Source organism: Trachemys scripta, chromosome 5, assembly GCF_013100865.1.
Source record: "Trachemys scripta elegans isolate TJP31775 chromosome 5, CAS_Tse_1.0, whole genome shotgun sequence".
NCBI lineage: Eukaryota > Metazoa > Chordata > Testudines > Emydidae > Trachemys > Trachemys scripta.
This window is the reverse complement of record NC_048302.1, coordinates 36,288,322-36,360,410: the sequence shown is the minus strand read 5'-3', so window position 1 is coordinate 36,360,410 and position 72,089 is coordinate 36,288,322. Positions and strand designations below refer to the sequence as shown.

Below are 72,089 nucleotides of genomic sequence, written 5' to 3'. Positions count from 1 at the left end.
CTTCCCACCTCACAGGGTCCTAGAACCAGGCTGCCTCCAGCCCAAGTCTGAACATCTACACGGTAATTAAACAGCTTATGAGTCAGCTGGCATGGGCCAGTCATGGATTTTTAATTTCAGTGCAGACATACCCAAATGATCTAAATGACTTACCCATGGCCACACAAGAAGTCTGTGGTAGAACTGGGAAGATGCATAACCTGTAGGTATCCAAGCAGGTAAGAGCACATACTGCAGAAAGCAGGTAAGAGCACATACTGCAGAAAGCAGTTACTTCCTAGCTCAGCACCTTCCTTTCCATCCCTATCATCAAATTCCCCTGGAGGCCTATCTATGTCCACAGATTTCCATAAAGGAGCATGATTTGATGATTCTAGAGAGGCAAGGAGCATACTGTGGAGTCATCACCTTAATATATAGCTCATAGTGCAGAATCATTGTTGGAGGAAGCAAAAATGAGGAAACAAATTAGAGAATACCTTTTTTAGCTCTGGAAAGAATACATTGAAATATGACATTAATTTAATCTAGCAGTAGAGAAGGTAAAATCTTATTTGCAAGCCAAACACTCTGCAGAAATTAAATCTCAGGTTGCATGTTAGCCAAGTATTTGCAATCCAAGCAAATCAGATTGAAATTAAGATTTTCTCCTGATAAAAGAGAACCCACAACCAGAACTTGAAGCAGGACTTGGATTTGGAAATGAAGCAGGAATTATTACTGGGGAATTGTATGGATTGTGTATTATACAGGAGATCAGCCTTGATGATCAAAATGATCCCTTCTGGCCTCTATTGATCTTCCAGCAGTTTGGCCATATGAGTAACTTGGTTTAAAAACAAATCCATAAATCTCCATAAAGTCTCCCCTATCCTGGACACCAGTTGCTTTTGTCAGAAGAGCCACTACCATCTCCCTTACATCAATGGATTGAATGAGCTACCACACTGAGGTAACATGAATCAATCACGTTTTGTGTGTGGATACTAACACGTGCTAAAAGGATGGGTCAACAGAAGAACCCTACCAGCCTGTGACAGAGAGTGATGGAACTACTTCAGTTATTGAGCTGAAGTAGCCTCTAAGGGGAAGCTCTACAGGCTTTCCATTGTCTGAGGGGCAGGATTTCTTTTCCCCCAATATCCCTTGTGAAAATTCCATTCCAATCAGGTTGGATACTGAGTCTCTGGATTTAGCTTTGGCTGAAGTAGTCCATTGGAAGAGCTGGTAGCATGACTTATCCTTGGGTGCTAGAATGCTTAGTTTGGGTCATGATGAGAGGCCATTTAATTAAAAAGGGTTTGGATTGGCAGGCTCCTTTTATTAAGCAAATGTCCTTATTATATAACCATCTTTCTGTCTACTTGCAGATCAATGGGATGGCTAACAATTATGTTCTGCTTTCAAAGAGGGATATGAAAAGGGTTGTTTTTGTCCCTTTACTCTTGCCATGTCCCTTGGCATTAAAACTAGAATGAGAGAAACCATCAGATGTGTCACCTTGAAAGATAAGCTAAACAAGCTTTTTATGTATCTGCTGAGTAGGGCCCTACCAAATTCTCGGTCCGTTTTGATCAATTTCACGGTCATAGGATTTTAAAAATTGTAAATTTCATGATTTCAGCTATTTAAATCTGAAATGTCACAGTATTGTAATTGTAAGGGTCTTGACCCAAAAGGAGTTGGGGGGGGGGGGGGGTCACAAGGTTATTGTAGGGGGGATTGCAATACTGCCACCTTTTCATCTGGGCTGCTGCCGCTGGCGGCAGCGCTGCCTTCGGAACTGGGCAGCTGGAGAGCAGCAGCTGCTGGCCAGGAGCCCAGCTCTGAAGGCAGAGCCACCACCAGCAGAAGCAAGGATGGCATAATATGTTATTGCCACCCTTACTTCTGCACTGCTGCCTGCAGAGCTAGTCCCTGAGTCAGCCACTTTCCAGCCACCCAGCTATGAAGGCAGCAGGGCAGAAGTAAGGATGGCACAGTATGGTATTGCCACTCTTACTTCTGTGCTGATGCTGGCAGGGCACCACCTTCAGAGCTGGATATGTGGCCAACAGTTGCTACTTTCCGGCCGCCCAGCTCAGAAGGTGTAGAAGTAAGGGTGGCAGTACAGTGACACCCCCCCCCAATAACCTTGTGACCCCCCTGCAACTCCCTTTTGGGTCAGGACCTACAATTTGAGAAATGCTGATCTCCCCCATGAAATCTGTATAGTATAGAGTAAAAGCACACAAAACACCAGATTTCACAGGAGGAAACTATATTTAACGGTCCGTGACGGATTTTTCATGGCCGTACATTTGGTAAGGCCCTACTGATGAGTCTGTGTATCACTAAGCTGACTGAAAATATCAACCATCTCTTAACTAATGAAACAACTTAAGTCTTCTTCAGTACATAGCATAAAGAGGAGAAAAATCAAAGAGGCTGCTTTGTTCTTTTTGTGTATTAAATCTGTGTTTCATGGATTCAGTATTGAATGGAAACTGCAAGGGGTTGATTAGGCAACCACTACATATAAACAAATTCTATATACTTCAATGAGAATTGTTACAATATAGTGACTGCATAATAAGGCCCACTGCCCAAAATATTTAGGAGTCCATTATCATTGAGATTTAGAAAGGTACCTAGTTCATGCTAGCAGAGTCTATATGGGGTAAATTTGTGCACAACACTTTGGTGCACGCTGTGAGGCTGTGTAGACAAATCCTAAATCCTTAGTAAAGAGCGCTAAGACCTACTTCTGCCACAATGCCTGTAAAAACAAAATCCAACAACAACTAGACAAACAAGTATAAATATACAATAATTAGCATTGCTACCTGTTAAGACCTAAGCTCTTTGAGGAAGGAATTGTCTCCATCTTTGTTTTGTATGCTGCTGAACACTTTACATTAACAATTATTTATATAAATAATTAATACATGTTTCTTGTCAGCTTGTATTCATTTGGTTCCACTATAAGCTTTGCACCTATAGACACAGTTACCAGTTAATCATATTTAACATTATTTGTACTACCAATAATGAGTATCTCTGAAAGAATGTTGCACAGCATTAGTTATGACTAAACATTCTATGAAGTACAACCGGGGTGTTGCTATGATAACCCCCCCCCCCCATCCTTCCTGGAAGGTTTTCAAACATTATGGATGGCAGTACAAAACCCTTAAGCAGAACTAACATGAATAATTCAGCTAGTGCAAATTGTTCTAGATTCTTGACTTTAGTGTGACTATACCGATTTATATCAGATGATGATCTGACCTAATTTGTATGTGTTTGTTTCTTATAGAACTACTTATTTATTGCAGTACATTTTATGTACTCAAATAAGACAGTAGACTGATAACATAGTAGGAAAAAATTAATGTTGTTCACTAATCTCCTATTGAAAACTCCAATTAAACCTATAATGGGTTTGATCCTAAACATGTTGTCTATCTTAATTCCATTTTTAAGGGACTGCAATTGCATAGTAAGACTTTGAATGAGGAAATGGGTTTGAGATGGTGATAGGCTATGAAGCAAAAGTTTCTAGATTCCCAGTGGGAATGGTATGAAATTCTTCTTTTCCTACTTCTGCAGCTAGAGAGAGAAGAAACTCAATTAAGAAAGAATTGCGTTTCTCACATGAAAGAGTATATATAATCTCCAGAAATTAGTTATGCTTTTTGCTTTTTCTCTCTCTCTCTCAGTGCTTGAAATCCTTCTGCTTGAAGGTCAATATGAGCACGTTATCTGCTACCTGTCCTGAGGAGAGAAATTATGGGACTCAATTTTATGCCAGAATGTTTTATTTATAGGCTTTTCTGTAGCATTTTTCACCACAGATATGAACACTTCAGTTATTAGTGAATTATTTTCACTACTTCTCTGCGAAATAGGGATGAACTACTATTATCCCCATTTTACAGTTGCAGAACTGAGGCAAAGAGAAATTTGGGGGCCTGCTCTGCAGCCCATTGACGTCCAATAGAAAATCTGCCATTGACTTCAATGGGCTTTGGAGCAGGCTCCAATGGGCGTTAGCTAAGGTCACACAGGAAGTCTGTAGTAGACACAGACATCAAACTCAGATCCCCTGAATTACTGCCTAATATCTTAACCTAAAGGTATGTCTACACTACAAGTGCTATAGTGGCACAGTTGCAGCACTTCAACTACACTGCTGTAGCATTGTAGTTAGACACTATAGTAACAGAGAGGGTTTTTTTTTCCATTGCTGTAGTAAATTCTCCCCTTTGAGAGGTGATAAGTAAATCAATACAAGAATTCTTCTATCAACCTAGCTGCATCTACTGTGGAGATTAGGTTGACCTAACTAAGATGCAAAGGTGTGAAATTTTTCACAGCTCAAGGTAATGTAGGATGACCCAAGCTTTAGGAGTATATGAAGATTATGTTCACCAAGGGATATGCTGCAGCTCCTCAGGAGGTGTCTATACAGTGCTTCCAGCCTGCAAAAACTACTCCATGGAGCAGACATTTTATTCTAGCCTGTCTAGTTTCCTAGGACGCTCTGTGTGCCCCTAGCCCACTTCAGGGTATGCCATCCAAAAACTTATCCTATCAAAGATTTGAGTCATGTGACACTATTTTTCGGAATGGTTACTTTGTAGCCTGACTAAAACAGCTCCACTGCTCAAAATTTGTTTTAGCCAAGAGCCAGGTAAAAAATACTGTATACAAACATCTTTTGTCAAACTTCATGCTAGGATCAGAGGCCACTCAAGACAATCTGGCACCTTAGACCAAATTTCAGATTTTAGAGATTCATCCTTCCAAATATGCACTGCTGCTTCCATGGCAGTAACAAAACCACAAGGAGTGTTAGATGTTGAAGACAACTTGGTGGCAGCCTACAGGAGAGCTCTCTCTGGAAAATAATCAAATATCACCTTTGGAGTTTTCGCTTGGGGCTTAACAGACATACAGCAGTTGCACTAGCTTAACTAAAGGAGTGGTGTTGCACTGAGCTACTTCAATTGTTGCAACGTGTGTGTATATGTTTAAATCTGGCTTCCATCAGTTTGGCTTGCCCCTGTTAGCTGTTTGAGAAGCTAAGTTCCTCCATACTAGGTTTAAGGTGATGTATGAGTGTCCACATGCAAAGCTGAACCAGTTTAATTTAATCAATGCAGTCTCACACATTTTAGTCAAGATGATACAACTGTGTTTGTAGACCAGGACTAGGGGTGCGTCTACACTGGCATAGTTACAGCACTGGCAGTTACAGCAGCGCTCAGAGAGCGCAGAAGGAAAACTGCTGTTGTGTGTTCACACTGACACTGCATGAACAATAGCATGTTCACACTTGTGGCACTTGCAGCCCTTTTTGGAGCGGTGCACTCTGAACAGCTATACCACAGAGCACCTCTTTCTCCTTTTGCCCCTAAGACTTGTGGGAATGCAGAGCAGTTCGCTGCGCATCCTGGGTCCAGTCCCAATGCCCCATGATGCATTGCTTTGCATCCCAGCAATCCCTGCACTTCCGTCCGCATTTGGAGCCATCTTTCAATGGTTCGTATACTGCGTGCTTTGCCTCTTTTGGGCTGCAGGAATGGATCCTGAACAACTGATCAGTATGCTGCTGGCTCTGACCAACACGTCATGAGTGGCAGTGGAATTGTTCCTTAAACTGCAAAGGCAAGAGGAGTGTGACATTGATCTTGCCACACGAAGTAGCTATGACATGAGATTGCTTGTGGCATTCATGGAGGTGTTGACCACAGTGGAACGCCACTTCTGGACTCAGGAAACAAGCATTGAGTGGTGGGATCACATCATGAGGCACGTCTGGGATGATGAGCTGTGGCTGCAGAACTTTTGGAAGAGGAAAGCCACATTAATGGGACTGTGTGATGAGCTCGCCCCAGTCCTGCAGTGCAAGGACACGAGAATGAAAGCTGCCCTGTTGCTGGAGAAGCATGTGACGATTTCACTGTGGAAGCTGGCTACTCCAGACTTTCTGCAACCCTCCTGCCTCCAACAACTCGCTTCAGCAATTCACAAAATCAGGTCAACTTACCAGGGCCTCCTTTCCTATTTGCACTTCACCAAGATCCAACTGCTGTGAGTGACTAGGCTCCTCTGGGGTAGAAAAGAGCTCCTCACTGCATGCATCTCTGGCCCCCAAGTCATCCTCTGCCTCTGGGTCCCCCTCCCCCTCTTCGTCCAATATTCCCTCCTCCTGGCTTGGTCCACTCTCGACTGGCACGCGAGCCAATGAAGTATCCACAGGGGCCTTTGCAGCGGAGGTGGGGTCACCACCGAGTATCGCGTCCAGCTCCTTGTAGAACCAGCAGCTCATGGGTGCAGCACCAGAATGGTGGTTTGCCTCCCATGCCTTGTGATAGGCATTCCGCAGCTCCTTCACTTTTACCCTACACTGCAATTTCTCCAGTCATGGCCCCTTTCTATTATGCATCATGAAATCTGTCCGTAGGTATCATAATTCCTGTGGCTGGAGTGCAGCTGGCACTGCACTGCCTCCTCTCCCCAAATGATGATGAGGTCCAACAGATCGGCATTGCTCCAATCAGGGGATCGCCTGGTGCTTGGAGCACGCATGGACACCAAGAAAGATGTGCTGAGACAACTGCACACATCACCGAGCAAACAGGAAGGGGACTTTCCAATTTTCAAAGGAATGTATGGGGGAATGATAGTTGGTCACTTGAGGGCAGGGGAGTAGAGTTCAAACCAGTGACCAGAGAGGTGAGAACAGGCATTGCGGGACACTTCCTGGAAGCCAATCGCAGCGCTGTAATCGCCATGGTGTCTACACTGGCACCACCGCATTGTAGCTCCAGCGCAGAAAGCTCTACACCTCTCGCCGGGGTGGCTTTTTTAGAGCGCTACAATTGCGTAATTTCTGTGCAGTAAGTGGCTTGGCAGTGTGTATACCTTGGGAGTTACAGCACAGCAAGCTACTTTACTGTGCAGAAATCTGCCAGTGTAGACGGGGTCTGAGAGGAAATTAATTGAACAATAAAGGGTGTGTCCTTGTACCGCTACTAATCCCTGTACTTATGTCAAAAACACCTGTAGTCTACAATCAGCAAGGAGTGATGAAGAGCCCACCCATGCTGCCATTCTGTGCTTGTAGAATTTACTGAAGTATCTACCTTTTCCCGGAACAGTGTTATAGAATCAAAGTTTATGAATAAACTGAGTATAAACCAGTGCAGTGATGTCTTTCTTAGAACCTGATACAATATATCTGAGAAGTGTGAACTGTCTTACTTATGTGGTATTGGCTCTGAGACTTAAAGATGCAAATGTCATTGTTGCATTAACTCTTTCAATGTTGTCATTTTAATATCCAATTAAGGTGCTTGTTCCACAAATGCAAACTGCCTCTCATACCTTTGCAAAATGCTCAACTGTCTCATATCCAGATGCCAAAACCTCCTGCTTCCCTCAATAATTTATATTATTTAAGTATTTTCAATACTAATCACTGCAGCACATTGAAAATGACAAATTTAGGAGTAACAAACTATTTAATTCCAATTTGAATAGCACAAAGAATACTATCCTTATATTGTTTATAGTCATCTTTAATTTAATGGAAATGTTTAAAAAAAAATCTGAAACTACTGCAGAAAGTTAAGTCTTGGTGCAAAACTTGGGTCCAGCTTGATGCAGAGCTCATTGGGTCTTGATTCTGATCCAGGGGCAGGAGGAGATCATTGATGAATGAGACCTGAGCATTCTCAATGATATTCCCAGGTTTAAAGTTGCTTTGAAGAAAGATATATATATATATATATATATGAGATATCACAATTGCTTTTCTGCCTTCTTCTCTATCTCATTACTAGTCCAGTGTCACCCCTAATTCTGTATCAGCATTACTGCATTCTATTATCCACCCTCCCATTGTATATCTGTGTTTTGGATTAATCCCTTGCCCCTCCAATAGATAAAGTTGTATCATTCATTAGGTTAATGAATCACACAGTGTTCCCACTAACTTTCTGATATAATACAATGAGAATTTTTCCAGCTTCTAGAGTTTCCTTTCTGATTTAAATTCTGCCTTTTTCTCCTGAGCATCCTGATGCTTGTGGCTAAGGTACTTTTGTTGCTAACTCTCTTTCTATCATTATACTCTCAAGAGCACTCTGCCCCTGAAATAAGCATGCATTCCACTTAAAAAAAATATCTTACTCCTCAAGTCCTGCCACCAGTTCAAAAAACTGACAACTATGTAAGACAGGTCTGTTGAAACATAACTAGTAAATGAAAACCATGCAGGCTAGACTTATTTTCTGCTAAAATCTATCAGGGGCATCTACAGTATCAACAAATAACATCCAGTAAAATAGTAGAACTGCAGCTGATATTGCCAAAGCTTTAATGCTCCATTTGTATTTTTCCTTACAAATATATGTCCCATTTTGTTGCTGTTTTACCTGTAATGTAAAGAAAAATATGTGTAATTTTAGAGTATTTACATATTCATGAGTAGCATAGAAACAAAGAAAAAAGCCTTCATGAATTGGAAAAGTGTTAGATTAATTGCAGGCCCTATTTCACTTAGTTACACATCAATTTTGAATCACTGCTTCACTCTTCCAGATGACTGAAGGCTCTCCATTATTCAGTGGACATCTTTAGCTGTCTCTCTTGGTAGCAGCAAGTGACATTTATAGGTCTCTGCTAAGAAGCTGTCTAAATCTGAAAGCAAATGGTGCAACAGCGCCATGACAGACCCATAAGATCCTTGGGAAGTGCCTAATCAATCACATGGGTGTGAGAAGAATGCATGATCTCTGAATTTGCTTCCAACAAAATATATTCATATGTAACATCCTGTAGTGAGTCGGTGTGGCTCCCCTCCTGTCCAGAAGAGGGAGCCCACGTGCCGGCACCAGAGTGGGTGGGACCACCACCGCCTGTCCCCGCCCCCCGGAAGTCAAGGGGCGGGACAGGAAGTATAAAGGCCGGCCGCCAGAGCTCAGTTGGTGCCCAGCCACCGCAGGGAGCAGACGTGCGGCCAGGAGCTCCTGGCCAGGAGACCGTCGAAGACCGGGGCTTGGACCCTGGCTGGCCTGAGCTACCCCGGGCCCGCTACGAGGAGGAGCCGCCGGAGCCCGTTCCCGCCCGCCACTGGGAGAACCCCTGGGAACCGGACCCCACTAACCCTGAGGGTGAGACTGGACCCGAACCCCTTCGCCCCTGCTGCTATCCAGAGGAGCCGCCTGAGGACCATTGGCCGGACTTCCCGGCAGAGCTACCAGACTTGCCGCCGAGCCCGGGCAGAGAGGAGCCCATGGAGATGGACTGGCCCGATCCCGGCGTAACGAACGAGGTAGGCTTTGAGGGGGATCACGGAAGTAGCCCGGGGATAGCCGACCCCGGTCCGGCTGCAACTGAATGTGAGCCTATGTCAGTGTGTTGCGGCCTGGATACCCCACTGACCAGCAGCGGCAGCAACCACTGTTAGGGCCCCGGGCTGGAACGCAGTGGAGTGGGTGGGCCTGCGTTCCCCCCTGCCACCCTCCGCACGGGTGGCAGGCTTCCCCCTCACCCGACGCTCGGCTACAGAAGCCTAGGCGTACCTTATTTGAACTATTTGCTCGCTCAGCCCCTGCAACAAGGGCCTGAGCCTAACTGTGTTTGCCCCGCCCTGATCCAGGGCCTGGGCTCTGAACTATTTGCTCGCTCAGCCCCTGCAACAAGGGCCTGAGCCTAACTGTGTTTGCCCCGCCCTGATCCAGGGCCTGGGCTTTGAACTATTTGCTCGCTCAGCCCCTGCAACCAAGGGCCTGAGCTAACTGTGTTTGCCCCGCCCTGATCCAGGGCCTGGGCTCTGATCTATTTGCTCACTCAGCCCCTGCAGTCAAGGGCCTGAGCTTTAACTGTGGTTGCTCCGACTCTGCACTAAAGAGCCGGAGTTTCGGGACTAACTAACTGCTTGTTCCCACAGTAGTGAGTCGGTGTGGCTCCCCTCCTGTCCGGAAGGGTCGAGCCCCGGCTAGGACCTACTACACATCCTCATAGGCCAAATTTTGATGTCATTTGCACCACAGATATAACTCAATTTAATTTGATGCAGTTAGTCCAGATTTACACTGGTATAAATGGTATCAGACTATGGCCAGTGTCTGAACATGGTAGTCTACATTCTTTCATTCGCAGGGCTCATATAAACAGCTAACAAGAAACTACCCTTCCAGTCTGATGGATCTATCTGTCTAAAGGCACTGAATAATGTTGTATGTCTGGGTGCATGCACCAACAAGTATACTCTTCACTTTCTTTTAAAAACATTGGTCCCACTTCCTTTTCAGTTGGTGCTTTTCAGCACTTTCAAAAGTTACATGAATTGTCTCTGCCTAAAACACAGACATGCTGACAGAAACAACAGTCTGAAAGGGTTGGGTTGGGGGGCAATGTATCGAGCTGCTGCTGTATCGTTTGAGAGCAGAGAAATAGTTTTTCTCTCTCTCCCCATCAATGTGTCCTGGTGTAATTGTTGGGTCAGGGTGAGATGCATTGCAAATCACGTTCAATAGAAAACTGTGAATCATTCAAGCTGTCTGAGTCTTTTAAATGTGCTCCATGAAGAAAGGATTTATACTAGGAAGGGTGCAGTTACCATAGCTGCTGCATGCAAAAGTCTCTGGTATAAAAATTAGGGACACTGCAGAGGGGAGCGGTTCCTGTCTAGCTGGTGACAAGGAGCCTTGCCTAGAGTGTTCTGCTTTCTGGTGTAGGGTTATTTTCTTCTTCTCTTCATTTCACTCTCTAAGTAGTTTGCCTCAGAGATTCATACTCCGCTCTAGCACTTTTGGGGACTCATGTTACTTTCCTGAAGTGTAAGATTGGCTGTGAATGGGGAGATGGAGTCGGGGACATGGTGCTGCCGTGTAGGACCAATGCTGGGGAGGAGGGCGAGATGCCTGCTGTGTGAACTGAGGGAGGTGAGGGCTGCTACGTTTCATGGTGGCAAGGGTAGCAGGGAAGCAGCAGTAAAATCAGCAGCTTATGGAAACTTTTGAAAAGGAACTAGACTCTTGGGAACAGCAGGAGGCCAAGGACATGAAGGGAGCCAGGACAGAGTTGTAAATTTTCCACAGGTTCTCTCCCCACCATGGCCAGGATGTTTGAGCTCTGCACTTGCTGGAGGAGGAAGAGGCTAAGCAGAGTTAAGGGTGACATTGGAGTAGTGTTTAAATTGCATCTATGTGCTCTCCCTTTTCATGCAGGTCCAATCACTCCCAGGCACAATGCTGGGGGAAGGTTGGAGGCTTGGGTTCAGCTACGCCTTCATCTCGCTCTCTGAACTCCTCAGTGTTGGAAAGTTTGCTGTTGTAGGACGGGTGCCTGTGGCTGTTGGACTGTGCAGAGTGATGACAGGCGCTGTACAATTGATTATATCCAGATGCACCTGGAGGGGGCATGAGCATGGTGTGAAACAGCTGAGGTGAAAATAGGCTAGAGAAGAAAAGTCCTAGCACAGGCCCTGCTTGCTCCAGCCAACGATTGCTTCTTCTGGAGGGGAAGGATGTGTACATATTAACTTTGAGCTGCATTAGATGAATTCAATATCATTATTCATTTACTAAGCAGTCCCAAAGATACACCCTGTATATTTTAGTGGGATTGTATTAACAAATTATTATTAACTACTTTATTATTTCTACTGTGGTAGCCCCTATAATAAATTTTTGAACTGATTAAGTGTAGAGCTGGTCAACATGGTTTGAATTTTTCAAATGTCAACAATTTTTTTCATGGTTTTGGGGTAGGGAGTAGTTAAAATTTCTTCCATTTTTTGACCTGCATACAGAGCTGGCCACTTTTATTTTAAATTCAAATGTTTCATTTTTTCCCCACCATTTTAAAACCTGCTGTAAGTTAGTGTAAATGTGTATGTACCACTCCTTTCTATTGGATGGATTCAAAACTGCTAAACGTGTAGTCATAGATCCCTAATGCCAACAGCTAATGGAGATTTCCCCTGTATCACAAGCCCTATGTTTCTGGAGCAGAGGGACCAGGGTTTTATCACTACTACTGCCATGAAGTTCCAAATGGCCATAGGGCCTGATTAAAGTCAATATAAAGGGTCATATTGACATCAGTAGATTTTGGATCAGGGCTTTAGTGTGCTGAATAGTGACCTCCAAGAATTAGGTAGCTGCAGATTTGCTACAGTATCTTTTGTATACTCCTATTCAGTAATGAAACCTCAAACTGCTTGTAATTTGTTTCGTCTCATTATAGCTAACTATTTTGTACCTTAGCCATTACTCTTGATTTTCAGTATGTGTGCAAACTTTATTGGTTATTTTAATCTATTTGCAATATGAATACAGTTGTTTTTCTTTTCAGATATTGCCATTGGAAATCTGGATTCTTCTAAGTTATCTGTTTAATTTCTACCTGATATAGTAATGGAGAGACTGATCACAACATCATATAGTGAGTTTAGAGATTGTACTATGCCATGCATAGTTAGCATACAGCTAACTGAAAATGGGGACTTATGGATAATATATCAAATTCACTTTAACAAACATCAGTTACTTACTGCAGTGGTTACATGAGCTGTTAAGGATTGGTTTCAAAAGATGTCCTTCCTCCCTCAAAACACAGTTAATTATCAAGACAGGCAGGGTAAAAGTCCTAAACCATAAACTCTGTGGTCAGATTTCCTAGACCGGTGGTTTTCAAAATTTTTCATTTACGGACCCTTAAAATTTTTCGAATGGAGGTGCGGAACCCTTTGGAAATATTAGTCAGTCTGCAGACTGTAGGGGTCCACATACCACAGGTTGGAAATCACTGTCCTAGACATGTTTGAAGAGTGATTGGTCTTTTGATCTTATTTTGTATGGCAAGCATTGTTATTTCTGTTTAGTATTTGTGCAATGGATACATGCAAGAAATAGAAGTTTCTAAGACTTTCCCAAAAATGGAATGTGGAAACATCAAGATTTTTATTTAACTGTCTACCTGAAATGAAAAGAGATCAACCCATTGGTGGATCTAGAACTGATCCTGTGGTCCTGGTGTTGGTGGGCAACCAGTATTCACAGCTGGGACAGGACATTATTGCAATCCTAGAATCCAGTAGATTTCAGTATAACATGGAGACTGCAACTGGCAAAGGCAACATTCCAAGTCTTATCAGTAAAGGAAGGGGGCAATATGCACTATTTGTGGAAAATATTTTAAAATATGTAAATATGGATCTATGGCACTGAGACATTTTGGACAGATAGTGTGTGGATTACAGTGTTGGCATGGCTGGTTTTCATAAAGCCAATGAGGACAGTTTCCTTAGTGCCCAAGTAAAAGGCTTTCCATTGCACCTGTATAACAATTTAAGCCTTAAGGACTGTTGTGTAAACCACCATTCTCCTTTACTTCATATTACCAAAGCTTCATAAATTGTAATGGGTCCACTGGCTGGAAAAGACTGGACAATTTTCCAGATTAACCGTTTCACATTAATCAACTTTATTAGCACAAATAAAATCATTGGGACAAGTCCCACAAGGCATTTCCAGAGTTATTTTAAATGTTACTGTTTGAGATTTGAGACTCAGCGAATTGTATTTGGCAACAACTTGAACTTTTGGCTGCACAAGCTGATCTTTATAGATGCCGTCTCTTTCCTGTCAGGGAAAAAGCTCACATTGTCCTTGGATAAGTACATCCTTGAGAACATAGATGACATCTTTTTTGGGAAGGAGGGTATGAGGATATATGTCAAGGATGTGATGGTAAGAGAGAGAATTTATTAAAGAGTATAACCTTAATTGCCATGGCTTATAGGGTAATTACATTTTACTGCAAAAATTATAGTGCCAAGCAAAAATATAAATTGTGTTAGTGATTGTGAACTATGAACTATACATACAATGATTACCTCTAGCAGTAATGCCAAAGGCACAGCTCCTCAGCTGCATATTTGTCTATTTAGGTCAGCTGAGGATCTGGCCCTTGCTTACCTAACTGTATCTAGAATTTAAGAAGCCATACGTCTTTACTTACTTTCTGTTTATGTACATACAGTTAAGTTTCTGATAAATTGTAATGTTCAATATTCTGCATTCTTACTATAACCAGAATACATTAATCTATGCAATTTAAATCCTGTTGAAATAAATGTATTTTTTCCCTCTGACTTCAATAAAAGCAAGGTTGGAACTGTCCATATTAATGTGACATACATTTAATAAATTACATAAACTAAAAATGTTGAGCATAAATAGATAAACATTGTACTCTGGTTGATATTCATTCAATATAAAGATCGCATAGAGCCTAGAGGTAATATAATTGAAGCATGGCTATTAGGTTTAAAAAAAAAAAATCAGTGAAAATATAAGAACATTTGTTGTGCCGAGTTCTCATAAGCTAATGACAGCTTCACTTATGTAAAAAGATGTGCACATTTTACAGTAGTTTGCTAAAAATAATGATGAGGTAACATTTTCAATTTTATTTAGATTAAGATCATATATATGCAGCTTGAAATTCTCACATTAGTTCATTTTAACAAAATTAACATTACTCAGGAATCAGTCCTTCAGCCTTTACCCATGTAAGTAATCCTTACTCAAACAATAAATAATGGGACTTTTTTCAAGGAGTAATCATGTGACAATGGGATTTCTTACATGGGTAAGAATTACTCATGAAAAATATCAACTTCATCCTTCTTTGTTAATTTGTTTTCTGAAAACCATTTTATTAACACAGCTGGTTATTTGTGCAGTGCTCAACAGTGGGCAGATTCCTTCCTAGGTGATAAGTTTATTCCCCAAAACTTAATATGAATCAAATCATGTGACAAGGGACAGGAAGAAGTGTGAGTTGGAAAAGATCAGAGTGGCACAGTTATTTTTCTACCTTGAGAAGTAGACTAAGTCCTTGTGTTAGCATGTGTCAGGTACATTTTTCAAGCCCTGGCTATTAAGAAAATCTCTTCAGAAAGGCCTTGTCCTATCTGTCTTTCCTCTTTTTGGTCCTTTGGAGATAACTGCCAAAAACATTGATAGTTATTTTTAAGATTATAAAGCAGGTCAAACACTGACTACACTGCTCTACAGCCAAAATGCTTCTGAAATAAATGTAGTCAAACTTTACTAATTCTGGGTAACTGAGAATGAAAATAATGCTTAAAATTGTTGATTGGCTCTAGTTTTCAAGATATGCTATTGGGTCAGTATATACGACCCTTGACTGGGAATGGCGGAGGATAAGTGAGTTATAAAGGGAAGGGATCTCAATTTAAACCAGAAATGACTAAAATACATCTTTGACTGGGTTTGGACAGTACTTGCTTTTTAGGCAAAACAATGAATGATGCAATCTGAAGCTGGTATTGCGTCATACATGATCTGAATTGCATCACGTTATTCCTAGAAGTCATGGATGATGCAATCATAATGAAGCTTACATCACTCTGCTGAACAAATTGCCCTATATCAGCTCTAGAAATCATACAGTGTCGTACTCTCTTATTTGTCAGTGTTTGATTTTGCAAAGCGAAAGTGAGCAGAGATGCCTCGTACTTGTGTGAACAGTGCAGATAACTTCTACTATGTTTGTGGTGAAGTGACTTTTGCATCACAAAAGCGCAGTATAACCACTATGGATAAGAAAGCCTATCACCTTTATTTTGGCTGCAAAATTGGAAATCAGGACAAGAGGTGGGCCCCACGCATATGCTGCAACACTTGTGCAACAAATCTTCGCCAGTGGTTGAACAGGAAAAGGAAATCTATGCATTTTGCAGTGCCAATGATTTGGAGAGAGCCAACACATCATACCAGCAATTGTTACTTCTGCATGGTGCCTCCAGTTGGGAAAGGTGTGTCAAAGAAGAAAAAGTGGACTGTGCATTATCCAAACATTCCATCAGCTATATGCCCAGTACCCCATGGAGAAGGACTGACGGTTCCTGATGCACCAGAATCATTCTCACTTGAGTCAGACGAGGAAGAGGAAGAGGATGAAACTTCTGGTCCTGAACCATCAATGTCACAGGACCCACATTTTCTCCCATCCTCCTCCTCTGAACCACACCTCATAACACAAGGTGAACTGAATGATCTTGTCGGGATTTGGAACTACCCAAGAGTAAGGCAGAGCTGTTGGGCTCCAGACTACAGCAGTGGAATCTCCTGGCAGGTGATGTTAGGGTTTCCATGTTCCGTGACCATCAAAAGGATCTTGTCCCATTCTTCTTCATGGAAGGTGATCTTGTAGCCTGCAACAACATCGATGGTGTGATGGCAGCCCTCAACATGGTTCACAATCCAGATGAGTGGAGACTGTTCATTGATTCATCGAAGACGAGTCTTAAAGCTGTTTTACTGCATAATGGCAATGTTTTGCCATCAATTCCAGTTGCTCATGCAGTCCATCTGAAGGAAACCTTTGACAACATGAAACAACTTTTGAGGTGCATAAACTATGACCAACATCAGTGGCAGCTTTGTGGCGCTTTGAAGGTTGTTGCTCTCTTGCTTGGTCTGCAGACTGGATACATAAAGTACTGCTGTTTTCTCTGCGAATGGGATAGTCGTGCAAGAGATTCCCACTACATCAAGAAAGATTGGCCACTCCGACAGTCATTGGAGCCTGAGAGGAAAAGCGTTCAGCATCCACCATTTGTTGAATCAAGGAAGATTTTGTTACCACCCTTACACATCAAGCTGGGTCTGATGAAGAACTTTGTCAAGGCCATTGACAAAACAGAAGCAGCTTTCAAGTACCTCCATGGAAAATTTCCAAGGTTAAGTGAAGCTAAGATAAAGGAAGGTGTCTTTGTCGGTCCTCAGATTCATGAACTTCTTCGAGATGATGCATTTGACCATGCACTGCGTGGCAAGGAAAAGATGGCATGGAAAGCCTTCCAGTTAGTGGCAATAAATTTTCTCGGAAACAACAAGGCAGACAACTACAGGTTGTTGGTGGAAAACCTCCTCAAGGCATACAAAAGCCTTGGTTGCAACATGTCACTAAAGATACATTTTTTGCACTCTCATCTAGATTTTTTTCCACCAAACTGCAGAGCAGTGAGCGACGAGCACGGCGAGCAATTTCACCAGGACATTGCAACAATGGAGAAACGCTATCCTAGGGCAAATGGAGCCCATCAATGCTTGCAGACTATTGCTGGACAGTGACAAGAGATGCTCCATTTAATGAATACAAGAGACAAGCCAAGAAGCTCCGAGTAGACACTGAATAGGACTAAACTATGTACATAATAGTTTTTTGGCTTTTGTTTCATAATAAATTTTATTTATATAACCCTTTTGCTGATTTTTAAAGTGTTACATAATCAGGACAGGTGAAATATTATCATGTAAAGCAACCATAAACACATGAAAAGACCTAGGTTTACAATTTATGAGTAAAACTGTACTATCTACACAATAAACAGACATAAAATGTAAAAACTTAAATATCTTAGAAACAGTAGCCAATCAGTTGTTTTAATTGTCATATTTGAATCCAGCACATCAAAATACATAATAAATAGCACATTTTATATCTGAAGCAGACGACTTCTCAAAAATTGTAGACCAGTGCTATTTCAACAGAACCAATTCCGGTGAGTAGAAGTGTCAGCTTTTGAAGAATTGTATAAAGTATTTTCAGCAAATCAGTTTTTCCTCTGCCAGAGAAAAATAAGCCTGCTGATACTGAGTACCTCATTGCTGCATGTGGGTTTGGGGACCAAGGACCTTATCCTACACCATTTCAGAGCCTCTGACTCTATTAAGGCTGCATGCAAGGGTAAGGTCCAACTTGCAGTCCTGGGGCCTTAGAATGTGACATGTCCTAGCAGAATCTCTTGTCATGAGCCACGCTTGTTAGGTTTGGACCTCTGGGGTGAAATTTTCCACTGAAGTCAATGGCAAAACTCCAGTAGGAGTCCAGGATGTCAACTTTCATATTCAGTAAAGATATTCTTTGCATTGGATATCTCCTCAAACAGTATTATTTTATAGTAGTGTTGTTTCTATACCACATAGAGATATGTATAGCAAAAATCTAATATTTGAACTATGAAAATGAATTTAATGATGTGAACAAAACTATATTAAAGGCTCTCTGTATCAATACTTTTACTATCTGTTTTGTAAGCACGAGTTCCTCTAATTAGCCTTCCATGTTTGTGTGCATGTTTGGCCTTATCTGCATTGTGCACTAGCACTGGTTACACTATAGCACCGATGGCCAGGTTGTCTAAATGCTGAATTCGCTAGGGCTCCCAGACTGATGATCTAGTCCTAAAAACTCAATTTATACATAAGCTCTGCATTCGTATGAGCTGCAAAAATTACAGATAACAGTCTAAATGTTCAAGACTAGGATCCTAAAATTAGGAGCCTAAGTCTATATTCAAGCATCTAAAGACAGGATTATCAAAAATGCTTAAGTGATTTAGGAGCACACATTGACTTCAATAGGACTTGTGCTACTAAATAATTTACGCACTTTTAAAAATGTCATTTTTAGCTGCTTAAATATGGATTTAGGTGCCTAGCTTAAGGCTCCGGCTTTTGAAAATCGTGGCCCTTTTCTTCAAACCTGTATGACTCATGCCCTAATATCTTGACTGTGCTGTAGTTTCTCATTACTAGTTACTAGATGCATATGTTCATCAGAGAGAGCCACTCAAGAATGGAAAAATCATGAAAGGGTCTCTTTGGGTTTCCATAGATCGCTTGTTAAAAATCTGCCACCATGCTGAAGAGAAGTTTGGGATGTTTTTCTTGCCTGTGATGTGATTGACCCTACTCTGTGGGCTGTTAAATTATCCTGGAGATTATAAATATACACAGGGAGAAAAATATTCTCCCCCTCCCATCCAAAAAAACAGTTTTGTTGCCTTTATAGTGGACCAGATTGTGCCAGATGGTAGAAACTTTAAAAAAACATTGCTGGAGGAGAAAAGCCCCAGATCCTCCTAAAAGGTCTTTTCCTTTTTTTTAAGTTACATATGTTGAATGCTCTGCCATATTGTCAGTTTTTTCAGCATGTTTTTCAGCAAAAGCACTCTCAGTAAAAAGAGCAGCTTCATATGCTTGTTTGCCCAGTAATATTGCCTCCTTTCTTGGTTCTCCTCTCCTCTACAAGTAAATGCATCTGATTACATTGTTTTGTAACAAGCTAAGGAGGAAAACATTTGTTAAAATACTAGCAGCATATCACTGTTGTGATCTTTCCCTACTCCTACTTGTGGAGCTCGAAGTTTAGTTCCAGAGCCTTCTGTGGTGAATATTTTCCAAGATGGTTTGCTAGCTTTCCTGGTGTATTCAGCTGCCAAAATACTATGTGAGTTTTCCAAAATGAAAACAACCAGTAGTTGGTTGAAGAAGTTCCTTCTTTTTGTTCAAGGGCAATCAGATTGCTTGATTGGAGATTTTTTTTTTTTAACCGAGTTGTTGTTGAATCCCATAAGGTTCTCTGCACCTGCTCAGCAGCTAGCTAAACAGCCTCCTGTGGAAGGAGTTTCCATAGGATACCCTTTAAAACCTCACCCTTTGGAGCCTGGTAGTGAGAAATAGATTGTGCTACAATAAAGAAGTTGGTAATATTGGTCTATGTAGAGAAATAGAGAAGTCATAACAGATAGCCTTATAAAGAGGCTAACACATTTTATTAACACGTAGACATTAAAAAAAAAACAGGATGGAATCTGACAAGATATGTGAAATTACTTTTTGTCATTTTAATTAATTTGCACCCATGTCTGGTAGATAATTTCATGCCACAAATAATTGATCAGGGACTGAAGTAGAAATGAACAATTCAGGCTGTGGTTTAAAGGGAATTAATTCTTAATTAAGTTGGCTTACTTTGGATTTTCATCTTTAGGGAAAATCAGCTGCTAAGCATTTGAGATATCGTCACTTAATTTAATATTAGGAAAAGCTTTCATGAGAGATTTAAGGCACTTTGCACATTAAGTAGATCAGGATGAAGTACCTGAATCAAAGGTCAGGAACAGAATTCATGTTGACATTTAGGGGTGTAGTATATTACACTTTTCAATATTACAGAATCACCACTGGATTGGGTCGATCTCAATTTATGCCAAGGAGTGAGGTAGAGCTGGAAAGTCCAGAAGTCTGTGTTTGTAAAGGAAGACATGACGTTGTCCAAAAGAGATTTTTGTGTGTGAAGAACTGCTCTTTGGTGTTTTCCTTAGATATTTCTATTAAGAATTTCCAGAAACTGTAAATAAATTTTCATCTTTCAAATACAATATGCAGCTATCTATTTTAATTTTTTTTACTGGCACTTTAGACATTGCTCAGATAAGTTTTACTTCCTTAAATTCTGTATTCAGACTTATACTTATTCACTGTCACTTTTAACAAATGGATTTTTGTGCTAATTTTCAGACCTGCTTTACAACACAGTGGCATCCCTTTGGCCAGATTGGAGTCTTGCAGGTTGTTTCTGTTAGGGAAGTTAATGATGGAGTTGGGTATCTCTGATGCAATCCTTTAATTTACAAAAAATGTACAAGACGCTGTTTCCCTGAACACAAGAGGAATCAAACAGCAGGCGACAGTTTCTTTGCTCCAAGCTCCAAGCCATTTTTAGACAGCACTCGGCCCTAAAAGTTGTGTTTCTAGGCTTTTCTCTGGGCCCTGCTCCCAGGGCTGGCGCTTCCATTTAGGCGACCTAGGCGGTCGCCTAGGGCACCAGGATTTGGGGGGATGGCATTTTGCCACCCTTGGCGGCAATTCGGCAGCGGGGGGTCCTTCTGCGCTCCGGGTCTTCGGCAGCAATTCTGTGGTGGGTCCTTCACTCGCTCCGGGATCTGCCGCCAAAGTGCCCCGAAGACCGGGAGCGCGGAAGGACCCCCCACTGCAGAATTGCCGACGATGACTGGGAGCGCAGAAGGACCCCTGCCTAGGGCGCCAAAAACCCTGGCACCGCTCCTGCCTGCTCCTGAAAATAGGCGCCGACTCTGAGAAAAATTAGTGGGTGCTTAGCACCCACCAGCAGCCAAGCTCGTCTCCCTTCCCCCACTCCTGCCCACTGGCAGCCCCCGCTGATCAACTTCTCCCCCACCCTCCCAGCACCTCCTGAGCACTGCAGAACAGTAGTTCAGCGATATGCAGGAGGTGCTGGGAGGGTGGAGGAGGAGCAGGGATGGGGCACACTCAGGTCAGGGGGCGGAATGAGGTAGGGCGAGGGTGGAGCAGGGCTAGGAAGAGGCAGGGTGGGGGTGAGTCCTTGGGGGTGGGGGAAGGGGTAGAGTGGGGATGGGGCCTGGGGCTGAGTGGGGGTTGAGCACCCCTGGGGAAAATTAGAAGCTGGTGTCTGTGTTCCAGCACTTATTCAGGCTGTGTCTGGTGCCTCCATGCTGCATTCTTTCTCAGCTTCTCTGGTCTTCCTGACATTTCTCTCACAGACACACAAACCTTTGCAGGACAGTAGACAGCAAAACCCCTTCACCCATCCAGGTTGGATATTAGGAAACACTATTTCACTAGGAGGGTGGTGAAGCACTGGAATGGGTTACCTAGGGAGGTGGTGGAGTCTCCTTCCTTGGAGGTTTTTAAGGCACGGCTTGACAAAGCCCTGGCTGGGATGATTTAGTTGTGAATTGGTCCTGCTTTGAGCAGGGGGTTGGACTAGATGACCTCTTGAGGTCCCTTCCAACCCTGATATTCTATGATTCTATGATTCATAGGCCATTGTTTTGGGAGGTAAGGTGTCCAGGTTCTGGGGTGAAGGTTCCTATTATTTCAGCTATCTAGTTATGTAAAGGAGCTTAATGGCTTCTTACAACTATTTTAAATGAAAGGTGGTGGTTCTATCCCTGTTTCAAAGAGGTTTAACCCAACCAGAAACATGGAAAAAGTCTATCTAAAAATGAATGTGAAGGGAGGTTTAGATATGTATTTCAAGTGATTGCAGCATTTTATAATGATACATTTCAGATTTTTTTTAAAGCCATAAATACATATATCTCTAAAAATCTAGTAGCATCAGCCAAGGTGAAAAAGAGAAGTACATTGACTGATTTACACAGGTTTTAATGTGTAATTATGGGTCATATTTTTAAATGTATATAGGTGCCTAAAAATTTAGATAGACTTGCTAAATCGACTCCCACTGCATCAATCGCAGCAGTGTTGATCCCCGGCAAGTGTAGATATGGCTGAGTGTCCATGGTGTTTACCTTCCACCCTGAGGAATCCCTTTGCAGAAGTCCCCACTATTCAGCTGAAATGGCATAGGTATATTAACATTGTTGCATGCACAGAGGTCAGTATTGTCCCTTGTTGTTTTTCTGGCCTGACAGCCTGATTCTGATATACTCTCCAGCACAAGGAGAGAGTCATGATGTCATTGATTCTGTCTGATGTGTCCTCCCCCTCTAGTACAAGTCTGATTGAATCTTTCTGAGACCTTCCTCTGCTCTTGCACAAACTTCTAAAATGTCTCAACTTGCTACATTCCTTGCAATGCCGTCCTAATGTGGGGCGCTTCTCCTTGACCTGTTCATGCTGTCTCCCGCAGTTAGTGCATCTCACTAAGGGAATGGATTCCCTCCCTTCCCCCATTTCTCCTTTGCTGCTGTCTCAGGAGCAGTATGCTAGAGTGTAGATTTAAAGCACACTAGCTACTATGTACTAACTCCCCGTGTGGACACACTTATTGTGCACTAAGAATGCCATCAGGCTGTTTAGCTTCATACACTACACACTTCTAGTTAATGTTTGGGATCTTGCATTTAGTTCTCATAAAATAGAAAAAAAATAGAATTGCTATTCACATTTAAAATAAAACTGTCTGAAGGGGAATAAAAATATCAAAGGAGCAGTTGGATGCAACATAGTCGTGTAGCAGTCACTGTGCATAAGGCAGTAACATACGAATCCAATTCCGCCCCTTCAGATTGGGATATAGTGAAAAAATGTTGTTGTTCCACAGTTTCATTCTGCTTTGAGAAATGATAGGTCCCCACAGCTCCTAGGAATACGTGTGGCTTCAAGCAGTGCTGAGTGTCAGACTGGTGCAGATCTGTCTGCCTTGTTCCACAAAAACGTAAAATACTTTCCTGCTGTGGTATTCTTCCTGCATGGCCTGTGCATAGCTGGAATTCCTCTTTCCATTGGCTCCACTATGGGACTAGATTTGTGTCTGCAGAGTCCAGGGCTCCAGGTGGCTTAGACAAAGTTCTGTGGCTCACTCAGCCAGCTGCTGCACAGCAGAGGACTCACCCGCTCAGACGCTGTCACCATGTTTAATTTCGGAAGAGTGAATCTGAAAGCAGATTAAGTTGCACAAGTGGATTAAAAGATGGCTAATTGATAGGTCCCAAAATGTAATTGTAAATGGGAATCCTCATCAATTAGAGGTGGTTCTTCTGGGTCCTTCAGGGATCAGTTCTTGGCCCTATGCTATTTAACATAAAATCATCACTGATATTGTTTGTAGATGACACAAACTGTGGAACTGGTAAATAATGAAGAGGACAGGTCATTAATACAGAGCAATCTGGATTACTTCTTTAAACAGGGCTCAGCAAACAATATATGTTTTAATATGGCTAATGTGTAAATATGTACAACTAGAATCAAAGAGTGTAGGCCACACTTACATGGTGGGGGACTTTATTCTAGGAAGCAGTGACTCTGAAAAAGATTTGGGAGTTGGGCTGAATAATCAGTTGACCATGAGCTCCCAGTGGAACACTGTTGACAGGAAAGCTACTGGACTCCTGAGATACATAAATAGGATAATATTGAGTAGGAGTTGAGAGATTATCTTTACCTCTGTTTTTGGCCCAGGTGTGACAATTGCTGGAACACTGTTTCCAGTTCTAGTGTCCACAATTCAAGATGATTCAGAGAAGAGCCATGAGAATGACTGAAGGATTAGAACACATACCTTATAGTTAAGATCAATCTATTTAGTTTAACAAAGAGAAGGTTAAGGGGCGACTTGATTAAAATCTACACATACCCATATGGGAAACAAATATTTAATAATGGGCTCTTCAGTGATCCAATGGCTGGAAGTTGAAGTTAGACAAATTCAGACAGGAAGTAAGGTTATCAAGGGTCATGGTGGATTCTCAATCACTGGCAATTTTTTAAATCAAGATTGGATTTTTTTTTCTAAACGATCTGCTCTAGGAATTGTTTTGGAGCAAGTTTTATGGTCTGTGTTATACAGGAGATAAGATTAGATGATCGTAATGACCCTTCTGGCCTTGGAGTCAATGAAACTATGAAAGTGGAACTTTATTAAACCCTGTGGACTTCTCTGTCCCTGTGGCTGAATTGCTTCCAGCCTAAATCCCTGTTCCACTAGCATTCCCTTAATAACAGTCCCTCCAGGGAACTTGGGCCTTCTGATTCCAGTTCCACTGATCATGATACATCTCATCAATCATACATCTCAGGCAAAAGAAATGGGCCATGGAGAGTGTCCTGAAAGCAAAAGATGTGGGTCATTTTGGAAAAAAGGTAAGTAAAATCTAGGAAACCTTACAAAAGAGCCATCTTCTTTTCTTTTAAAGTCTGTGGGGAGGAGTCTCGCTTGGGTGCTATGCTGATTACAGCTCCTACAGCATAGCAAGAGGGAGAGAGAGAGAGCTGATCTCTCAAAAGGGCAGGTCCCAAATCATGTTAGCAGGGGTTGAAGTAAAGTAAGTGCTACACGGTGTGACAATGTACATTGTGGGGGTGCAACTTCTAAAGTGCAAAGTAGTCTGTGTTAATTGGTCCATTTAGACTCTGCTGGTGTGCACTAAAGGTCCCTTGTGTTTTAATGTAGTGCACAGTACATTAAAGAGCAGTAGGGAATCTGTAGCATGCAACAGCAAGATCTACATGGACCAGTTAGTGCATAACACATTAGTGTGCTAGAAATCACATGCCTGTAGACTGCATTAGTGGGATTACTATGTAGACAAGCCCTAAACAAATAGATTATTTCACCTGTGAAAAGCACATTTGATATTAAATAATATTTATTGTTGGTATGTTTTGTTTTGATTGTTTAAATGCATTATTTATTTTGGCTTCATGGTCAGTTTCTCACTTCCTTTTAGTGACTATCCTATTATGAGACTTAGTTTTAAAGTAAGTCAGCCAAAGTAATCATTTTTCCCCATAGATAACAATGCAAAAACTATTCTTTATCTTTTTCATGTAAAACCTAAGGTAGAAGTCTTGTACTTCTTCTGTATGTGTTGCAAAACAGCTTGCTCTCTCATCTCTCTCTAGACCACAAATTTATAAAATTAAGTGCGTAACATGATTAATTTCTTAAAGAGTTTGCAGAGATCAGGAACTGGGGCAGTCCTGCCAATTTATGATTTTATTGCGTGTGTCTTGAAGTTATGTATTAAAAAAAACCCCTGTGAATCATCTAAAGCAGGGGTAGGCAACCTATGGCATGTGTGCCAAAGGCGGTACACAAGCTGATTTTCAGTGGCACTCACACTTCCCGGGTCCTGGCTACCTGTCCGGGGGGGCTCTGCATTTTAATTTAATTTTAAATTAAGCTTCTTAAACATTTTAAAAACCTTATTTACTTTACATACAAGAATAGTTTTTGTTATATATTATAGACTTATAGAAAGAGACCTTCTAAAAATGTTAAAATGTATTACTGGCACGCAAAACCTTAAATTAGAGTGAATAAATGAAGACTCGGCACACCACTTCTGAAAGGTTGCCGAACCCTGATCTAAAGTATGCTTCTAGCCCTCTTGGTTGTGAAGAAAGGCTGGGAAATGTGAATCCTAAAGTCTCAAAAAACAGAAGGCAAATAAGACCCAAACTCTATTATTTTTAAAAATCTTATGATTTTAAGCTAATCTCATGATTTTTGGGCATCCCCCAATTTCTTAACTCTTGGGGTTGTCAACACTGCTGAAGACAAAGAGAAGTTTAAGGAGTCTGAAGTTGGAGATGTTTCTTTGGCACTTCCTGGATAAAAGGACATTTTCTCATTGCTGCCAAATGTGTTCTTATAAGTGGAAGGCATTGAATGAAATTATTTCAATAGATACAAAAGCAATTTTAAAAACTTCTTGGAAAAAAGCACTCTTCTCATGGCTGTTCCTTTCCAGGCTGCAAGGCAGATGCAAAATAAATAATTTAAGAAGGAAAAACAAAGGAGAATAATAATATACCATCCTTTCTTTCACCATATGAGAGTGGGCCATTTTAGTTTTCATGTTCTCCCCTTGACAGACAAAGAAAGTTCTTGTATTTTCCTTGGAGCTTATCAGCCTATTTAATGACTCCAGCTAGAGGTAGTTTAGCCTTTAATTAAAATACAATTTTCAGTTTTTTTAGTGCATTAATGAGACAGCAAAAATGAATTCATTGAAAGGGGAATGGATATCTAGACCTTACAGCAGTGAAAGTTAGAGGCTCATTAGCAGCTAATTATGCAAAACACAGTAGATAAATAAAGCTGTTATGGTGTAAAAAAGCCTCAGTGCATTACCTAATGACATAAAATGTTTACAGTCTGTATTGGTAAGATATAATGTCTTACTGAAATTATTAATGACATATTTAACAGTAACACAGCTTGAATCACAATTGCTTTACAGGTACAAGCTTGAAGGCAAGGAAACATAAACACAAACTATAGTTACTGGTTCTGTGGTCAGTATGACAATCTCAGAAATCTTAGGATGAACTTGTATATTTTTATGGATAGCTGCAAAAGATGAGATACAGTCAATTTCTGAATAGGGCAGAGTTTAACACTTGGTATTATAGCCAAGATTTTCAGAAGTGACTAGTGATTTTGGAGCTAGATCTACAGAGGGAGTTAGGTGTGTTTTGCCACTTTAGGCATATACGTTCAAAATTTAAATCCTCAAAAGCCCCACTCATGTGTCGCCTAACCTTCCCAAGCCTCCTAAGGGATTTCATCAGTGGAAAATTAGTTACCTAAAAATCTGCAACTGGACATGCACACAGTCCTCACACCCAGGCCTAAGACTAAGCCCAGGCAGGATCCTCAAACTAGGTGTTGCCCTGCCCATTTTGCCTATAGGGTCCAATCCAGTAGCCAATCTACTGAGACCACCTAACTGACTGGGCTCCATACAAAATGCCACCAATGCTGAAGGACGAAGTGTTGGTGGTACCCATTCCACCTTATAACTTTTAGCCCAGTGGTTGGAGCACTCACTGTGTCTTCCTACATCCTGAGTATGTGTTCCCCCCTCTGGCTGATGGGAAGCAGGGATTTGAACTCATCTCCAACAGGACTATAAAATCATTCTCACTCTCTCTGCTTTAATGCACATTTAATTATTTATTTATTCAAAGTGGAATGGCCTCAACAGAACAGATTGAGAGAGCCCCACATTAAAATATCCCATAGTCCATTGGTTAGGGCACTCACCTGGGAGGTGGAAAACCCCAGTTCAAATTTTTTCTCCTCAATAGGCAGAGGGGGAAATTAGACCAGGGTGGTTTGAGCATTGGCCCGCTAAACCCAGGGTTGTGAGTTCAATCCTTGAGGGGGCCATTTTGCGATCCGGGAAAAACAAAAACAAAAAAACTGTCAGGGTCCTGCTAGTAAAGGCAGGGGACTGGACTCGATGACCTTCAAGGTCTCTTCCTGTTCTATGAGATAGGTATATCTCCATAATGTTCTAACCACTGGGCTAAAGGTTATCAGGGAGGAGTTGTCATTGTCATCCTCCTCAGCCATTTTGAGTTAGGCAGGTACCTGCATTGTTCTTTCAAGAAACGGTAAGGTGCCTCTCTACCCGGAGAGGGCACCTAATTCTCCCCATGCATTGTATCATGAGCCTAGCAACCTAACTCAAGGCTGTGGATTCCACGAGGTGGTACAGTGCCTAGAAATTAGGTGTTTCAATGCTGAGTGAATCTAGCCCATGATACTATTTTTGGGTCCAAGCTGATATATCTTAAAAGGTCCTGATTGTCTGAAAGTACTGAGCATCCATCCTCTGAAAACCAAGCCCAGGTGTCTCAAGTTTGGCACCCAAAATCACTAGTTATTTTTGAAAATCTTGCCCACATGTGACTTAGAAAAAAAAAAATGGTTCAGTAGATGGCCATTAAAGTATACACAGCCAAGACTGAAATGTACACAAAACACAAAGTTGTTAAAGGTAATTATTAAATTACAAAGGCACACAGATGCTTGAGAAAGATATAGTTGAAACAATGGTTTCATAGCGGGTTCAACAACATCCTTGGTAAAACAAAAACTAAGGATTTTTTTTTTCACTACCAAGCAGATGAGTGGGAGTCCTAATAATAATAATAATAATTATGAAGAAACAAGATTATGGAAGTCCCACTAAGATTAAGGATATAAACTACAATATTAAAATATGAGGACATAGATATAGTACAATGAAAAACAGTCTCAGTAGTAGTGGAGGTATGGAAACAAATAATATACTGAATGCGGAGCTGGTCTAGCACATCATAGTTAATTTGGATATAAGTAGGGAAAATATTGTGGTTGGGGGGGGAAGAGAGGGTGAGAAGGGAGATGAGAGGTTTATGCAAATAGAAAAGGCCTGTAAAATGACTTGACCATTAGTCATGATGATTCCAATTACCATTATATTGACTAGGAACCACAGAATCAATTAGATGTTTAAAAATACAAAAAAGAGCTATTTCCTTGCTCAATTTGTTCAGAGTCAACAAGCACAGAGCCTGTTCCAGAAAATTGTTTTCGGTGAAGCAAAATGAATGTCTTGTTATGGGTACGTAAACTGAACTGCTTTTTAGCTGTTCTGTATTTTATTTTTCACCTGTAATATTTGGTTGTCTTGTCTATAGGCATTTTTTGTGCCGCAGAGTAAGTCTGCCATTCTTTATTGAGTCCATTTATTTTTCTGAGAAGCACTGCATGCTGGATAAATAAAAAGGAGACCAGGACAGCCTCAGTTGTAGGCTACAGCTAGGAAATAGAAGAAGTTTTGTTACCTTGTTTCTGTACATAAGATAAATGCTTTATTAGGAACTTAAGATCATTCTTGCTGCTCAGTAAGATATCATATTTTTATGCTATATCCTATGGCATTCTCCAGCAGAATTGATATCAAATTCTGTGGGATGGTGTGAAGGGACATGTCCTCACTGTGGTGGAGAAGAAACTAACGTGCCCGTCTGGGCCTGTTAACAAGGTATACCTGCAAACCTTGTTCTGCCTAGAGGTGGAGGAGCTTAAAAAGTGAAAATCTGCCGTGTGCAGGGAAGCGGTAAGCAAGCACAACAACAACAACAAAAGGAGGAGGGCTGCTCCACCTCAGAGACTGCTGACAACAGAGATAAGTCAGCTGAGAAGGAGACAATATGTCCCCAAAGGAGGGGCTGGAAGTAGACCTCACTAAGACCCTGATAGAGCAAGCTCATTCAGCTGATTCCAGAAAGACTGCCTCGGAGACAGGCCATCTTTTCCTTTCTCTGTTTCCTTCTGATTCCCCTGTCTCATAAGGGAAAGAGAGGAGAGAGGATCTTTTTTGTGTCTGTTTATTTGACTCAGGGAACCCCACATGTGCTATGAACTGGGGGGGAAAGGACAGCATAAATGACTGACAGTGGGGTCAGCAGGAGGTGTGAGGGATCCCCAACTCTCCACAAATGGTCCAAAATATTATCTATAGGCTATTTCTAGAAAGGGTTTTCTGTGATATGAACACTGTTAGATATGTGCTCTGCACAGTATTGTAATCTGCCCCCAAAGGGCTAACTATGTCTGAGTGGGTTACAGATGAGTTAGTTCAAACATAATTTGTGCTTTGTATTCATGTCTAAAATGGAAAAAATATGTACATTTTTGCACGTAATATTCTTCTCTGCCTCTGTCAAAAACTGGAGATATTCTTGCTGAACAACAAGCTGGTTAGACTGTTGCTTTTTATCTAATCAAACCTTGGAGCTTCTGTGTTTTTAAATAAAAGTTAAGGATTGGCTACGGAATTCCAGGTAGGTGCTGTGTGATTCTTCAGTACACAACAGGCAATTTACAGCTGGCCTACCCAGGGAAATTAGGTTTCAGAGTGGTAGCTGTGTTAGTCTGTATCAGCAAAAAGACTAGGAGTACTTGTGGCACCTTAGAGACTAACACATTTATTTGAGCATAAGTTTTTGTGGGCTAAAACCCACTTCATTGTCTGCATGCAGTGGAAAATACAGTAGGAAGATATATATACACAGAGAACATGAAAAAATGGATGTTGCCATACTAACTATAATGAGATTAATCAATTAAGGTGGGTTATTATCAGCAGGAGAAAAAAACTTTTGTAGTGATAATCAGGATGGCCCATTTCCAACAGTTGACAAGAAGGCGTGAGTAACAGTAGGGGGGAAAAAGTAGCCTGGGGAAATAGGTTTTACTTTGTGTAATGACCCATCAACTCCCAGTCTTTATTCAAGCCTAATTTAATGGTGTCCAGTTTGCAAATTAACTCCAATTCTGCAGTTTCTCATTGGAGTCTATTTTTGAAGTTTTTTTTTTTTTGGAGTATTGTGACTTTGAGGTCGGTAATTGAGTGACCTGGGAGGTAGAAGTGTTCTCCGACTGGTTTTTGAATGTTATAATTCTTGACGTCTGATTTGTGTCCATTTATTCTTTTGTGTAGAGACTGTCCGGTTTGGCCAATGTACAAGGCAGAGGGGCATTGCTGGCACATGATGGCATATATCACATTGGTAGATGTGCAGGGAAGTTAGTGCGTAGTATGCTAGAGTGTGGATTTAAAGCATGCTAGCTACTTTACCCTAACATCCTGTGTGGATGCTCTGACTGCACTAAGAATGCCATCAGGCTGTTTAGCTTAATACACTTTAAAAGTATATTAATCTAATATGCACAAAGGCTTCACTAAAAATATTCCCTGTCTCATTAACAATATATTGAGCTTAATCCTATACACTTCTAGTGTTGAGAAAGCAACAGAGTCCAATGTGGTACAAATGAGTTTTAATGAACAGTTTTAAAAACAGAAATAATCTCACAGCATTCCTTGATTATGAGTACCTGCATTATTAATTACTGTAATTTATGTTACTATTTTAGTAGCACCTATATATAGTATCACAATCCAGTACAGGGGTCTGGAGGTGGGGATCCTCAGTTAGTGCCTGGGATTCTCACTTTAAGACACCCCTTTCCCGGAGGCAACAATACATTGGCCTGCAGCCCTTTGTCCATAACCTGCAGTGTTGTTCAGGCCCATCCATACAGCTCCCCTATTACGGGCCACCGCTGGCTGTCCACCAGTCGCAGCTACTACTGGCCACCTTTGCCAGCAACCAGCTGCTTCCCAGCCTGGCTCTCAGCCCTTCAGTCCTACCTCCAAGTTGCTTGGGCTTCTCTCCACAGCCAGATTCCATGCTTCTGCCTCCACATCCTACTCAACTGCAGCCTTTGTCTCCCTCCTGACCTTGGCTGGAGGCATTATGGTCTTCAGCCCTCTGCTAGCTGGATGTTGCAGTGGGAGTTAACACAATGCCCACTAAAGAGACAACAGGTTCATTAATATATTAATGCTAACTATGCAAAAGTAAAAGGCAGAAAGTGAGAATCAGGAAGAGATAGAGAACAAAAGGCAGCCAGATAACTAGAAAATGTTCTTAATGGGAAAAATACACAGACTGGTATTATAAGGATTGATGTTAGAATACTATTTTTTTATTGTTTATAGCTGATATGGAAGATGGTGCTAGAAGGCAAGATATTTCAGTTTGAAGACAATAGTAAATGAGGATAGCAAACCAGAAGAAGAAGGCATGCAGAAAGATTTAGATCATTTAAGTATCTGGATTAATAGAGTGAAAATGGCTAACTATCGGATAAACAAAGATAAATGTTGAATAATGAGTCCTCTTAGATCAAGGAATTAAAGATATGCTATCTGCTAAAGAGAAATGTGCTGTAGTATCCTGGCCAGGAAGACGATTTAGCAATTATAAAGTCCCTCAAATCCAAGGAAGTATAAGCATTAAACCAGACTGACATATACCAGAACATACAGTTTATTTTTTTTTAAATTCAGACCAGTGACAGATTAGAATATTTACACTCATTTGTAATATGCAAGCCACAGACACAAAACTGATTGATAAATTTCTGCCAGGCTTTTCAGAGTTATCACTACTAATTGGCTGTCTCGTAAAATAAAGTAGAGGGAGGGGAAAAATCCCAACCTTCTTAGTTTGTGGAGAAAACAGATTACAATATAGACCATTTAAAGTGCTTAAAACATTCAGTATGGAGGGAAAATGTGCACAGTGGAGAATCTTGCAACAAAGCAATAAGAATGCAGTGTCACTAAGTACAAGTCAAATGGAAATGAGGAAACTAAGAAGAGTGGGTACAATGGGCCCAAGGGTGTCTCTCTTATTAGGATATGTACAATCCCTATTGGGATATGTACATACAACTACTTAGATAAAAATCTACAACTTCAAAGTTAACCAACACAAAGTCTTCACATTAGATCTCATCAGAGAGACATGTACAAACAGCTGTTCTTTAGTTAAATTAATCCATTAGCATTCTAATTAGCTCATACTTTTAAAAAAAAGTTTTTAATCTTGTTTCTTTTATGTTGAAAGTTTCCCTGAATTAATCCACTGTTTTTTTCCTTCTATATTTTTGCTTTGCATCCAGGAATTAGATTTTCTTTTAAAGAGCCCAGTCCTGCAGTTCTTGTTTATGGGAGTATCACTATTGGTTTAAATATTCCTGCTTAGGTAAAGGCTTCAAGATCATACATTTAGGGCTAGATTGGCCTTGGCCCACGGGTGGGTGAACAGAGGGAAGAAGCAAGGAATTATTCCCCCACATATTCTTTCCATCCTCTGTACAAGGAACATGAACAATTTCAGTGTCTGTGGGACTGACCCTCATAACTCCTTCATAGCTGGAAAACATTCAGAAGGGATTTGGGAAGAAGGATGCAGCAACATAGAGCGAGCCAATCTCCATACCTTCTCCTGGTGATGATGACACATTGTACACATTCCCCCTGTGTGCTGGGGAGAGATCATGTTCCATTACTGAGGCCTGGTGCCTCTCCGCCCTGCCGCAGTCCAGTCCTTAATCTATGACATGATCTTCTGGTAAGCGTGATGTTTTGATTGTATCCAATTTCTTGGTTCATTAGTTTAAGTCACTGAAATATTGTCTGTGCAATTCACTTCAAAGCAAGCATAAGGGGCTGAATGTAGGTGTTATTCTATATCGTAGTAACTCATATTTTGGACACTTATGTTAACTTCAAATAAAGATTGCATATACAGCTTCTAACAATACTGAACAAATTGCATTGTATGCCCCATCTGTTTTTTTTCTGGATTTAAAGGAGAGTTAGGGTACATGTAGGATGGGGAATCGTTGGAAATATTATGGAATATTTTGTTTTTTTCAAGGACTATTGGTCTATAAAGACTGCTATGCTCTTCTTGATACAGGAGAGAAGGAATCACCCCCTATAGCAGAGGAGGAGAAGCCTTGTACCCCTAAGGCTGGGAGGTCTGCTGCCACTGCAAATAGGAAACATAGGGTATTGGTGGTTGGAGACTCTCTGCTGAGGGGGACGGAGGCACCCATCTGTTGCCCTGACATTTCATCTCAGGAGGTATGCTGCCTGCTGGGGGCCCGTATCCGAGACATTACGGAGGCATTGTCGAGGATTATCCAGCCCTCTGACTACTACCCCATGCTACTCATCCATGTGAACACAAATGATACTGCGAGGTGGGACACTGAGCAGATCAAGAGTGACTACAGGGCTCTGGGAGTACAAGTGAAGGAGTTTGGAGTGCAGGTGGTATTCTCTTCAATCCTTCCTTTCAAAGGTAGGGGACTGGGCAGAGACAGGTGCATTGTGGAGGTGAATGCCTGGCTGCGAAGATGGTCACCAGGAGGGCTTTGGCTTCCTTGCCCACAGGATGCTATTCTAGGCAGAGATGGCATTCATGTTTCGAGGAGGGGAAAGACCATATTTGGAAACAGACTGGCTAACCTAGTGAGGAGGGCTTTAAACTAGGTTTGACGGGGACAGGTGAGCAAAGCCCACAGATAAGTGGAGAACATGGAGACCAGGGAATGGGTCAGAAATAGGAGGGAGTGTGGGATATAATGGAAGAGAGAAAGTAGGGTCAGGGCAAAACTGGGAGGCAAGATCAAATCAATATCTTAGATGCCTATATACAAATGTGAAAAGTATGGGTAATAAGCAGGAAGAACTGGAAGTGCTAATAAATAAATACAACTATGACATTGTTGGCATCATCGAAACTTGGTGGGATAATACACGATTGGAATGTTGGTGTGGATGGGTACAGCTTGCTCACGAAGGATAGACGGGGAAAAGGGAGGAGGTGTTGCCTTATATATTAATAATGTATACACCTGGACTGAGGTGGAGATGGACTTAGGAGACTGAAGTGTTGAGAGTCTCTAGGGCTTGGTCTACACTACCCCCCTAATTCGAACTAAGGTACGCAACTTCAGCTACGTGAATAACGTAGCTGAAGTTCGAAGTACCTTAGTTCGAATTAGTTCGAACTTACCTTGGTCCACACGCGGCAGGCAGGCTCCCCCGTCGACTCCGCGGTACTCCTCTCGGCGAGCTGGAGTACCGCAGTCGACGGCGAGCACTTCCGGGTTCGACTTATCGCGTCCAGACTAGACGCGATAAGTCGAACCCAGAAGTTCGATTTCCAGCCGTCGAACTAGCGGGTAAGTGTAGCCAAGGCCTAGGTTAGGCTAAAAGAGGTAATAAACCAGGGTGATGTCATGCTAGGAGTCTACTTCAGGCCATCTAACCAGGTGGAAGAGGTGGATGAGGCTTTTTTAAAAAACTAACAAAATCATCCAAAGCCCAAGATTTGATGGTGATGGGGGACTTCAACTATCCAGATATATGTTGGGAAAAGAACACAGCGGGGCACAGACTATCCAATAAATTCTTGAACTGCATTGCAGACAACTTTTTATTTCAGAAGTTTGAGATAGCTACTAGGGGGAAGCTGTTCTAGATTTGATTTGATTTTAACAAATAGGGAGGAACTCGTTGAGAATTTGAAAGTGGAAGGCAGCTTGGGTGAAAGTGATCATGAAATCATGGAGTTCACAATTCTAAGGGAGGGTAGAAGGCAGTACAGCAAAATAGCGACAATGGATTTCAGGAAGGCGGATTTTGGTAAGCTCAGAGAGCTGATAGGTAAGTTCCCATGGGAATCAAGACTGAAGAGAAAAACAACTGAGGAGAGCTGGCAGTATTTCAAAGGGACACTATTAAGGGCCCAAAAGCAAGCTATTCTGCTGGGTAGGAAAGATAGAAAATGTGGCAAAAGACCACCTTGGCTTAACCACAAGATCTTGCATGATCTAAAAAATAAAAAGGAGTCATATAAAAATGGAAGCTAGGACAAATTACAAAGGATGAATATAGGCAAACAACACAGGAATGCAGGGCAAGATTAGAAAGGCAAAGGCACAAAATGAGCTCAAACTAGCTACAGGAATAAAGGGAAACAATAAGACTCTTTATCAATACATTAGAAGCAAGAGGAAGACCAGGGACAGGGTAGGCCCACTGCTCAGTGAGGAGGGAGAAACTGTAACAGGAAACTTGGAAATGGCAGAGATGCTTAATGACTTCTTTGTTTCGGTTTTCATCGAGAAGTCTGAAGGAATGCCTAACATAGTGAATGCTAATGGGAAGGGGGTAGGTTTAGAAGATAAAATAAAAAAAGAACAAGTTAAAAATCACTTAGAAAAGTTAGATGCCTGCAAGTCACCAGGGCCTGATGAAATGCATCCTTGAATACTCAAGGAGCTAATAGAGGAGGTATCTGAGCCTCTAGGTATTATCTTCGGAAAATCATAGGAGACGGGAGAGATTCCAGAAGACTGGAAAAGGGCAAATATAGTATCCATCTATAAAAAGGGAAATAAAAACAACCCAGGAAACTAAAGACCAGTTAGTTTAACTTCTGCACCAGGGAAGATAATGGAGCAAGTAATTAAGGAAATCATCTGCAAACACTCGGAAGGTGCTAAGGTGATAGGGAATAACCAGCCTGGATTTGTAAAGAACAAATCACGTCAAACCAATCTGATAACTTTCTTTGATAGGATAATGAGTCTTGTGGGTAAGGGAGAAACGGTGGATGAGGTATACCTAGACTTTAGTAAGGCATTTGATACAGTCTCGCATGATATTCTTATCAATAAACTAGGCAAATACAACTTAAATGTGGCTACTATAAGGTGGGTGCATAACTGGCTGGATAACCGTACTCAGAGAGTAGTTATTAATGGTTCCCAATCCTGCTGGAAAGTTATAACAAGTGGGGTTCCGCAGGAGTCTGTTTTGGGACCGGCTCTGTTCAATATCTTCATCAATGACTTAGATATTGGCATAGAAAATATGCTTATTAAGTTTGCAGATGATACCAAACTGGGAGGGATTGCAACTGCTTTGGAGAATAGGGTCATAATTCAAAATGATCTGGACAAATTGGAGAAATGGTCTGAGGTAAACAGGATGAAGTTTAATAAAGACAAATGCAAAGTGCTCCACTTAGGAAGGAACAATCAGTTTCACACATACAGGATGGGAAGAAACTGTCTAGGAAGGAGTACGGCAGAATTTTGGATTTGTTTATGCTTGGAAATTTGTTAAAGTATGCTTACTAATCTGGGCTTTGTGTAGCTTAACTGAAGTTAATAGAACTATTTACACGAGAAGAGACTCAGATGAATAAAATGTACACCATATAGCCTCCCTTTTGTAATAAATAAAGGTATGAATGTAGGTACCTTAAGAATTTAAATTAAAATATTATTACAGGGAGATTTTTACATGGACAGTATAACATTTTCACTTGGATTCTGTTGTAAACTTTATTTCTTATGTCATAGGCATTGCTTGAAACTCAACTTCATTTTCAATCTGGATTTTAAGATAAATTCTATCACACTGGTAAAATATCATGAAATCGTGTATACCCTTATTTACCTTTTAGCCAAGATTTCACATCTACCATATTTGCTTTCTATATTTAGCATATGAATACTATGACAAAAAGCAAGAGTGATCACACAGTTTTATATGATCTTCAAGTGGTGCTTTCTTTTTCTGAGGAGTTCATACTTTTTCATTGATTGCTTCATCTGAGAATTTTCTCTTAAAATTATGTTACAATAATCAGTTCTTAAACTGAAATCCAGCATATTAACAGATAAACAAAAGCAACAGAAGCCCCCCACCCCCAAACCAACGAAAACCAAACAAATAAAAACCACACACACCAACCAACAACAACTCCTGAACACTGTGTGACATTTTGGGAGGATGTTCTCAATTGTTCACATCACCAATGCCAAGGGAATCCACAAGGAGATGGTTAAAATGACTTTACATCTGCTTTGTATTTCAAGAGTGTCACAAAGCAGCCAGGGTCTAGCCCATATATATGGTAGTTGGCTAATAATGATAAAGCATCATGTAACAAATATTATACAAGAAAAATACATTGAAACACACTCACCAAAGCAACAGGTAACAGGTTTCACTCTGTAAATTATGGAAACTATTTTAATGGAACTACAGGTTGTTGTTTTTTGGTTTTGTTTTTTTGCCATGTACTAAATATTTGACTCTTAGCTCAAGTAAAATACCTCCTGATGCCCTTACTTCTATGTTCATCTACTCTGACATTAAGACCAAATTGTGACTGGCAATTGCGTGAATGTACCAGTCAAGGAGTGGGGAAGGATTCCCCAAGTTAAAAATGCCAATCATAACTACAGTCACTTTATTCAGAAGAGTGGTATTATTCCTAGTAAATAGATATTGTAAGCCCCATTTTACAGATGGGGAAAACTAAAGATCATGGAGAGTAAGTACTTTTCAGTGCTGCATTCTTCTAGTTGGTTAGGCATAGGTCTGGGAGTTAGGAGATCCAGGTTCTGATCCTAGATCTTTTACTGACTTGCTCTAGAATTTTAACCATGACACTTATCCCTTCTCATACTTGGTTGCCTTATCTGTAAAACGGGGCAAATATCATAATAGTAAATCTAATAGACTTTGCAAGATCAGGCAAATGGGTTCTAGAGAGGACCTGAGGTTGGTGTATTGTTTTGGTCCAACTATAGTTGGAGAAGACACCATCAAATTATAGCACCTTGATAGAGCTGGATTAATTTTTGTGTGTCATTTTTTCAGCCAGCTCTGTTTGCAAACTCCTTTCACCCAGCTTTCCTCACTCAGTCCAGGAGACATTGTACTATTCTATTGATCTCATTTCTTCCAAATCTATAACAAAATATTCAAATCATCTTCACTTGTGGGCCATATAGAATGTCAAGCTGCAAAATTAAAAAATAAATTCACTGGAGTCTCAGTCTCTACCCTCCTGAACTGGAGAAAAGATTTCAAAATACAAAAGGTGAATGGGAGTTTTAGGTCTGAAAATTGTCATGTGTAACTGATACTTTGAGAGGAGACATGTCACTTATCTTTAGATAAATAACTTTCTGATTTGCCCAGTGAAGCAACAATTGTTAGGTTCTTATAAATGTCCCATCCTTTTAAGAGTGGTGTTCAAGTATTTGCCTAAATAATTTCCCAAGTAAATGAATTCCACAGGTTAATTGGATACTGTGTAAAATACATATTGCATTATAGTCATATTATTTTCCCCATTCATTCTTGCTTTGGGATAGGGTGCGTATGGAAGCTCAGTTGCCTTTCCCTATGCCATTTATTGTTTTGTATATCCTTTTCATGTTCCTGCTTTCTCTTTGCAGCAGGGTAACTCATAGGAGCATTTTTTCATCTCTCCTTATATATGTCTCCCCTACCCCATGCTGCTAATCATTTTATTTTTCCATCTCTGGAACTTTTCTATTTCAGCTACTGTTTGCTCATATCCCATTATAGACATAGGTGAAATAGAAAAAGCTAAGAGATGGAAAAATAAAATGATCTTTCAGGTGTGATGACCAAAATTGAATGCTGTTTCAAAGGTGAGCAGGCACCATTGATTTATACTATCTCACCCTTTATTAACCCACAGAAACACACTATTTAGCCTGCTTCCCTACAATGGAGCAGTGACCCCACTGAGTTTTCAGCAGTGACTCCTAGATCCGTAACCTAGAAGTTTCACCTAATGTGTGTGAAAAGTTCAAATTGTTTTTTTCAATATGAATTATTTTGCTCTTATTGTCACTGGACAAAATTAAGCAGATTTAATACAGAGAGCCCTTTTTATGAAATCCTTTTAAGATTCCTCATAATCCTGAAATGTGCACTAACCCGAATAAAGTATTGTCACCAGCACATTTCATCTCCTCACCACCAAGTTTATCCTTCAGGTTATTAATAAATACATTGAATAACATTGACCTCACTGCTAATCTCTGAAGTAAGCCACATGTGATGTCGTTATTAAAGATGGAAAGACATTTATTTCTACTCTTGGATTCCTGTGTCCCCAATGATTTAGCTGTGACTGTAACATTAGAAAAATGTTAATGAAATATATGAAATTATTTCAAGGGAGAAATCTGACTAGCTAGGTTTATCTAATGGAGACGTGGTTGGAGATCTTTTTTGGGTGGTGAAACGGAGTTTATGCAGAAGAGGTAAAGAGCAGTTTCATGAACTGATCTCTTTTCTTTACCTGGATGTAATAATATGATGGCAATGTCCACATTTTATTGTGAACTCTAATATATTCATGTTAGCATTAAATACATCAAAGGAATAAAGAATCCATAGTCTATATGTTCAACTTCACAATGACCATTCCTGTTGTCAGAAGCTCCCGAACTGAACAAGACTGGATTGATTCTGTTCTCACACCAGTTAAAATCAGGAATAAGTCCACTGACTGTAATGGTTTTACACCATTTTACACCAGTGTAAAAATGGTATAAATAAGAGCAGAATCAGGATGAAGATGTTGCAGTAAATTACTCAGAAACTTAGAGCATCTGTAATATTACTAACAAATTTATTTGGGCATAAGCTTTCATGGGCTAAAACTACTTCATCAGATACATGGAGTGGAAAATACAGAAGTAGACAGATATATATCCACACAGTACATGAAAAGATGGGAGTTGCCTTACCAAGTTAGGGGTCAGTTCTAATGAGACAATTCAATTAAAGTGGAAGTGGGCTATCATCAACAGGAGGAAAAATCACTTTTGTAATGTTAATCAGACCTTCTATTACTAATGGCCGTATTATTCTAGAAAAAAATTCTAGGTTTTGAATATGAATCAGACGAAAAATCAGTTAGAACTGTGTACCTGTTCTTCCACAAAAGTGACAAACTAGGTTGTTTTCTAGGTGGCTTCAGTAACTTGGGTTTTGGTGGTATTATTCAATAGTTCACAAGTAATCATTCATAAGTTCTGATTAAAAAGGAACTTGAAGAAAATTGAGTTTTACTTGTATTATCCTCTCTAACACAGACGTGCCATACACACCGAAGCTGCTATATACATAATAATGATACAGCAATTGTAAGTATTCCTTCATAGAACTGCCTTGGAGGTACACGAATGTCCTTAAACCAATTATTGTGTGTGTGTGTCCACCAACTGCAGATTGGAGTCCCACTACACCCAGTCCCTCTCTTTCAATCTGTGCAGTGGGGACATGGAACTATTCTCGCCACTGTTTCTCAAAGTTTTCAGTCTTTGCTTAAAGATTCTCAGCTGTTTTAAGTCAATGTAGCTCCATTAAAGCCATTTAACCCCTTTATATATCATGTGAGGGTCTGGCCCATATTAGTAAATTAACTGAAGTTCATTTGAAATGTACAGTGTCTTCTCTCTTTTTAGGATTCCAACATGGTGGATCCTGAGAAATAGTCAGGTTTCATATAGTACCTTTTGATATCAAGATGTGCATTGTTATTATAATTAATTCTACTTATTACAGTAGAGTACAAAGACCAGACAAGATTGGAGCTTTGTTGTGCTAGGAACTGTACAAACACAGAAGTAGACCCTGAAGAGTTTCCAAAAAAGACAGGCAAAGGGTGGGGGAAAGAAACATAACAAACAAGCAGAGTGAACAGTGTGATGGATGCCAAACAGCCACACTAGGCACATGTGAATACCTGCTTACATTACTAGATCCTTAGTTTAAAGAAGATTCAGGTGCTCAGGCTCTGATTGCAGCTGTTGGTTCAGATTACTATGACTCAGTTCTGTTATCCTTTTCTTTTAAAGAAGGAGAAACACACAGCCCTCAGAGCATTGAATACAAAGCATTCAGAAAGCATTTGTTGCTTTCAAACCAGTCATACAAAATGTATATCTTTTTCATATAAGGATTCAGGTATACTCTGGTGTGAACAGGTCCTGTAGACTAGGGATGCTTAGTGCATCAAGTTTACTTAGTTCTGAGGATCCCCGTAATGAGTGAATGAAATGGGAAATGAGGCAGAGGCTGAAAAGAACAGGAGAGGGAAAGTGTTATTAATTATTGGCAGCAAGTATTTTTCCAGTGCTTCAGGAATCTTTTTATTTATATTTTTCATTTTTTTTAGAAATAGCTAGCATTTTTGGTCTTTGCATTATAGTATTACACATTGTTGTGTCGGCTATCCCCAGATCCATAACAGTAAATCAGTTATTTGTCTTATTTTACAAGTGAATGACATACTGAAGTGTAATCATGCCAAAAGTCAAAGAATTCTCTGAGTAACTAGTTTTTCAGAATTGATTTTAGGGAACTTTTTTTCTAACCACATTTTTGAGGGAAGTGTGTGTGTGCTTAGAATGCTTTACTTCTTTTATAGCTCCTACTGAAGAGATGCATTTGTAATATCCAGGTTTTTGAAGAGGTGTGTTTTTCAGTTTACACCTCAGAATCAGCTCCATTATGTATTTTTATTATTATTATCAAATTAACTTCTTCACTGTTATTCTCTGCTGAAGCCTTTTGTGGTGACAGCACTTTCGCAGTTCTTATGGGTATAAAGTATTAGCTACATTGGACAGCACCAGATGTGTCTGCCATACTATACATATGATCCACCCGGATATAGGGGAGTCTCCAATGAGTGTAGAGCAGGCTTTATATTTTCCTCCTCACAGCTGCCTAAACAAGGGGTATGTCAGGGCTGGGGGGTCGGGGGGATGTGGTGCTGATGGTCCCTTGGGATAATAGCAAGCTGCCACACTTCGGAGCAATCCCGAGGCTTTCCTAACTTAGGGTATGTCTATAGTATGGGATTACTCCGAATTTACAGAATTTGATTTTTGGCAACCGATTGTATAAAGTCAAGTGCATGCGGCCACACTAAGCACATTAATTTGGCAGTGTGCGTCCATGTACCAAGGCTAGCGTCGATTTCTGGAGCATTGCACTGTGGGTAGCTATCCCATAGCTATCCCATAGTTCCTGCAGTCTCCCCCGCCCATTGGAATTCTGGGTTGAGATCCCAATACCTGATGGGGCAAAAAACATTGTCGCTGGTGGTTCTGGGTACAGCTTCACCCCTCCCTCCATGAAAGCAATGGCAGACAACCGTTTTGCGCCTTTTTTCCTGGGTGAACCCTGCAGACACCATACCATGGCAAGCATGGAGCCTGCTCAGTTCAAGACAGCAGTCACAAACATTGTAAACACCTCACGCATTATCGTGCAGTTTATGCTGAACCAGGACCTGAAAAACCAGGCCAGGAGGAGGGGGCGACGGCAGCGCGGCGATGAGAGTGATGAAGACATGGACACAGAATTCTCTCAAACCGCGGGCCCCGGCACTTTGGAGATCATGTTGTTAATGGGGCAGGTTCTAGCCGTGGAACGCCGATTCTGAGCCTGGGAAACAAGCACAGACTGGTGGGACGTATAGTGTTACAGGTGTGGGACGATTCCCAGTGGCTGCGAAACTTTTGCATGCGTAAGGGCACTTTCATGGAACTTTGTGACTTGCTTTCCCCAGCCCTGAAGTGCCAGAATACCAAGATGAGAGCAGCCCTCACAGTTGAGAAGCGAGTGGCAATAGCCCTGTGGAAGCTTGCAACACCAGACAGCTACCGGTCAGTCGGGTATCAATTTGGAGTGGGCAAATCTACTGTGGGAGCTGCTGTGATGCAAGTAGCCAAAGCAATCACTGAGCTGCTGCTACCAAAGGTAGTGACTCTGGGAAATGTGCAGGTCATAGTGGATGGCTTTGCTGCAATGGGATCCCTAACTGTGGTGGGGCAATAGATGGAACCCATATCCCTATCTTGGCACCGGAGCACCAGGGCAGCCAGTACATAAACCGCAAGGGGTACTTTTCAATGTGCTGCAAGCACTGGTGGATGACAATGGACGTTTCACCAACATCAACGTGGGATGACCGGGAAGGGTTCATGATGCTCGCATCTTCAGGAACACTAATCTGTTTAAACGGCTGCAGCAAGGGATTTACTTCCCAGACCAGAAAATAACCGTTGGGGATGTTGAAATGCCTTTAGTTATCCTTGGGGACCCAGCCTACCCCTTAATGCCATGGCTCATGAAGCCATACACAGGCAGCCTGGACAGTAGTCAGGAGCTGTTCAACTACAGGCTGAGCAAGTGCAGAATGGTGGGAGGCTGAGGCAAATCACCTGGCTGCTTATTACATGCAGCCAGACACCAGGGCGATTAGAAGAGCACACCAGGAAGCGCTGCGCATAAGAGAAGCTTTGAAAACCAGTTTCATGACTGGCCAGGCTATGGTGTGAAAGTTCTGTTTGTTTCTCCTTGATGAAGCCCTCCTCCCCTTAATTGACTCATTCTCTATAAGCAACCCACCCTCACCCTTCGATCACATCACAGCTTGCTTTCAAAGGAAATAAAGTCACTATCATTTAAAAATCATGTATTCTTTATTAATTGATTATAAAAAGAGGGAGAGAACTGACAAGGTAGCCTGGGTGGGGTTTGGGAGGAGAAAGGAAAAAGCCATTAAAAAAGTTCAAAATAATGGCAGCCTTTTGCTTGGGCTGTCCACTGGGGTGGAGTGGGAGGGTGCACGGAGCCCCCCCCCTTCCCTCCCCTCCCGCGTTCTTACACATCTTGGTGAGGAGGCTATGGAACTTGGGCATGGGGGAGGGCGGTTATACAGGAGCTGTAGCGGCACTCTGTGATCCTGCTGCCATTCCTGAAGTTCCACCAGATGCCGGACCATGTCCGTTTGCTCACACAGCAGCCCCACTGTTGCATCCTGCCACCTCTCATCTCGAGCGTCTCTCCTCTCCTCACGTTGGTCCCTCATGTCACGTTCACTGGCATCTTTCCTGTACTTTGATACTGTGTCCTTCCACTCATTCAGATGAGCTCTTTCATTGTGGGTCAATTCCATGATTTCAGAAAACATTTCATCTCACATCCGTTTTTTTCACCGCCTTATCTGACATAGCCTTTGGGATGGAGGAGGGAGGCTTGAAAAATTTGCAGCTGCGGGAGGGAGGGGGAAAAAAGGGAGAGAAGTATTTAAAAAGATACATTTTACAGAACAATGCTTATACTCTTTCACGGTGAACACTATTCACATTACATAGCACATGTGATTTCAGTACAAGGTCACATTTTGCATCTTAATATTGAGTGCCTGTGGCTTTGGTGTTAGAGATCATAGACGCAGGTCCGAGCAACAAAATTCGGCTTGCATGCGGCCATGGTAAGCCATTCTTTCAGCTTCTGCAGCCTTCCTAAAAGCAATGCCCTCCTTTCCCACATACCAAGCAAAGCCCGTTGAGTGCTGTGGTTTTCCTGTTAATGTGCAGCAGCAGAAACCAAACTAACCCCCCTCCCATCTAATTCTCTGGAATGATCGCTTTATCCCTCCCCCCACCATGTGGCTGGTATCAGGGAAGATCCCTCCAGCCAAGTGCGAAAAGCTCAGCGCCAATGATCTCCCCCCCCACTCCCGCTTGGCTAACTGCATGCAGCTCAGCGTAGAATTGGCATGTCTGCGGCTCTGACCCAGACCTTCCATTTGCTTCTTTGGTTTTCTGGTAGGCTTGTCTGAGCTCCTTAACTTTCACGCGGCACTGTAGATCATAGAATATCAGGGTTGGAAGGGACCTCAGGAGGTCATCTAGTCCAACCCCCTGCTCAAAGCAGGACCAAAACTAAACTAAATCATCCCAGCCAGGGCTTTGTCACTCCTGACCTTAAAAACCTCTAGGTAAGGAGATTCCACCACCTCCCTAAGTAACCCATTCCAGTGCTTCACCACCCTCCTAGTGAAAAAGTTTTTCCTAATATCCAACCTAAACCTCCCCAACTGCAACTTGAGACCATTACTCCCTGTTCTGTCATCTGCTACCAGTGAGAACAGTCTAGATCCATCCTCTTTGGAACCCTCTTTCAGGTAGTTGAAAGCAGCTATCAAATCCCCCCTCATTCTTCTCTTCTGGAGACTAAACAATCCCAGTTCCCTCAGCCTCTCCTCATAAGTCATGTGCTCCATGTTGCCCTGGACTCTTTCCAGTTTTACCATATCCTACTTGTAGTGTGGGGCTCAAAACTGGACACAGTACTCCAGATGAGGCCTCACCAATGTCGAATAGAGGGGAATGATCACGTACCTCGACCTGCTGGCAATACCCCTACTTATACAGCCCAAAATGCTGTTAGCCTTCTTTGCAACAAGGGCACACTGTTGACTCATATCTAGCTTCTCATCTACTGTAACCCCTAGGTCCTTTTCTGCAGAACTGCTGCCTAGCCATTCAGTCCCTAGTCTGTAGCAGTGCATGGGATTCTTCTGTCTCTGCACTTGTCCTTGTTGAACCTCGTCAGATTTCTTTTGGCTCAACCCTCTAATTTGTCTAGGTCCCTCTGTATCCTATCCCTACCCTCCAGCGTATCTACCACTCCTCCCAGTTTAGTGTCATCTGCAAACTTGCTGAGAGTGCAGTCCACGCCATCCTCCAGATCATTAATGAAGATATTGAACAAAACTGGCCCCAGGACCAACCCTTGCCTGGACTCCGAGTGTCCACACAGCTTCTTGCGCCAGTTTAACTCCCTGGGTTTGACATCACACCGTGCAGGCCCCGGGAGCGTCCGCGGGACCCCGGGCTGCCTGGCAGCGCGAACTCGGGCACCTGGGGTCAGTTACACGCACATCCCACAGCCTGGGCGGGGGGGGGGGGGGGCGGGGCCAAAGGGGAGTTTGGGAGCCGGGGGTTCGAGCGCTGGGGGAGGGGGTGTTTAGACAGTCGGACGGTCCCAACATGGATCCCCGGGAGGAGGAGGTTGGACCATGTGCAGCGGCAGGGAGCGTCTCTGCGCAGGGGACACGCTACCTGAGAGGCGATGCTCCTCCGAAAGGGACAAGCCGCCATGGCTCACATCGAACGAGCCGCGCGTGCAACCCCGTCCCCACCACGCGTGGACCAGTCCAGAGGGGAGGAGCCGTTCCTTTCTGTCGCTGATGAAGGGGCGGCGGACTGTACAACCCTCGGGGGGATAAGCAGCTCCTTCTCCCCCCCGCGCCGGTGCTTGAGCCGGGCCGCTCGCGGGGAGGAGCCGCAGGGGATGGACCATCCTATTGTGTATGGGGGGGGGAGTAGTTTCCAAGTTCACTCTGCAAGTGGAGGAAGTGAACGCGCCCTGTTGTCGGAGATTTGCGCATGCGCCAGTAACTTCTCGAGCGCTCCCTCGAGTGGGCTGAGGTGCTGGACACGGGAGCGCTTGGGGGCAGAATGAGCACGAGCTCCGTCTCCAAGGTGGGTAGAAGAGGGGGTCACTGAGCCCTTCGTGGCAGCCCTGCTGATCCGCGCGCTGGGGGCCTGTGGCAGTTCAGCTCCCGGATCGGGCGGCTCCCGCGGCGCGCTCTGTCCCGCTCCCCGCCTGTCCGCCCAGGGAGTTCCTATTGTGGTCTCTCTCCATCATGCCCTTGGAGATTTTTTTCAAATGTTTTGGCATTTCGTCTTTTGGAATGTAGTTCTGCTAGCACAGAATCCTCTCCCCATATAGTGATCAGATCCAGTTCCTCCCGTACGGTCCATGCTGGTGCTCTTTTTCGATTCTCAGACTGCATGGTTATCTGTGTTGATGAGCTCTGCATGGTCACCTGAGCTATCCACGCTGGGCAAATAGGAAATGAAATTCAAAAGTTTGTGGGGTTTATCCTGTCTACCTGGCCAGTGCATCCGACTTCAGATTGCTGTCCAGAGTGGTCACACTGGTGCACTGCACTGTGGGATAGCTCCCGGAGGCCAATAACGTTGAATTGCAGCTACACTAACCCTAATTCAAAATGGCAATGTCGATTTCGGCGCTACTCCCCTCGTCGGGGAAGAGTACAGAAATCGATTTTAAGAGCCCTTTATATTGGAGTAAATGGCTTCGTTGTGTGGTGGGTGCAGGGTTAGTTCGATTTAACACTGCTAAATTTGACCTAAACTCATAGTGTAGACCAGGCCTTACATCCAAAGCTGGAGCCAACAGAGAATTGGGGAATCATCACCTGTCTTAAAGCTCATTTACGCTGCACTACCCAGGAGAGTCTGGAAGCAGCTGAGAATCTGGCCCTGCTGTGGGGTTGCTGGGAGTTTGGTTTTATATATCAAACTCTATATTCTCTTGTTCTGGTTTGTCATCTAGAAAATCCTATAGCTCACAAATTCCAATGACAATACAGCTAATGTTCTGATTAGTTCTAATCATTATCTGAACTTTGCAAAACAGCACGTGGGAACATTGCAGTCAGAGTGTGGCACAAATAAAAAAAATATATACAAACTCAGAGGAGAGGAAATGGACATTTTGAGGCTGACTTAGAAAGAGTGAAGAAGACTGGGGTTGTATAGAGGGCTGACATGTGGATCTTACAGCTCTCAGGGATTCCTGGAGCCCTTGGTTCTGTCAAGAACTGTAACTGTTGAGCAATGATTTTCCCAGAGCCAGCTGATAATGGAAGCAAACAAGGGAGCTTGAAAGAGTTCAGCTAACTGAATGTTAGTTTGCTGTATATTTCAGGAACATGGTATTCCAACTGACATTTGCTGTACAGTTGCTCCACATGACTTTGTCTACCCTTACATGTTCAGCTTTACGAGACTTGGAAGAAAGTTTGGGGTATCAAAGTCACCAGTACAGAGGAGTATCCGGAACAGCACAGACAAGGTTTTATCCATAATGGCATCATGGTTAATTAACTCTACATATGTATATAGTTTTTTCACACCATTTTTTCTTAATTAGAACTTTTTCATTACCTCTTCAGCATTTTCCTGAATCATTAATATTATGGGATGGCTGTGCAGTTCTTCTCCCTTTGCTCTATCTTTGCCGCTAATTCTGTTCACATACAGTATGGGAAATAGCCATTTTTAAAATAACATTGTTATATGCAAATGGACATGATTCATTCCACTGAAGGAAACTAAGTCTGCCTTCCATTGACAGTTAGTGCAAGCTGCCTGGCATAGTATGGAGATGGGTATGCACAAGTGATAATGATTTAGTACATACTCTAGGTAGCCTCATGTGTTGGCTCAGACATAAATTAAAAATGCTGCACGCTGGTTGGACCCCCATGAAGTTGGCAGGACTGCAACCTGTTCTCCACATTTGGGAGTCCCCACTGGTACAGCTGCCCTTGTGGGTTCAGGAGGTTGCAATTTATACTTTTGTACCTCAAAAGGTGAATCCAGTCCAAATGTGCTTAACTATTGAACTACCCGTAATGACTTTTAAATCCCGATTATCCATTTTTTAAAAACTCCAGGGGAGACTCCTGGGGAAATTAGAGGTGTTGTTTGTAGACTGATTCAGTCCTAAATTTACATGCACTTATAGATTTTCATTGGTATTTCTTCAGGTACTTCCCTAACAAACTTGTGATCTGTTCACACATACAATATCCACAAAGAATTGGTGGTCCAAAAGAACTAGACAGAAGCATTCAGGGAAGGGAACTTTTCTTTCCAATTGTTCTTAACCCAGTAAGTATTTCAAATTTATTTATCTCAGTAATAATTATTAATGGCAGTTAAAAATGCCACATATGGTGTAGCGTACCAGTGAATGATATCAAAGTTAAGTCATCTGTGCACCTGGCCCAAGCATCTCTCAGAATGTAAGGATGATACAATCGCAAGCAAATTGCTTTTCAAGGGCAGTGAATCAAGAATATTTAGGGGTGGAAGCTGAGGGAAACCTGATATTTACTCAGGAACTCTCAGGTGAGATGATGAAATCTGCTAGCCACTGCAGAAATACAAGTGGAACTGTGTACATTCAGTAATAGGGGATAAACCAACAATTAGGGTTGCACAGGGGAAAGGAGAGGAGGAATTCAATAAGGTCACATAGTTTCAGCAAAAAGTACAAACATTACAAATACAAAATACAAATATTAGTTTGTATTTATATTCAATTTAGAGGTTCCCAAAGTGCTTTATAAACTTCCATAACACACCCATTTCCTGCCAGAGAAGGGACTGAAAGACAAAATGCAGGATCTTCTGAATGACAATACTGCTAAGCCATTATGACAACCAGGCTTGTGTTAACAAGGAATGAAGGAAACAGAGCTGAAACAGTATTTCATTTTTTCTGAAGGCGATTAAATGCCACCTGAAATATCAAAGATTAAAGCAGTAATTTAAAGGATTTATACAGTGCTCATCAAGTGTAATAATCTAAACCAAATGAGCTAATCCATTATGGCAATATGCTGGCCTTCCTACTAGAAGCCACATACATGGGAAAAGCCTGTCACACAGTGAATTTTGTAGCCATTCTGCCAGTTCAGGGCACAATAGTTTAAGAAGGCCATGGGGGACTAGGAGGAGGAAGGGGGAGTCTCATTCTGGAGCACACTTTATTAATGATCCAAACCAGAGTTTCCATCTATTGTATGATGGGCACTATAACATATGCACAGAAAGGACTTCTCCCCTTAAATGCACTGCACAAATGTTTTATTAGGTATGGTGTCTACCAGAGAGGACCATTATCAAGAGTCTAATTTAGGAGTAATAGGATTAAGCACAAGGCCACATGATAAATCAGAATTCAAAGTAACAGGCAGCAATTAGCTGTGCTGCCCCAGGAGCAGGCTAGAAAACAAATTGTGACTCAGTCAGTTCCTCCCTGCTTTCTTATTGTCTTGCTAGAACAGTAAATTCCATCAGTCCTTTTAGTAGCTTAGTTTATTCCTCGGCTTCCTCTCTGCAGCTGTCCACTTCTCTGTGCACCCAGCCAGGACAGTTCCCATTCTACACCCTGCTCCCCCCTCTCCCTGCCCACTTACTCATATTTGGGGAATGTCAGATGAATTGCGCCTGTTCTCCTCCCCAAAGCCAGTCACAATTTGGACAGGACTGAGCAGAGGAGTTAAAGGGGAACTTTTGCCTTCTTACTTCCCTGTGCAACTGAGTGAGGGCTGTGAACAGGAGCGCCGCCAGCTTTTCTGCCGCCTTAGGCAGTGGAAGGTCCCGCCCCGAAATACCACCCCCCACAGAGGCAGCGGAAGGTCCCACCATCGAAATACTGCCACGGTCGCCGCCCCCCAAATTGTAGCACCCTAGGCGACTGCCTTGGTTGCCTAATGGGTTGCGCCAACCCTGGCTGTGAACACACCTTCAGATTTGTACATTCAGTAATGTATTGTTTAAAGGTTAGATAAATCATGTTTTAATCCACTGGCAGTCTGAAAGGGTTAAACTATGAATTACATCTTCAAAAGTTTATTAAATTGGTCAGTACATTCTAATTCAGTTGGTTCTAACATTTACAAATAACTCGTACTGCCTTGTTTTCTGATGAACTAATTTAGTTTGCATATGTGACACTGAAAAGAGGATAATTTCAGACATTTTAGGTCAGATTCCCAACTTTTCATAAGCAGATACAGTAACAACAAAACCCCAAATAAAAACAGCACGTGAAAGGTACAAAGCTTGGGGGCAGAAAGCAAGAACCTGCCTACATTGTTATACATGTATCAAACCATAGCACCTAGGACCTCCAGTCATGGACCACTGTGCTAGGAGCTGCACAAACACAGAACAAAAAACAAACAAACACCTGGACATTTTTATGTGAGGTGATCTAGTAATACCATACAGGAGAGACTGATTGATAGAAGGGTAAGAGAGACATATTACATATAGCCTGATTTCTGTTTTCATTTACATCAACACAGATCAGGGGAGACTTGACTGAAGTCAAAGGGGAATCAGGCCCAGAGAGTTTAAGAACAAAATCTAGATCCTATAGATTAAAAGGGTCCTTCTCACATAGTAGGACAGGCTTGTAAAGGTCAGTGTACCAATAGAAAAATAATTGCATTTTGCAGGAGGTGGAATACCATTATAATGAATGTTCCCTGTTGGAGTACTAAGCAGCTGTGGAATTTTCTCAGTATATTGCTGGAATGAAATGCATTATGATATAAACTAGTATCCTATTTCCTGCAGTGCAGTTTGTCATGGTGCAACGCCTAATGGTCTTCAGTGTAAATGCATTTTATATCCTTGTTTTAGATTAGGAAACCTCTCATATCCCCAGCCTTCCTTTTTGTTTTCTTGGAAATGGTAAGTTTTCAAGTTAAATTATTAGCTAATGGTGTTACTAACTTCCTTTATTTCTTGGGGTAATGAAAGTCAAAGTTATTGGTTTGCCCAAAATGGCAAGATATACCCAAATTTATTTCAGTTTAATATAAGCAAGCAACTAAATGCAGATATTTAGCCTTTCCATTGTTTAGCTTGTACTCATAAGAGAAAAAAAAAATGTGATAGTAATCTTTATTCATAAGAAAAAATATATGTGGCAGTTTCGGAAAAGAGAAATATTGAAACTCAACAATATTGCCCCAGCTTTTTGGGCTTTTTATCGTGTCAGTCTCATTTCTGAGTGGTTTAAGTTAATTTAAAACTCTGACTGCATAATAGTATCCTCCTGCCAGTGTTTGTGTTTACATTAGATACATTGCTTCTTGCAAGCTTTTACTTACTGTCATATTATATTTTAAGTGTCAATAAAACAGGAGAGTATGAATTATAATGTAATCTTTCTCCTTTTTATATTGTAGCACATTAAATACTTTGACATTATATGTATGAAATATACCAATGCAATACATTGTCATTGATCTGTCCAATTTTGCACAATATTAATACATTTTTATTGGAAGAGTGTGGGTCAAGATGTCCTTAATCTTCATTATGGCATGGCTATTGGTGTATATATATAGGGTAGAGCATGACTAATTTATATGTCACTAAACCATACACATGCAAATCCACATTGACAGAAAATTTTCAAGTCCTCTAGTTCAGTGAAGCAGCAATCAGTGAAGTGCTATAGCAGATATTTGGGCCAGGACCAGGCAGAGCCAGTTCCTTGACTTCAGCTTCTGTGTGGGCAAATGGGAGAGCAGTATATAACTGGTCTTTCCCTGACAGTGACTTAAACTGGTGAGAGGATTATTTGTCATGAACATGCCATCTCCTACTTAATGCTGCTGTCACAGAGGCACTACTATGCTCACTCCTCTGATGGCAGGCCCACTGTGAGAGGGAAGGGGATTCCAGTGGCCTGTTCCAGGAGGGAAAAAAAATGGAGAGGTCTGTAAGAGAGGCCCCCAATAGCTCTCTTATCAATGGTGACTAGGACTCATTCTTGCCTCTCTCTACTAATGGTGGTAATATAACTGCTTCAGGCAAAATCATGCCCTCAGTTACACTATACACACAGCATCATTTTCAAATTCTGCTCCCAGTTTCACTTGTGATGCCCAATAGGTTTCATGAACTTGAAGGCAATGAGATTACATTGTAGTAACTGATACATGCATACAAAAACTTCAGGTAACTCAATTCCTATGCTTAACAATGGACAAGGAAGAAAATAATTTTCTGGCTTGTTACCAAAATGAGAACTGACCCCCGTGTAATGCATATATTTGGCCACTTTAATATTTAAGAGAAAGTTATACTTATGTACGTGAGAGCAGAATTTGTCTTATTGTCTTAATGTATGAAACAAGATGTACTTTTAGGGTACATATTTAAAATGGGAATATTGTATGCATCATGATACCAGGAAAAAGCTCATTCAAAGCAAATTGTTTATGTGCATAGAGAAGTTGTTCTATTGGCGGGTAGTATTGTATGTAAGGAAAAATATAAATGTTGATATTCTCTTCAGAGCAATGTGTTAAATCGGCTAAATTGTTTCCAGCCATAAATCACATGTGCTGCAATATTCAAGAAGTGGTTAAGGAGGGAGGGGAAAAAATAATTCTTTGTCAGTGAAGTACTTCTATTAGAAGAGGTTGCTAAAGCATATAACAATATAACCATGGGGATCCATATTTATCATGTGCAGAATACCCAAGATATTCAATAAGTCATTACAAAAGATTGATTAATTTAATAAAAATGCAAGCTCCTGTGTAATATTTTATTCAGCTCACTGTAGCTTAAAATTGCATTTTATGATTTTTATTAGCTATATTACTTAATTATCCTCAAAATTGCTCATTTTGTTTAAATTAAAATAAATTTTTCCAGAGAAATATTATAATAGGAATATGTGGGTTTTTTTTAAACAACACCCACTTATAAAAGCATTTTGAAGTTTGCTATTTTACCATATACAGGTGCCAAATCAGTGGGCCGGGTTCTGCTCTGTTACACTGGTTTACAGCTTTGCCACCAGCTCTGAGCAAGGCACAGTGGGTAGCTACGTTGCCACAGAAGCAAGTGGAGAACCAGATGCCAACTCAAAGGGGTTCCAGCCCTTGCTCTGGGGTGTGGGGAAGAGGGAAGATGATCTTCCTTACACCTATATCACCTGATACATATTATTTCCCCTGGGTTCCAGCTCATCTCTGGTGACTGGTATATTGGAGTTGGGAGGAGTGGAATCAAGGCTCTTCCAGTTCTCCACCCACCCACCTATGCGGGGGGGGGGGGGGAGGGGAGGATAGCATCCCTGGGGAAGCTACTTTCCTCTGCCAAGATGTAGGGGAGCAAGAAAATGCCTAATGTCTGCTTATTCCCTTGCGTGGTCATGCAGGATGTGTCGTACCTGGCCCTAAATCAGGAGTAACCTAATAAAGTCAGTTAAGTTACCCCAGTGTAAAATTGTTATAAGAGAGCACAGAATCAGGCTCACTGTTTTGTACTTTCTCCTAGTATTTTAGTATATACTCATAGCGGTATATTAACATAAACAGAGATTTTCAGAAACCAAGTTAAGTAAAATCACTTATGAAGAGTCCCAGATCCTCAGCAGGTATAAACTGGCATATCTTTATTATTTCACTAAAGCAGCCGAGGATCTCACCCACATCCCTAATACTCTGGGGGAAAATATCTGCAATTAATATAATCAGTTATTTTTTAAATTTGTTAAGGCAAAATGAATTTAAAAATCAAGCCAGTATATATGAGAGATTAGGGCTAGAAGACACTTCATAGATGATTAAAATTATCCCCCTACATTTCACTTAAATTTTCCCTTGCCTTATTCCTTTGCATGTGTTTATCTAATCCTTTATTAACACTTCAGTTGGTGTAAACAGGAGATTCTCTGTATACCAACTGAGGATCTAGCCTTTCTTTTATTCTTGATGCCTTACCACTCAATGCTGTTCCACTGTGAAGTGGCTGTTATGGATTATTACAATTATAAAGCTTCATATACTTATGATGTTGTGACTGGGGTCTGAAGGAGTCACACTTAATTTAATCAATTAGGGTGAACTGCAAAGGATGGGGTAGACAATCCCCAAAGCTGGTGGATATTCCAATACTTAGATTTACCAAGACAGCACAAAACAGCTTCTATAATACTTTACTGGTTACCCAGAAGCCAATAACATAGTTCCCTTAAAGTAACCCAGCTCTGGGCCTCCACCCAGACAAGTCAAATATGATGAGGATTACTGAAAATCTTATTCATCATATAAGAAAGTTCTACCAATCCCAAAGGATTATTCCCAGGATAATGAATATTCCAGATTTTACCCAAATACACAGTTACAGCCAATTCTTATTAACTAAACTAAAATTTATTAAGAAAAGAAAAGAGAGAGAGAATTGGTTTAAAGATCAATATACATGTAGACATGAATACAGTTCTGAGATCAGATTCATAGTAGAGATGGTGAGCTTTGTAGTTGCAAGGAGTTCTTTCAGAATTAGTACATAGATTATAGTCCAATGTCCATATTCAGGGTGATCCAGGTGTGACTGGAGATCTCAGTTTTAAGACTTAAGCTTCCCCTGCATGAAGCATCAAGCAGATCTGAGATAAAAAGGATCAGGACCCAGGTGTTTTTTATACAGTTCCAGGCCTTCTCTTGATAGCTTGGAGTCCTTAGGCGAACAATAGGCAATCGTGGAGACTTTGAAGTAGACCTATTTCCTAAGCATCACCAGTAATTAGCTACAGGGATTTGGCAATTACCTGTTTTTTCCCATCATTCACAGGTGATTTGCTATAAGTTTCAAAGAGAGATGAATACAGTAATATTATGTTTACAGGTCATTTACATGTTAAGATTTCCTTTTGATCTCTGAATTAACAAAATACAGCATAGACAGGGACTGTTTGATTACATTGTTAACCTCTAACAATATATATGTAAACATAAAAAAAAATACAAACGTTATCTACCAATATATCCCTAAAGGTTGAATCTGGGTCAATTATCCTGCAGGGTGCTTACACCTTTCTGGCCATGTGTCACATACTTCATTCAGTAAGTGGTACATTCTTTAAAATGTACGCTAGGATAAAGGTCAGTGTACACAGTAACTACTTCTTTCAATCTCAAGTAACACTTTTTGGTTAATCACTACTTTGGGAATTTGTAACTGACTTTTGGTTGATGTGTTTTTTGAAGTTCTGCTATGATTCTTTGTAGCAAAGTTACCCAAGGGAGAGTGCCTGATGGCAAATGTATTCAGTTAACACTAGGTCCTTTGGTGAGAGTTTTACATAATCAATGAGTTGCTTTAATGTTTTTATTAAAGTCTTTGACTTTGTTTGTTTTTCCAGAGACTGGCTGTTATGGCATAAAAAACGAGGAGTCCTTGTGGCACCTTAGAGACTAACAAATGTATTTGGGCATAAGCTTTTGTGGGCTAGAACCCACTTCATCAAACTAGGGATATTTTTGATTCACATGTGCCTTTGTTCATAGATTAATTAGTTTAATAAAACTTCTTAATAATGTAAAGTGAATGTATTTTTATTCCTGCAGGCTGAGTAGGATGGAGAATAAGAGGCTCCAGACTCAGTTACTTGAGAGTTACAATTTAACTAATCAGTTTAGGCAATATTTTATCATACAATTATTGTTATACACCTATAGGCACATTTTTTTTTTTTTTAAAAAAGAGGTGCTTTATTGTACCTACAAAAAGTGCAGATATAGATGAGGGAGATTATCTGAGTTTCTCAAATAAGCTGTTGCATGGGGAAGACAAGCATTCATGAAAAATCATAATTGCAAACAATGATGTACTGCCACTGCCATTGTTTTTGCCTGCAAATTTTGTGGCCCTAAGGCCCTGATTAAGGTAAGCATCCCCATTGAGGAAAGATGTTTAAACACATGCTTCAATGATTTTCTGAATTATGACCTAGCTTAGGTGTTTATTTCTCCATAATAAATTGTCATCCAAATTGTTATTTTACACACACGCACGCATGCGCACACACACACACACACACACACACATACACCAAGCTTCCCCAATGCCATTCTAAGTTACTTCACTTTACCTAGAATTGGGAGATAACTGATATTTCAAATAATTCTTTGGTGTCCTTGGGCAATTGTTGACTTTCATTAAATGCTGATTAATACATTCTTCATTTTTTAAACATCCCTCTTCCCTCCCCCCCCCTACACTGTTTTCTGAGAAGGGTTTGGGGAGATTAGCGATGCAAGGGAAGACTTTCAAAAACAAAAAACAAAAAACAAAACAAAAAAACCCTAAAGGGTCTTATTCACTTTTAGTAAGGTTCTGAAAAATATTTGGGGGTTGTTGTGGATAATTAGCTGAACATGAGCTCCTAGTGTGATGCGTTGGGCAAAATAGCTAATATGATCCTGGGATACATAAACAGGGAAATCTCGCAGAGGAGTAGAAAGGATATTTTACCTCTATATTTGGCACTGGTGCAACCAATGCTAGAATACTGTGTCCAGTTCTGATGCCCTCAATTCAAGAAGGATGTTGATAAACTGGAGAGGGTTCAGATAAGAGCCTTAAGAATGATTAAAGGATTAGAAAATGTGCCTTATAGTGATGGACATAAAAAGCTCAATCTATTTATCTTAACAAAGAGAAGGATAAGGGGTGATATGATTAGAGTCTATAAGTACCTACATGGGGAACAAATATTTGATAATGGGCCCTTCAATCAGGGCCGGCTCTGGCTTTTTTGCCGCCCCAGGAAAAAAAGCCTCCCACCCCCCTCCCCGGCCCCCCCACCCCCCGGCGGGGAGCGTGGCAGGGGAGGGTGCCAAGCCCGGCCGCCGGCCGCTCTCCCTGACTGGCCAGAGTGCCGAAGGGAAGGCGGTGAGCCCGCCGCGGCTCTACTGGCAGCCGGAGTGCCAGGAGGAGGGCGGAGAGCCCGGCCAGGGCTCCGCTCTCCCCGGCAGTGAGCCCGCCGCTGCTCCACTCTCCCCAGCGGCCAGAGTGCCCGGGGAGGACGGTGAGCCCCGGCCGGGGCTCCGCTCTCCCCGGTGGCCAGAGCGCCGGGGGGAGAGCGGCGAGCCTGGCCGGGGCTCCGCTCTCCCCGGCGGCCAGAGCACTGGGGGGAGGGCGGCTAGCCCACCGCGGCTCCACTCTCCCTGGTGGCCAGAGTGCCAGGGAGAGGGTGGTGAGCCCTGCCGTGGCTCTGTTCTCGGGCCAGAGCTCCGCGCCGACCCCTCCAGGTGCCGCCCCAAGCACATGCTTGGTGGGCTGGTGCGTGGAGCTGACCCTGCCTTCAATCTAGGTGAAAAAGGTATATCATGATCCAGGGACTAAAGCTAAAGCTAGACAAATTCAGACTGGAAATAAGGCGTACCGAATACTCCTGTTCAGCTGAGTATCCCCGACGAGCTTCAAATGTTTTTCAGAGTCACTGCTACCCAGGACAGAGTCCGCCATCCTGAGAGTATGGCCTATATGCTTTGTTTCTAGATGTATACATTTACATTTAGCCATATTAAACCCTTTTTTTTTTTGCTTGTACTCAAGCAATTCAAAAGATCGCACTGTATTAGTGATCTGTCCTCATCATTATTTACCACTTTCCCAATTTTTGTGCCACCTGCATACTTTATCAGTGATTATTGTTTTCTTCCAGGTTATTGAAAAACATGTTAAGTAGTGTAGAGCCAAGAACTTTGCCCTGCAGGACCCCACTAGATTCCCTGTTTACAGTTATATTTTAAGACCTATCAGTTAGCCAGTTTTTAATCCATTTAATTTGTGCAATATTAATTTTATATTGTTCTAGTCAGAGGCAGATTAAGATACCAAATTAAATTCTTTACAACCGTCTAAGTATATTATATCAACAGTTTTACATTTATCAACCAAACTTTTCCTTACATCAAAAAAGGTATCAAGCCAATTTGACCAGCTCTTTTTTCCATAAACCCGTGTTGCTTGGTATTAATTATCCTCCTTTAATTCTTTATTAAAATTAATCTATTCCCATATCAACTGCTCCATTCTCATGCTTAGGATCAATGTCAGACTGACAGGCCTGAGTCATTCCTTTTACACTTTTTAAATATTGGCACAAAACTAGCTTTTTTACAGTCTTCTAGAAGTTCCCTCATGTTCCAAGACTTACTGAAAAATCAACATTAATGGTCCGGAGACCTCATCAGCCAGTTCTTTTAAAATTCTTGGATGGTAGTTATCTGGACTTACTGATTTAAAAATGTCTAGTGACTTCCATTTAACATCCTCTTGGTATATTAGTTGAATCAAAAGAGTGTTATATGATGAGACTACCTCATCTGTTCTCCCACTCCCCAATATAGAACATATGTAGAAATATATGTTGAACACTTCTGCCTTTCCTGCATCCTGATTTATAATACTACCATTTCCGTCAAGTAATGGGTGAATATTATTGTCAGGATTCTTTTTGTTCCTAACAAACCTTAAAAACCTCCTTCTTACTGTCCTTAATTCTGCTGGTAACAGATTTATCCTTGTGTCCCTTAGCTCCCTTATCACTTTACTACAGTTCTTAGATTCTGATTATATTCATTACTTTCAACTTCCTCTTTCTTTCATTTGTTATAAATTATTTTTATAGCTGTCTTCACTTCCACTCTAAACCAGGTTGAGTTTTAATATGGCTTTATCTCTTGATAGTTTTTTGTTTTTTTGGCATCTAGACAAGTGCTCTTAAGCAATTCCCAATTATCATTAACATTTTTCTGTTTAATAAGCCCAATTTGGCTCATAATTGTTTTCAGCATTGTGAAGTTGGACCCTTTTAAAGCACCAAGTATATGTATTACTGGTCTGGACTGTATTCTGCTTACACATTATAAATGTGATCAAATCATGTACCTACTTACCATTATAGACATTATATCAAGAAACCAAAGAGAGCCACAGGAGAATTCAAACCTGAGAATTCAGAAAGAATTTCTTTTGCAATGGCTGGGAGGAAAAAAGACAGAAAAAAAGATGATCATTCTTCAACTTGAGGGAAAGCCTCTTGAGATCTGGTGCTTTGGGGAACACTTTTCAGGAACAGCTCATCTCTATGAAATTATGACTGGTAATGCCATAAAAAAAAATCAATGAGAAGTAGAATTCTCTCCTGTAAATGGAAAATGCTGATGGAACCCAATATAGTCAATCCCATCCCCGGTCCCAAGATTACAAAAGTTTTTTGAGAAGAAATCTGTGTGGAGTTAAGGCATTTTCCTATCTCTCCTTTCTCCTCCCTTTCCTCATTTGGTACATTCTCAATGCCTCCACTTTTGCAAGATTTTTTTTTTTAAATGGTCTCTATGAGGAAGACTAGCTTTACTTAAAAGGGGTTGAATAATGTTGCCTCTTCATTTACGTTGTGCACAAAAATTTTTTACAAGGGCCTAGAGTAATGACTGAAAAAATGCCTCAGGAGACTGGATGTTTGGTAAGATGTTTGTTTGTAATGTATTCATCATAAAAGGTCAACTGAGACAGCAACTGTTTTCCACTGTAATACTGATTTTGCAAGTAATTTTGCATACTTCTCAAGTCTTCAGTGGAAGACAAAATTATCTGGGTCAGAGGGCTTAGGAAAAAAAATTATGAATACTGTTACAGTTATGAAATCCCATTGAAAATATGTTGGGTGAGATTCAGCTTGGTTTTGTACAGGCAGAAACACAGGAAGGAATATCTTGTGATAGAAGAGTTGCTGGTTGGAACTGGGGTCATGGTTATGCCATTAAAGTGGGCAAAGCACATATCAAAGGGAAAAGTGGGACTATCCGATCCTATATCATCCAATAGGAATGAGTCATTATTTATGAAATATGTTAAGCCTGTAAATGGATATATAAATGCTATGTATCTTAGTATGTGTTAGTAAGCTTTAATAAAGTGGAAAATATTACACACACACAAAATAAGTCTAATTTGAGATAGATGGAGAATGGTTGTTTTTACTTTTCTACTTGACATACAAAATGTTACAGTAGGTACTCTACTGACATACAAGTTTTATTTATTTCCTTCTGTTCTAACTCACTAAATGCAGCTGTTCTCAGTGATTAGTGCTAAGGCTTCACTGCTGCAAACATCTTTGCAGAATCAGGGCCTAATGAGGGTCAGAAGAATAAGGACTTTAACAGATATATTGGTGATGGTGGAAGAGAGGAAGGAGAAAACACCGGAGTAAGTAGTCTCATTAGTAAATGAGGAGGGAGAAAAAGTGTAAGTATTTTAAAAGCACGTAAGTGACTAAGCAGCCTGAATTCCATTTTCAGAAATAATTTCAGCAATCAGAAGCATGCATCTCAGTGAAATTCAATGGCTCCTAAGTGTGTAAATCACTTTCAAATATGACTTGGACTTCTAAGTCACTTGGGCATTTTTGAAAACATTACCTCAAATCAACAAATATCCCTAAATGGTACAAGCTCCTAAATTGTTCCTTGATATGTCTTTACTGGAAAAATAAAGAAAAGGAGAATAGAAAATGAATAAGTAGAGTTGGTCATAAAATTGGGGGTTGTTTCCACAGAACATTTTGACAAAAACAATTTTTTGGTTGTTTCATTGAATATTTCCATGGAAAGTTCTGATTTTTAATTAAAAACTGAAATATTGTAGCCAGATGAAAAAATTCAGAATTTGTCCAGGAGTATATGTGTAAATACAGGAAGTTTCACTTAAAATATACTCAGACTCTGCATCACTGATTTCTCTTTTTACTGGGAAGCAGACCTCTCCCAACATTTGCTACCATGTGACAAAGGGGTGGTTTGTATTAATTTGGCCTATATGGACCTAAAGAGTCAAAAGTGTTAATATGACCCTGCAACTGTCCAAGCTTAAACAAGGTTCAGGGCTTGGTATACAGAGCCCGCAACCTGCTTAGTCTCATGGCAAACATATAATTAAAAGCAACAGAGTCTCAAAGGTGCCACAGGACCCTAACAGAAGTATTGGGAACATAAGCTTTCGTGGGTAAGAACCTCACTTCTTCAGATGCAAGAATCTTGCATCTGAAGAAGTGAGGTTCTTACCCACAAAAGCTTATGCTCCCAATACTTCTGTTAGTCTCAAAGGTGCCACAGGACCCTCTGTTGCTTTTTACAGATTCAGACTAACAAGGCTACCCCTCTGATATATAATTAAAAATCCTTGTAAGATACTGGGGGGGAAAAAGGAAAACGCCTTTGAAGTGTAAGGTATTAAGAGAAGCTTTCATTTTAACAACATCCCTTATCGCCTTTCTCTTTAGCTGTAGAAATAAAGAAAGAAAGAAACCTTGCCTGACACTCTTCTTAGATGGTAAAAAGAGGAAAAAGTTAGTTGCAATGGGCTGGAGTGGTTGTTTTTAAATTTCAATCCCATTTCCTAAAAGACAAGACAAAACAAACACCCACAAAAGGGGAAAGAAAAGTACAGCAAAGATAGAAAATACAGCTTCTGTCTCTGGCGTTGACTTTCACTTGCAACCTTACTACTGGAAAAAAAAACCTTAATCACAATATGTGGTCATACCACCCTCCCCAAGACTTGACAAACCTTTACCACCAGCAGGTTGTTTAGGGCATTGTTTTTAGGTGCCGCTTTGGTCACAGGCTTAAAGGAGTGTCGCAAAATATGCAACCATGACCAGCTAAGCCAAACTCTTATTAGACAGAGAGAAAAAAGAGAAGAATAGGAAACAGAAGAAATAAGGCGGGGAAAGGAAAGGACTCATGGGCAAGGGGAGATAAAGTTTCATGTCCCAGGTGGTGGTCAGGATTTAATCAGAGCCAGTGGAGGTGGTAGTGTCATCGGACTCCCTCTCTCCGACTTGGTCAGGACATCTCTCAGAACTAGACTGAAGAAGGTCTGGGGTCTGGAGAAGGTGGTGTGGCAGCAGCCATGATGGTGAAGCTAACTCCTTCCCTTTCTTTTGTCTTTCAGTCCATCCATGTCATGGTAGTCAGCTTTCCCGCCCCGAGACTTTTCTTAAGAACCCCCAAAAGGAGTGATAGGTGGAATAGCCCATCCCCTCATTTTTTCCATCAATTAGACCTAATTTTGGACACACCAATTTTGAGTAGTTAACTTTCTGGTTTACCAGGCATGATCTTAGTACAGTCCTTGAATGCTATTAATAGGCTGTTTGGTTTGGACTAATCCAATCCCTCTCTTTTTTGCACATTTCCCCAGCAACATTTCTTGTTATAAGTTGTTGTAACATTCTATGACTGTTTAATCACTGTCCATAGTTGAGCTCACTATTAGGGTAAATTTGTAGGCCCAATTACTACAACAGGTGACAGCAGTGTCAGAAGAGGGATGCTATTGTTGGAAGAAGAGGGTAACAATACTCATGAATTATTTATATATTTTTTGTAATAAAGTCAAACTATTTACAATCTCTTTTCTTCATTGTTTCCTAAGTTCTACGGAGGAAATAGGGGAAATGAACATCTACACGCACTCTTCAGATCAAGTGCATCAGTTAAATTTTATTTATCCATCTATCTATCTATCTCTGTGTTTATATCATTCTCATAATTGAGGTATCTGAGTACCTCAGTTTATGATGCATCTTAAATAATTATCACACTGAGTGCTGCCAACATCCTCAGGCTGGCCTCAGTGGTGTGCCCACAATGGATATTAGTTGGTTATGTTTGGGAGGTGATAAAATCAAAATTGTTCTGCTTCTCGCCCAAAAATGCAAAGGGGGGGTTAGCCAGTATTTTTTTCTGGTCAGAGTAATAACAACTTGCAGTGTATGGATAAGGAATGTTAAATAGTTTTGCAGAGAGAACATTATGAAAAGAAACTCAGTATCAAAACCCATGCATACAGTACCTCTTGCTGCCTCCAGATTCATGTGTTAGAAAATAAAAGCTCTTTCAGGTAATTTTATTAGCTGTTTCAATGAGATGATTTCACATATTGTAATTAGTGGCATGAACAACACTGCCAGCGAAAGGCAGGAATGTTAGTTAAATCATAAGTATAAGACTTTGAGTGATGTCTCACTGATGCGATCAATGCAATATTGTAACATTTATTTTACAACAATGTACTTGAATTATATTTGTGTTAAGAATCTTATTATTTTTTTCCAGAAAGTTGATGTTAAAAAATGCAGAAATTAAAACAAAAAATCTAGTTCAGATTTGTGCAAATTATGCAAATCAGAATCTTCATGACCCATTTGTCCAACTGTGGGAATGAACACCTGGGGTTTGTACATCTTTGTGAATCTGGTCAACGTTCTTCAGAGCTGGACCAACCTGAAACTGCAAACTTTGCCTCCAGTTCAGCTGGCTCACAAGTACTTTGAGCTCTTCATGGCGCAGAAGGACCGTCCCTGGCAGGTATTGCAGGACTAGCTCTTTCTAGCTGCAACTGTACTTTTAAACAAATAATATAGAATTCTAAATAGAGGAGTAAGAGCTTGGAAAACCTCTACTAACAAACAAGGCTACAGAAAGTCTTTGCTATTCAGCCCTTACGTATGAAGTCCAGTATATTATTTTTTGGTCAACATATCTCAGTTCAGATTCATATCTAAATTAGTCATCACCGAGGTTCTCAAATTTCCACACCATGAACCACAATGTAATGAAGACTGTCTTGTTGGTGACCTGCCCTCCCATAACGACCCTGTAACATGAAGAAAATGTGTATGTTTAACTGTCTTAATACAATTTTCACAAAAGTCGTTACTGCTTTCTAACCTCCTCCTTCCCATTATACATTGCATGTGTTTGGGATTACACTTGCCCAAATATATTAGCTAGAGGTGGTCTAAACATTTTTTTAAAATGCAACAATACATTCTTGAAGTTGTTCCTATTTTGTAGGGTCAAAGTAGACCGGTTTTTCTCCCCCCCAACAATTTGTTGTGAGTTTATCAATTTTAGCACTGAAATTGTTATCAAAGTGGTTATTACAGTTTGTGTATGAAAATCCAAATTTTCATTAAACAAACTATATCAACCCAATCAGAAATCTGCTTTGGAAAGAGGGTTATTTTCCCCCTCCCATTATTGAATTCCTCCTTCATGGACACCCCCAGACCCCCTGTTTTTGTGTGCAATTAATCTTCTGATTGCATGATCATATATATATTAACATAAGAATTGCCATAATAGATGAGACCAGTAGTCCATCTAGCAAGTATATCGTCAGCAGCAGCAGCCAGTACTCAGTGTTTCAGATGAAGCGGCAAAGAATCATGGAATATGCAGTTATGAGATAACCTGCCCTCAGGAAAAGTTTCTTCCGATCTGCTAGTAATTAGGCATCAGCATATGCTCTGTAGTATGAAGGTTTGTATCCCCTCCAATCCTCTTGTTACTTTTTAAAAAAATATTTACTTTTGGAACTCTGGATAGTCTTATTGTCCATATAAATATCTAGTCCTTTCGTGAATTCTGCACCTCTTGCTCCCAGTTATATCCTGTTCCATGTGGCTCCCTTCTGTTTGTCCCTGCCTGACTTCCAGGTCACATATTCTGAATGTTCTTTTCCACCCCAAGGATTCAGATGTCCCATGAACCAGAAACCATGCTAGTGATTATTTCCTGTTAGTTCAGCACATTTCATAGCAATCATGAAATGTGTTAAATATATTCAAAAAAATCACTAATGATTCATACATGCGGATTCACTACTTATACCAAAACTATCATGTAAAAAAATTGGGAGCTGTATCTTGAAAGGTGTGGAATGCTTTCAATTCTCTTTGGAAGTCCAAGAAATTGTATGGAATAAAGCAATATAGTAAAGCCTTTCATTTATTAGTGGAACAGGACCTCAGAATTACTTAATGTAATGCAGGGGAATAGGGGAGGAGAAGAAGAAGAATTTCTATGTTTTTAAATCAGAACATGATTACTTAAGATGTAAAGATACATTATACTATATTGTATTGTACACTAATGAAGTTGCAGGTACAAATGTCCCAATAGCAGTTATAATTATTCCGGAAATTAAAGGAAAGCAAAAAGTGCTGGAGAGGGAATGCTTATCAGGCACTTTACACAAGGTTAGGTGCTACTTTTATTGCATGATAAGCTGTGCAATCCATGAGTAATAATATTTCTAAACAATCTGATTCTTTTGATATGTGCATAGACTGCTTTTTAATGTTTTGTGTAAATACTCCATTTACTAGTTAGTTAATAATGATAAAACGGGTGATTAAATAAAGGTGCTGGCTTGGTATGATTGTCACAGCTATTCATGGCTCAGCTTCAGTTACCAATAATGTTTATTTCATGACTAACATAAGACATAATGAAGCTGCTGGGATTAGTTTGAAGATTCTAATAAACAGATCAACCCGATGAGCTGTTTCACGTGGAATGGAAGCCATGGGTACTAAATAGGAAGGAACAGACGGCTCCTGCCTCTGCACACACATTAAATAGAGTAGCAACAACACTTGGACCTGACTGTCAAAACATGATTTTTGCAGGCAAAGAAGAATGAAGAGTCGCTCCGATGTTATCTTTTGAAATCCAAAAACATTGTTTCAAAGCAGCATCCATAGAGAAGTTGTTTGATTGTCCATAGTAAGGAGACTTCATGCCATTTGCTCCAGTGCTGCAGGATAGGAAGCAGGAGCTGTGGAGAAGTCAGCTGAATCTATCCAACCCTGAGGATATTGAACAGGAAAGGTAGGGAGCAGGCCAACCAGCCACTATCTGATGACCTGTCCTCCAGAAGACAACTGAAAGTAACAAGCAGAGCCCGAGGCCCATCTGTCATTTGAACCTTCAGCTTGAGTTTTCAGGTTTGAAAAAATGAAGCATAGGAATATGAAAAATGAAGCATTCCAGTAGCATGCAAACTGACCAGATTTGCCCACCCTTGCTTACAGTGCTTCACAAGTAGTCTCACTGATGTCAGTATGGAATAAGCCGTACGCTACTACTGAGCGCAGATCTGACTCTAGATATGCTGATAAGGTTTGCTGAAACTTGTGCAAATCAAAGATGGTAAGTTACATACAGTCCTACATGAAACCACGACTGTCTCAAACCAGGATGTGTCCTTTGGTGCTGTCACAGTTCAGGGCAACTGCATCTTTACTCCCTTTCCACGGTCCAGCAAGCGCACCTGTTCTCAGGTTTCTGGCTCCCCAGCCAGCACCTCCTTTGGGCGGAGACACATGTCTGTCTTCCTCCTGACTGGGGAATTTCCAGGCTGCACAGTTCCCTGCCTATTCTGTGAGTTCCCCAGTAAAATCAGACTGCTGTAGCAGGCTTGCTTTGCTTTTCTCCTCAGAGGCTATAAACAGTGTAATTGCCACAGTTAGAAGTTACCACGCAGCTCTTTTCAAGCAACTATATATATTCTTGAAGCAAAACATTACAAATAACACATTAAAACAATAAAAGAACTTACGCACATGCTAATAAACTTACTAGTGATCAGTCCAACTCCAGCAAAGACTCTGGCCAATAACAGCCCTTCTGATTCCACTGTCATGGGGCCAGTGGCTCTTTAGGAGAATTAGGGCCTAATTGGCCCATGCCAACTCCATAGGCTACCTCTGGGAATGATCAGGTGATCCAGGTGGTGCTGCTTTAGCTAATTAGAATTGGAGCAGCTGAGTTAGGAGGAGAATAGTATAAAGAGGAAGTTATCCTAAATAAATAGAGCTCTCTCTGGTCAAGGTCTGTGGTTTCTGTAGGCACTCATAGGTGGGGAAATAGATCTCTGTGGTGGGGAACAAGCCCTGAAGTAGGGTTAGGGTGACCAGATAGTAAGTGTGAAAAATAGGGACAGGGGGTTTGGGGTAATAGGTGCCTATAAAAGAGCCCCAAATATCAGGACTGTCCCTATAAAATTGGGACATCTGGTCACCCAAGTTAGGGTTGATGGTTAGAGCCATTACTCCCAGAGTGCCTGGGGGAAGGGGGATAATTGAGGTGTTTCTGTCAATAAGCTTGGAAGGGGGGGCTGCTGTCTGTCGCTAGAGCAGGAAGAATTGTATGCCAAGCCTTGCTTCCAGGGAAGGGAGTAGGAAGGTTCTTTATGTTGATTTAATGGCTGTTGATAAATGATGTCTCCCCTGAACAGGGGATTGATAGAAACAAATCCTGAGTTGAGATCGATTTCTATGACAAAAAGGGGAAGTGGAAGTATGGCATGGTGTTTAGGTCTGTGACCTCCACAAGGTTTTTTCCCTGTGGTCTCAAGTTCTTAACCACTTTTAGCTCAGAACAAGCACAGCCATGAATCTGAGAGTCCCTCTTTTATCCAGTTTGGGCCTCTGGTCTGGTCCTAATGTAACAGGTGATCAGAAAGCAAATGGTTTCTCCTCAGGTGCAGGTTCAAATGAATGGGTCCAGAGGTGAGTAATTTGCATTTCCCTCCTGCCAAGTATGTTCTAGGAAACTCACTCAACTAAAAGTTCAGTCTTGGTTGGGCTATTGTTCTAAGAGTTCTTCAAAGCTCATAATACTTCCCAGAGTTTATGTTCATTCTGTCTCCCTCTAAAAGAAGTTATGTACAATCTCACAATAACACACGAATGCTTGCATTTTTTATACAATGAACCAAGATACTTAAACTTAGGTCAATAAGGTGTCATTGATTCTTCTTCAGGTCTGAAGAGCTCTGTGTGGCTCAAGAGCATGTCACTCTCACCAATAAAAGATATTACCTCACCCATCTTCTCTCTCTAATAGCCTGGGACCAACATGGCTACAACTACGTAAAATATTGCAGGAAACTGTCATATGCTGAGACAAAAAACAGGAAACAGTTTCACAAAAAAGTAAAATTTCAAATCTTGTATTGTTCACCACAGTGTAATATTAATTTCTACTGTGATCAGTATGTTGATGAACTTGTCACGTGGTGGGAGGAAGCATAGTCTGGTGTTTATAGTCCAGGGATAGGGGAGCCAGGCTATCACCCCCTGACCTTGCCCAGCTTTAAAATGGGGATAATACTACTTGTCTATCTCATGTTTTGAGGCCTACTTCATAAATTTGGACTAAGTGTTGAGATCTTCAGACCTGAAAGCTAAGTAAAAATATGTAAATGTAAAATTAATCATTGGAGTGTATTTTTAATATACATTTTTCTTTTTTCTTTTCCAGGTACATGGATTTCTTTCGCATCCCTGTCAATGCAAGTAGTCACTTTCTGTTTGAGAAGACAACACTTTCATTCAGAGGACTCTCCCAAATGATTGGCTTTCCTGGTCCCAAAGGCTAAGATCATCACCATTCCCATTGGATCACGCATACTCCTGGTATCAGGTATAACAGAGCATCCTCTTGTTCACATGGTGGCTTTTTCTTTAATGAACTATTGAAGAAGTGTAATGTAACTGCAGTAAAATATACTAATTTAACTCCTTACTATGTCTAATCTGAAGCAAATCAATTTTATTAATGAAATATATTTAGCACTGCCAATGTCATACTATCACGTTTGTAAACCACTGCATTAAGTTTTTAAAATTCAAATTATTTTCCTGCAGCACAAGTATGTGCTTGAGGAGCCAGCTGCACTGAAGTTCAGTTTCTATAAAATGATCACAGATGGATCCCAAGTCTCTCTAGAATTAAGGATTCTGTAGAAGAGAGATCTTGAACAGTACATATACAGAAATATGGCTAACTTACTTTCTCGCCCCCTTCAGGTGAGAAATACAGGCGTAGATGATAAAAGTAGACTGGAGGCTGACTTTTTAAAACTTGATGGCTAAGTTATGGTGCCCAATTCCACTTTCATGTTCAAATACGCCTTATATCTACATGCCCAAGTCCAGAAATGGTGCCTCTTATGGATGTGCAAATTGCAGATTATGCTTCCCTTAGCTATTTGAAGCTTAGAGGTCCTGAATATCTCTATTGTAGTGGCCTGAAGAGGAAACAGCGTACTTCCATAAATGGATATGCTCTCACCTTCCTACTCAGAGATTTATATTTGCAAGTTCCATGAACATTAACTGAAAATCTGTGTATTAATCTTCAGGCATTAAGAAGAGATTATACACTTATGGTTAAGCATATGAATGGAAAAAAGTTATTTTTTCCTGTCTCCAGACAGTTTAGTTTTCTTTTGATATGTTGTGGAATAGCAGCAGTGGCTACTCGCTTCAAAATTATATAAATCACTGGATCCATAATAAAAGTTATTCCATCTCCCTAAAAATGTCTAATGAGGAGAAAAAAAACAATAGATTTACAAGGTATTCTATGTTGAAAGGGTAGATATAGAGAGATATATGACATTAATGTAATTTCGCAGCTTTTGTCATTTTAATTTCCACTCAGGAAAATTAGGGTTGTAACTGTTGTTCTAATGCCTAGTGATTCATATTGAAAGTTAGCTTTTAGGGCAAAAGCTATTACACACTTAACTGCCATTACACACATAGTTAGAGCTGAAAGGTGAAATCATAGCCAGGTGTTCTCCCAGACAACAAACACCAGTGCACTTGCTGCACCATCCTTGAACATCCTATGTGGTAATTTTAGTCATGCACCCAGTCCACTTTCAGTCACTTATCATTCCCAAGGATGACAGGAAGAATCAGGGGCTGTTCTCCCTACTGGGATACTGACTAGCCTCCAACCTTGCATACCATGCAGATTCTGGCCGTGTGAAAGTGAGATTGAAATACAACAAGAATTACTATCTTGCATTTTATTTATTTATTTTATTTACCCATCTACTCAATATAGTACTGTAATTATGTCATAACCACAACTTAATGCCTAAAGAAATTGGCATGTTAGAACATACATGTTGTAAGGAATGCAAGTGCAGATCTTATTAGGGGCATAGGGTCTCTCGTCTAAGAGGCCTAACTAGAGCCTTGTCTACAATAAGGTTTTATTTTACCAGTCCCCACTGTAGATAACACTGATTACAACAGTGGGGACAAGAAGTCTCCCACTTTTCAGCTATGCTATGGCTAGTGACAATGGGAACTCTAGTAGCAATCAAGCCTTTCCGGGTTCAGCAGCCAGTTCAAAACCTGCTCATAGCTAGTCCAGTTGACAATACTGAAATTAGCTGCATGAGTTAGAGAGCCACCTACCTAACACCTATATTGCTGAAACTATGTTAGAAATAGTAGGATTTTTTGTAAAAATACAAAATTTTAAAGGGGACAGACTGAGCTTGTATTCTTCTTTATTATGTTTAAATGGGGACTAATAGAAGTTGGGGTTTTGTGTTAGGGTTTTTTAAATACACCTCTACCCCAATATAACGCGACCCGATATAACACGAATTCGGCTATAACATGGGAGCGCTCTGGGAGGTGGGGCTGCTTTACCGCATTATATCCAGCAATGGGGCTTGGCCGGCGATTTAAAGGGCTTGGGGCTCCCCGCAGTGGCCGGAGCCCGGGTCTCTTTAAATCACTGCTGGAGCCCTGCTGTCGCTACCCCGGGGCTCCGGCAGTGGGGCTTGGGCGGCGTGTCAAAGGTCCCAAAGCTCCCCGCAGTGACCGGAGCCCGGAACTCTTTAAATCACTGCTGGAGCCCTGCCACCGCTACCCCTGGGCTCCGGCAGCAGAGCTTGGGCAGCACTTTAAAGGTCCCGGAGCTCTTGCTGCTGCGGGGAGCCCCGGGCCCTTTAAATCACCACTGGAGCCCTGCCACCACTACCCCGGGGCTCCACCATCAGGGCTCGGGTGGTGATTTAAAGGGCCCGGAGCTCCCCACAGCGGCTGGAGCCCAGGGCTCTTTAAATCACTGCTGCAGCCCTGCCACCTCTACCCTGGGGCTCTGGCAGCAGGGCTTGGACGGCGCTTTTAAGGGCCCGAGGCTCCGGCTCCTGCGGGGAGCCCCGAGCCCTTTAAATCACTGCCAGAGCCCTGCCACCGCTACCCCGCCGCTACCCCGATATAATGCGGTTTCACCTATAATGCGGTCAGATTTTTTGGCTCTCAAGGACTGTGTTATATCAGGGTAGAGGTGTATTACAACTTCTTGTTTAGAGTGCAATTTTTTCTGAGGCCTGGAAACATCTAGTTTAATGAGCAACAGAGGGTCCTGTGGCACCTTTGAGACTAACAGAAGTACTGGGAGCATAAGCTTTCGTGGGTCAGAACCTCACTTCTTCAGATGCAAGTTTAATGATAACATCACAAGAAGCAACTGAGTGAAAGCTGAGCTATGGAGATTGGAATGAAATTTTGGTCAAACTGTTTAAAGCTTTTGAGGTTTTAGTTTTTTGCTAATGGCATTTAACATCAATGACTAGTTAACATTTTGAATAAAGGAAGATGTTCAGTCACGTAGACTTCCTGATGGTCTATTAACAAAACAAAAGGAAACCATATTTTCCATTCCCTAGAATTTTAAGGCAAAAGAAACAAACGTTGTAGGTCTTCA

At 41.3% G+C, this 72,089-nt stretch overlaps 1 pseudogene; it reads left to right on the top strand.

The window, feature by feature from the left end:
* The first annotated feature begins 12,730 nt into the window (after nucleotides 1–12,730).
* LOC117877867 lies at nucleotides 12,731–66,386 on the top strand (annotated as a pseudogene).
* The last annotated feature ends 5,703 nt before the right edge of the window (nucleotides 66,387–72,089 follow it).